This window comes from Mauremys reevesii, linkage group 24 (genome assembly GCF_016161935.1).
Source record: "Mauremys reevesii isolate NIE-2019 linkage group 24, ASM1616193v1, whole genome shotgun sequence".
NCBI lineage: Eukaryota > Metazoa > Chordata > Testudines > Geoemydidae > Mauremys > Mauremys reevesii.
In genome coordinates this window covers 11,050,535-11,121,063 of record NC_052646.1, presented here as the reverse complement: position 1 = coordinate 11,121,063, position 70,529 = coordinate 11,050,535, and the positions used below count along the sequence as shown (strand labels likewise).

The following is a 70,529-nucleotide window of genomic DNA, read 5'->3' as shown; positions in this document are numbered from 1 at the left end:
TGATTAGGAGAAAAGGCGCAGCAGCCTGCCATCCATTTATAGGCCCTCTCGGACCCTTTAAAAGAAAAGCTGTTGGAACACGCCACAGCCATAAACGTACAAGCCTCCCTCGGCAGAGGAAGCAAAGCATCGCCCATGGTAAACGGGATATATTATAAAATACAAAATGGCTTTTATTGATTGAGGGTCTGAAGAATGTGTCAAATCAGAGCTGAAGCTATTTCAAGAAGCTCCCACCCAAGCAAGCCTTGAGAATAGCTTTGATGTGTAAGTGCTGCCTTTGGGCGTTCTAATGGTGACTGCCGCTCTAGAATTTTTTTTATTTCGAGACACAGGGATCATTACTTAGATTCAACAACACATTGCTATTGTGTGCTGCAAGGTTGTGAAAGAAGATGGTGCAGACATCTCCAACGATGCCAGGGTCATCTTAACAAATTACCCCATTGCCGCCCTTTTTAACCAACTGGATATCACTTTAGATGAGCAAATTATTAGCCAGAACAACAGTTAGTACCCTTAGGCTTGATCTACACTATGAGTTTAGGTTGAATTTAGAAGCATTAAATCGAATTAACCCTGCACCCATCTACACAATGAAGCCATTTTTGTTGACATAAAGGGCTCTTAAAATCGATTTCTGTTCTCCTCCCTGACGAGGGGAGTAGCACTGAAATCGACATTGCTGGTTCGAATTAGGGTTAGTTTGGATGCAATTCAACAGTATTGGCCTCCGGGAGCTATCCCACAGTGCTCCATTGTGACCGCTTTGGACAGCAATCTGAACTTGAATGCACTGGCCAGGTAGACAGGAAAAGCCCCGCAAACTTTTGAATTTCATTTCCTGTTTGCCCAGTGTGGAGAGCTGATCAGCACAGGTTACCATGCAGAGCTCATCAGCACAGGTGACCATGCAGTTGTAGAATCACAAAAGAGCTCCAGCATGGACCGTACGGGAGGTACTGGATCTGATTGCTGTATGGGGAGACGAATCTGAACTCCGTTCCAAAAGACGGAATGCCAAAACATTTTTAAAAATCTCCAAGGTCATGCTGGACAGAGGCCACAACAGGGACTCAACATAGTGCCACGTGAAACTTAAGTAGCTGAGACAAATGTACCAGAAAGCCAAAGAATCAAACAGACGCTCTGGGACAGAGCCGCAGACATGCCGCTTCTACGCTGAGCTGCAGGCAATTCGGGGGGGGGGGGGAGGGCGCCACCACTACCCCACCCCTGTCTGTGGATTCCGAGGATGGGGTACTCTCAGCCATGCCTGAGGATTTTGCGGATGGGGAAGATGAGGACGACGAGGAGGACGAGGTTGACGAGAGCACACAGCACACCGTTCTCCCTGACAGCCAGGATCTTTTTCTCACCCTGACTGAAATACCCTCCCAACCCTCCCAAGCCGGTATCCTGGACCATGAAGCTGTAGAAGGGACCTCTGGTGAGTGTACCTTTGTAAATACAAAACATGGTTTAAAAGCAAGTGTGTTTAATTATTAATTTGCCCTGAGGACTTGGGATGCATTCGTGGCCAGTACAGCTACTGGAAAAGTCTGCTAACGTGTCTGGGGATGGAGCGGGAATCCTCTAGGGACATCTCCATGAAGCTCTCATGTAGGTACTCTAAAAGCCTTTGCAGAAGGTTTCTGGGGAGAGCAGCCTTATTCTGTCCTCCATGGTAGGACACTTTACTACGCCATGCTAGTAGCAAGCAATCTGGTATCATTGCATGACAAAGCCTGGCAGCGTATGGTCCCGGTGTTTGCTGGCATTCAAGCAACATCCATTCTTTATCTCTTCAGGACAGTGATATAGTTCGTGGTAACCTGGTTGAAATACGGGAATTTAATTAAGGGGACATTCATAAATGGCCGTTCCTACTGGACTGTTTGCCTGTGGCTGAAAAGAAATCCTCCCCGCAGTTAGCCAAGTGGTGGTGGGCAGGGGGCCATTGGCACTGAGATGTTCGCGTTTGGCTAGCAGGGGTTTTCCCTGATACCAGCCATGCAGTTGGGGAAGGGTTAAAGTGATCATCCCAGAGAAAAGTATGGGGGGGGGTTAGTTTGGTTTCTGCTGTTGCACGTTAACACGAAAACTGCAGCCTTAAATGGACAACTCAACGGGCTTTGCTTGGTATGGGAAAGGAGGGCGCTGCTGTTATGAAGGTTGCAGAAGCTGAAAGACTATGGCTTACCATGGCCGCCTGCAAGCCGAATTCTGTTGCCCAGTGTGTTTGATCTCTAACACCAAAGCCACAGTCACTCAAAATAAGATGCAAAAAATGACCTTGTACATGTGCTATGTAATGTGAATAGTGTTGTTCACCGTGAAAGAGTATACCCACTGTTCTGTAAAATGTATCTTTTTAAATACTTTCCTCCCTTTTTTTCCTCCCACAGCTGCAAATGTTTCAAGCCTCTCTCCTCCGTCCCAAAGGCTATCTCAGATAAGGCAGCAAAAAAAACGCATGTGCGATGAAATGTTCTCTGAGCTCATGCAGGCGTCCCGCACTGAAAGAGCTCAGCAGAAAGTGTGGAGGGACACAATAGCACAGGACAGGAAAGCAGCCAGTGAACATGACAAGAGGTGGCGGCAGGAAGATCAGAGGAGGCAGGATGCAACGCTGGGACTACTGCGGGAACAAACGGACATGATCTGGCATCTGGTGGAGGTTCAGGAATGTCAGCTGGAGAGACTGCCGCTGCAGCCCCTGTTTAACTGCCTTCCCTCCTCCCCAAGTTCCATAGCTGCCTCCTCACCCAGACGCCCAGTGTGGGAGGCTCCGGGCACCCAACCACTCCACCCCAGTGGACAGAAGGCTGTATTCAACAAGTATTGAAATGGCCTTTTCCTTCCCTCCTCCCCTCCTCCCACACCCCGCCCGGGCTACCTTGTGAGTTATCTCCCTATTTTTATAATCAATTAATAATGATAATAATGGATTTTAAACAACAGTGACTTTATTTGCAAGCTGTAATCAAAGGGGGAGGGCGGTTGGCTTACAGGGAATTAGAGTCAACCAAGGGGGCAGGTTTTCATCAAGGAGAAACAAATAGAACTGTCACACGGTACCCTGGCCAGTCATGAAACTGGTTTTCAAAGCTTCTCTGACGCGCAGCGCTTCCTAATGTGCTCTTCTAATTGCCCGGGTGTCTGGCTGTGCGTAATCAGCAGCCAGGTGATTTGCCTCAACCTCCCACCCTGCACACAGCAAGCAGCAATAACAATGGGGGTATTGGTTTCGCTGAGGTCTAAGCAAGTCAGTAAACTGCGCCAGTGACCCTTCAGACATCCAAATGCACACTCTACCACCATTCTGCACTTGCTCAGCCTATAGCTGAACAGCTCCTTACTACTGTCCAGAGTGCCTGTGTACAGCTTCATGAAGCAGGGCATTAAGGGGTAGGCTGGGTCCCCAAGGATAACTATAGGCATTTCAACATCCTCAACAGTTATTTTCTGGTCTGGGAAGTAAATCCCTTCCTGCAGCCTTTTAAACAGACCAGAGTTCCTGAAGACGCGAGCATCATGGACCTTTCCCAGCCATCCCACGTTGGTGTTGGTGAAACATCCCTTGTGATCCACCAGTGCTTGCAGCACCATTGAAAAGAACCCCTTGCGGTTTATGTACTGGCTGCCTTGGTGGTCCAGTCCCAAGATAGGGATATGGGTTCTGTCTATCGCCCCACCACAGTTAGGGAATCTCATTGCAGCAAAGCCATCCACTATGACCTGCACATTTCCCAGAGTCACTACCTTTGATAGCAGCAGCTCAGTGATTGTGTTGGCTACTTACATGACAGCAACCCCCACAGTAGATTTGCCCACTCCAAATTGATTCCCAACTGGTGTCTGGTGTTGCAAGCTTCCAGAGGACTATCGCCACTCACTTGTGAACTGTGAGGGCTGCTCTCATCTTGATATTCTTGTGGTTCAAGGGAAGGGAAAGCAAGTCACAAAGTTCCATGAAAGTGCCCTTACGCATGCGAAAGTTTCGCAGTCACTGGGAATCATCCCAGACCTGCAACACTATGCGGTCCCACCAGTCTGTGCTTGTTTCCCAGGCCCAGAATCGGCGTTCCAAGGCATGAACCTGCCTCATTACCACCATGCTATCCATATTGCTGGGGCCCGCGCTTTGAGAGAAGTCTGTGTCCATGGCCTCATCACTCTCGTCACCGCGCTGCCGTCGCCTCCTTGACTGGTTTTTCAGCTTCTGGTTCTGCATAAACTGCACGATAATGTGCGAGGTGTTTACAATGCTCATAACTGCTGCGGTGAGCTGAACGGGCTCCATGCTTGCCGTGCTATGGCGTCTGCGCAGAAAAAAGGCGTGAAATGATTGTCTTCAGTTGCTCTCACGGAGGGAGGGGCGACTGATGACTGTAGCTATCCCACAGTCTCCGCCAACCATTTGAATTCTGGGTTGAGCTCCCAATGCCTGATGAGTCAAAAACATTGTTGGGGGTGTGTAGTGAGGCGGCCTGTCTCCCAGCTGCCCCAGAGAGGGACAAGCCCCTATGGAGGCCAAAGTGGGTGGAGTCACTGGAGCCTGCGCCTGCCCCCCAGAGGTCAAAGCGCAGAGCAGGAAGTATCCCAGCCCCAGGGCTCAGAAGGTTCCTGGCCGGAGAGGCCAGATGCTGATGCCCTAGCTCCCGCTGGGGAGACTCCTGCCGCCTGTGACCGACCCGAGGACTGGCCATACCCGTGGAGGCTGGACACCGACCAGATGCTGAAAGAGCCAGGAAGCCGACCGGTACGAAGGGACCCAGAGGAGCTGCCTAGCTTACCGCTCGCCAAGTATCCCGAGGAGCCCATGGTGCTAGACGCCTTGGACGATGGCGCTGAGACGCAGGTACTGGTAGAGGGGAAGGTTGGAAGTAGCCCGGGGGCAGCCGACCCTAGTCTGGCTACAGCACACCCAGAGCCAATGTCAGTGCGTTGTGGCCAGGATCCCCACTGACACAGCAGCAGGCTGCCTGCCGCTGTTAGTGCCCCGGGCTGGGACGCAGAGGAGTGGGCGGGCCTGTGTCCCCCCTGCCACTCCACTCCTGGGTGGCCGTCTCCCCCTCACCCCGACGCTCAGGACCAGGAGCCTGGGCTTAATACTGAACTATTTGCTCAGCCCCTGCATGAGGGCCTGAGCCCCTGACTGTTTCCTGCCCCACCAGGCTAATTTGCCAACTCACCGGACTCGTGTAGTGAGGCGGCCTGGCTCCCAGTCGCCCCAGAGAGGGGCGACACCAACAGCAGACGTCTGCAGGGTGGTTCTGGGTACATGTCGTCAGCCCCCACCCCCCGTGAAAGCAACCGGAAAAAATCATTTCTTGCCTTTTTTCACTGTCACCATATGTCTACTGGATGCTGCTGGCAGATGCGGTACTGCAGCGCTAAACAGCAGCATCCCCGTGCCTTGCCTTGCCGATGGCAGCTGGTGCAGCATGACTGGTATCTGTCACTGTCGTCCCGTAGGTGCGCCTGGCTGGTCTCAGTGAGGTCGGTTGGGGGCACCTGAAAAAAAAAAGGGGGGAATTATTTCAGGTTGTTCTCTCTTTAAGTTTTGTGTAATGGAGATTCAGTCCTGACTGGAATATCATGCGAGCTGGAGGCTTCTGCCTCAGGCTGCTCTCCCAGCCGGCAGCACCATGTGGTCGCACCTACCCCAGCCTACCCCTTGCTCCTATGGCTCATGAAGCTTGGACAGTAGTAAGGAGCAGTCCAACTATAGGCTGAGCAAGTGCAGAATGGTGGTTCACTCTACTTCCCTGTAAGCCAACCGCCCTCCCCTCCCCCCTTTGATCTCTGCTTGCAGAGGCAATAAAGTCAGTGTTGTTTCAAATTCATGCATTCTTTATTACTTCATCACACAAATGTGGGGGATAACTGCCAAGGTAGCCCAGGAGGGGTGGGGGAGGAGGGAAGCAATGGGTGGGGTTGTTGTAGGGGCACCCCCTAGAATGGCATGCACCTCATCATTTCTGCGAGATGTCTGGGACTCTGACCCAGAGCGGCCATTTGCATCTGAGGTTCTTTAGTAGGCTTGCCTGATATTCTAGGCAGGACTGAATCTCCATTAGACAAAACTTAAAGAAGAGAATGACTTGGGGAGTCATTCCCATTTTTGTCCAGGCGCTCCCGACAGACCTCACTGAGGCTGGCCAGGAGCACCCATGACAGCAGCAGACAGTACAGTATGACTGGTAATCGTCTTTGCCAACTTGCAAAGCAGCAGATGGTACAGTATGACTGGTAACTGTCTTTGCCAACTTGCAAAGGCAAGAAGCTGCTGCTGTGTAGCACTGCAGTACCGCATCTGTCAGCAGCACCCAGGAGACATACGGTGACAGTGAGCTGAGCAGGCTCCATGCTTGCCGTAATATGTCGTCTGCACAGGTAACCTGGTAACCCAGGAAAAAAGGCGAAAAACGATTTTTTCCCGTTGCTTTCACGGAGGGCAGGGGGGCAGGCCTTACGACATATACCCAGAACCACCCACGACAATGTTTTTGCCCCATCAGGCATTGGGAGTGCAACCCAGAATTCCAATGGGAGGCTGTCATAAACAGATAGTTAAGGGTTAATGTCTCTTTTACCTGTAAAGGGTTAAGAAGCTCAGTAAACCTGGCTGACACCTGACCAGAGGACCAATAAGGGGACAAGATACTTTCAAATCTTGGTGGAGGGGAGCCTTTTGTTTGTGCTCTTTGTTTTTGGGGTTGTTCGCTCTTGGGACTAAGAGGGACCAGACATCAATCCAGGCTCTCCAAATCTTTCTGAACCAGTCTCTCATGTTTCAAACTTGTAAGTAACAGCCAGGCAAGGCGTGTTAGTCTTAATTTTGTTTTCTCAACTTGTAAATGTTCCTTTTTGCTGAGAGGATTTTACCTCTGTTTGCTGTAACTTTGAACCTAAGGCTAGAGGGGGTTCCTCTGGGCTATATGAATCTGATTACCCTGTAAAGTATTTCCCATCCTGATTTTACAGAGATAATTTTTACCTTTCTTTCTTTAATTAAAAGCTTTCTTTTTAAGAACCTGATTGATTTTTTCCTTGTGTTAAGATCCAAGGGGACTGGATCTGGACTCACCAGGAATTGGTGGGGGAAGGGAGGAGGGATGGTTAAATTCTCCTTGTGTTAAGATCCAAGGGGTTGGATCGGTGTTCACCAGGAACTTGGTGAGAAAGCCTCTCAAGGCTGCCCAGGGAGGGGAAGGTTTTGGGGGGACAGAAAGTGATCCAGACACTGAAATTTCTGGTTGGTGGCAGTGTTATCAGACCTAAGCTAGTAATTAAGCTTAGAAGTGTCCATGCAGGTCCCCACATCTGTACCCTAAAATTCAGAGTGGGGAAGGAACCTTGATGGGGCGGAGACTGCGGGAACTGTGGGATAGCTACCACAGTGCAACGCTCCGAAAGTCAACGCTAGCCGCCATACTGTGGACGCACACAGCCGACTTAATGTGCTTAGTGGGGACACACACAAATGACAGTATCAAATCGATTTCCAAAAAATCAACTTCTATTAAATTGAACTAATTTCATAGTGTAGACATACCCTTATAGATGTAACCCTTCTGCCAGGTGGAGCTGGCAGTAACCAGGGCTGGTTCAATATTTAAGGGTTCCTTTTCAACAATACAACACAGAACTGGCTCGAGCCCCCACCCAGTAACCTGGGGAAATTACACACTACCCCTGGGCTCTTCTGAGAGGCAATACTTCTGACTTGCAAGCACAGAGTCTGTGTGTAGAAAAGAAACTTTTAATGAAAGGAGGGAAGTCACCTGAATTTAATTTGGGAAAAGGCCATAAGCAGGATTCATAACCATAAAACTGTGAGCAGGACACCCACCCCAGAGTGTGTGGGGCAGAGCCTTCCACCTCATGTCCTTGAGTTCTACAACCAACAGTTCCTTTTCTGTGCCCCCCTCTGCTTCCTCCCCAGACCATACTCACAGGGGTTCTCCTTGGTCAGGGTTCAGATGCGCATTTGTCTGATCTCACTTCCCACCAGGGAAGAAGGCACCTGGTTTGCTCTGCCAAATGAGCACTTGCTCTGACTGGCTACCCTGCCAGCTGCTGTTCTTTGCCATGCCTGCTGGCCACCTGCCTCTCTACAGTGACTGCTGCAGGTCAGTCTCTTAGGCTAGGTCTACACTGGGGGGGCGGGGGGGGGTGACCAAAGATATGCAACTTCAGCTATGCAAATAACGTAGCTGAAGTCAGTGTATCTTAGGTTGACTTTCCTGGCGGCAGTGTCAACTCCGCTTCTGCCTCTCACCACAGTGGAGTTCTGGAGTTGAGGGCAGAGTGATTGTGGATCAATTTTATTGTGTCTATACTAGTGTGATAAATTGATCACTACCTGCTGATCTGGCAGGCAGCATAGATGTACCCTTAGGGATTTTTAGTTGGACAGAAACTCTGTTCTAATGCAAGTGATTTTAGCTCTTATTGATCGTGCAATATAATGAAAGGCTTCTAAAGGAGCCTATTTAGCTCTATTTTTCAATGGTGGGGAGAGATAAGCTAAACCAGCCCAGAAACACTTAAGGAGAGTCCATTTCCTGACTAGGACATCTATCCTTCCCCTTACTGTCACAGGGGTCTGGCATTTGAGCCCCTGCCTTAGTGAGTTTCTTTCAACTGAGGGTGACCCCCTCAATCAAGACAGACTCAGCACAGTTCTGCTCCCTTTTACTTATGCAATAAAGATAACAACATGGTTAGCAACATGTCACTACCCCTGCAGTCAGTACTACAGCATTTTGTAACCCAACACCAGCCAAACCTGATCACTTCGACCAACACCTCTCCTGTCTGCTGGACACCTACGCAGAGTGAGTGTGTTCATGTAAATACAGTTTACTCCTGAAGACTCTCCCCCTCCCAGCTAGCTGTCAGGGGAGAACTCATTCAGACCCTGCTTACATAGGCCTTTATTGAATTGATTCTGACCTACAGCCATGATACCCTCGCTAGGAAGCTTTCTAGAGGGCATTTCAGAAAGACACAGCAGATGCCCATGACAGCACCATTTGGGCTGGCATGGGTTACAAGGGCTTATGCACAGGGCTCACCTAACTGCCCACACCAGGAAGCTGGAGTTGCTGGGGCCTTCACATGGTGCTTTGTTTTTTTCAAGAATAACTTCTGCTGAATGGTGATGCTGTTGCAAAAAATGCAAATGCTATTTTAGGTTGCATCAACAGAGGCATGGCATGCAAGTCATGGGAGGTGATAGCACCACTTTACTCAGTACTGGTTAGGCCTCAGCTGCAGTACTGTGTCCACTTTTGGTCACCAATATAAATAAAGGACGTAGAGAAACTGGAAAGGATCCAGAGGCGAGCAACAAAGATGATCCAAGGGATAGAATGCAAACCATCTGAGCAAAGGCTGTTTAGTTTGGAAAAGAGGAGATTAAAGGGGGGACTTGATAGCGGTCTTCAAATACTTGAAAGGTTGCTATTAAAAAGATGGTGAAAATTATTCTCTTTTGCCACAGAGAGCAGGACAGGAGGCAATGGGTTCAAACTACAGCATTTCAGGAAAAAATTCCTAACGGTAAGAACTGTAGGACAAAGGAACAGATTGCCTAGGGAAGTCGGGGAATCATCTCCACTGGAGGTTTTCAAAAGGAGGCTGGAGCCATCTGTCTTGGATGGTTTAGACACAACAAATCCTGCATCTTGGCAGGGGGTTAGACTAGATGACCCTTGCGGTCCCTTCTAACCCTATGGTTCTATGATTCTATGACTTGAAAATTAAACTCGCATGTAGCAAAGATACTTTTTGCCTCCTGAGTGGGAATATCAATCCGAATTCTAAATTGTCCCTTTGTAATGAATGAAATGGGTGAAAATTACTCTGGGGGTCCATTTGTGCCAGTCAGAGACTCTAATGACCACTAACACTAAGTACCCTGTGGATCGGGTAGGCATGAAGGTGTTTATAGTATTCTGCCTAGTAGTCATATCAGTAACAAGGAAAGCCTCTCTGTGAGGCAGTTACCAAAACAGCTCATTATCAGCTTTATACATAATGATGCCTTCAGTGGTAAGTACATTAAAACCTCTTTCAGTGTTAAACATCACAACATTAATTTTGTGGCCTTGTATGGGAATAGTGAGCAGGTGCCAGCTAAATTTCTACACCCTGATTCTGAGAATGGGAACTGTGTGAGGGAGTGCATGCAGCTGCTGCAGGCGTCCGGGATATCCGTAAAAGACCGAGTGCTCTTCACCGATTGTGGGGAATTTGTCCCGGGTTACGCATGGTACACCCCGACCCTGACCCCGGGCCCGGAACGAGCCATCATTATTCTCTGATTAAAACTGGCAACCTGAGAGCAGAGATGCATTTTGCCCTGGCGCTGCCCTCTACAGTCAATCTGATAGTAGGGGGGTTTTGACAATGTGCTCAAAGTTAACCACCGAAGGAATGTCCTGTTTGACTATATGTGAGTATGAACACTGTGCAGTTCACATGTATTTTATCAATGGGCGCTTCGATTTAAAATGGGTTTCCTAGCAACCTGCTCCCAAAGGGTTCTGTATCCAGAAGATTGCATGCGCGTGCACACACACACACACACTCACTCACTCACAGGCTCTCTTTACCTACCAGACTTGGGCCAGGTAAGTTTTTTCCCAGACAGTAACTTCTTTCCTGAAGCTATCATGACTTTTTTAAATTGTAATTCTGATAACATTGTGTTTCACCAGAGACAGCTACAAGACCCCCTTACAGTAACCTGTGATTATCACTGCATGTTTTTTTTAAGAAATTTAGTAAGGGGTTATCCTTTTCTCAGATTTTAAAATTGTACACCAGTGATTTACCTAAAAATGACCACATGGGGGTGCAGTTTGTAAAAAGGGAGGGGGGTGGGGAGTCAGACCTGCCCAGTGTTTAAATTTGTAATGAAAGAGGTGCCCGGGCTCAAGCAATTTTTTTACATTCATAAATGATGTGGCAAGCCTAGAAGTGCTGGGGCTGAGCCCTGGCAAGCCCTGGCACAAATTAAGCACTGGACATGCCCCAAACATGTTTTAACATGTCCAGACCTGACTTTCTTGTTGTGAGTTTAAAGATGTACCCCAACCCCTTTAAAAACAAATAACACACCCATTGGTTTCTGTTCAAGTATTTGTTTTACACAGTTAACCACTCAGACCGTCTCACAGCCTCTGTTTTTTGGGAGGCATAGGTCTAAAAGGGGTGATGTTGCTTTCAGCCTCCGTTCTTATCCCCCCTCTGGCTGGCTCTAGGCCTGTTTTTAGACATTCTAAATTCTCTGTTGGCACCGTGCCCCACGACAGAGGTAGGCACATTCAGCTCTACCATGGTTTTAATAAAAACATCCCACCCTTTAGGCTGTCTCTTGTTGGTGAGAGAATGTGCATTAGTATCACCCCACCAAACCATGTTAAACCCCCACAATCACCACACCCCACTATACAGAGGTTCCTTTATCATTCCAAGAGGAAATGTCTTTATGCCGACTTAGTTTATTTAACAGCATTTCAGTGTTTTTCTTCTAGCGGGTAATTAAACTAAGTTGGCATAAAGACATTTCCTCTTGGGATGATAAAGGAACCTCTGTATAGTGGGGTGTGGTGATTGTGGGGGTTTAACATACTCGGTTTGGTGGGGTGATACTAATGTACATTCTCTCACCAACAAGAGCATTTCAGTGTTTTTCTTCTAGCGGGTAATTACCCCCTTCAATACCTCCTGAGAGACACAGTCCGATGAACTCCCATCAGCTTCAGGAGGTTGATTTTGCTCTTGTTCATAGAAAGAGACTTATTTTGGCCTTTTGCACTTCCCCTGGCTTAGCACTTATCAGGTATCTGCACAGGACCCTGTGGTAATGGTTAGCCTTTTCCTAGTTGGATAAACCAGATCTTTGTAGGTTGTCTTTCATCTCAGAATCCAGTCGGTAAGTGGTTGTGGTCTAATATTTTCTGTGCCGCTAGAGGCCCTTCTCAATTGTTCTAGCTGATGACTCAGAACCAGATACATTTTTTAAGCATGTTCCATTATCAGGTATTTAAAAGTCCTGACAGTAGGGGGAGAGCAAAGCTTGACAAAGGACCAATAAAGCTTTTTCCTTTTGACAGACAACTTCTTATCACTCCATTTTTTAATAAACCCCATTGTCTTTTTGGACACTTACTTCTCAGGGTTTCAGGGGGATGTTTCCTTTTAAAGCGCTGAAAGCAGGGCTGGCTCCAGGCACCAGTGCGCAAGCAGCTTGGGGCGGCCAACGGAAAGGGGCGGCACGTCTGGCTCTTCAGCAGCAATTCAGCGGTGGGTCCTTCAGTCCCTCTCGGAGAGAAGGACTTGCCGCCGAATTGCCACCAAAGGATGAAGCAGCAGCGATAGAGCTCCGGCCGAAGTACCGCCGATCACAACAGGGGTGGGGGGTTGTTTGTTTGTTTTTGTTTTTTGTTGTTATTTTTAGCCACTTGGGGCGGCAAAAACGCAGGAGCCGGCCCTGGCTGAGAGCTATTTTTGAGATGGCTACTACCAGGTCGTCAGACACACAATACAAAATAGCCTCTCTCTGCTTCAGTCTGGCTTGGAGGAGCAGTTTTTAAAGGGCCAAGTTTCTCTGCGCATGACTAGACATACTTGTCTGGGGCGCAGCCTTTCTTAAAGTGGTTGGAGTGTGGTAAAAATAACTACTTTTTAGGGGCTTTTTTCACAACGTATACACAGGGCCGCTCTGAGGGAAGAGACCTGACCTGTAGGATTCAGGCACTGAAGCATTGAACTCCACCAGCGTGAACACACAGGGTTTTGTGGTAATGTGTGTTCTCAGATGTTGGCTGTGTGTGTGTGTGTGTGCTCTCGCTGCATGCTGCACTGGCTCTGGCCAAATAGCCTGTACAGTGGGCTGCGATCGAACTGCCTAATAACCACACACCCATTTAGTAGTGAAGGCACCTGGCCAGGTTTATTGTCGACAAAGCACAGTACTAGTATCCTGCAGACTCTACCAGGCCACTAATACATGGATGCCCATAGCAATGGAGCAGCTCAGTCAGTAGCGGGATTTTCCACTGCCCCCAGGCCAGTCAAAGACACTCCCTCTAAGATACCTCTTTATACCCCAATACAAACAAGCTACGTATTACCCTCTGACATAGTTAGTTACTGTCCCTCTGACGTGGTTAGTTGCCACCCTTTACCTTGTACATGTTGGTTCAATCAAAACATCTCTATCCATCACCCTGTCATCTGACTTATCTTTAAGAGGGGGTCAGTGTGGCCTTGTATCAGCTTCAAGGAGTATTTGTAGCATCCTTCGTATCAGGGTGTTCTGGTGCCACTCTTCTGGAATGTGTTTGCATGAGTGTCCTGTGCCTAGCACTTCTCAGGAACGTGTGTTTTTATAAAACCAGCCCTGTTCTTTCCAGGTTTGGTGAGCCTACACACAGGCAGAGCCTGACTTCCGCTCACAGCCTGTCTCTTGCTAACTGAGCTTTACATTAACAAGGCCTGACCACTACTTTAGTTCAGGCCTCAGGCCTCACACCAGGCCTCTGATACAAGGCCTTGTGTCTTGGGGTCCCTTTCTACCACAGTGTCCTCTACCGCCTCCAAAAAGAATTCCGTCTTACCAGAGTAATTTGATGTGCCGGAGGGACAATTTGCCATTTATCTCAGGAGTTTTTACTTTGTATTTAAATTAATTGTGCGGCCCTTTTTTCCTGACAAAACACATTTTGCACATTGTACTTAGGTTCCTGTGGCGTACATACTTTGTAAAGGCTTTCTCGATTTCACCACTTTTGGCAGCAGACTCCATCAGATCAGCTACAATCACCATATGCACTTTATTACTAGGAAATAAATATTTATCATTTAAAGTGTCAAGTAAACATAATATATGGAAATTTATATAACAACTTTTTATACAACAGTTGCCAACAGCTGTAAAACCACACAATATTTTCAGGCATGCATGATAACAGCCTATTACTGTTTTCTAACAACTGTTTTAGGGGAAAAAAAAAGATTTTCCTGACTTTTAAGGGCCACAAATCAAACAGGAAAAGGGATGAGCAAACTCTGCATAATAATCAGTACCCGTGTGACAAGGTTTTAAAATCTGCCTGGACAGTTCTTTGGTCATAAATGACTTTCTGGAGTTTTTTAAGAGTTCTTGTCTCTATCAGCCAGTACTTTTTCACCCTCTTGATCCCAGGCTGCTGTACCATGATCTCTTTTGAGTCCTCCCCTTTGGGGTTCAAACAGTAGTCTTGGACGAGAGCTTTTAAACTCTCAAAATTAATGTTCTTACTATCCCTCTGTCGTAGAAAGAGAGCCTGAAGCATAGGCCTGGTGCAAGGCCTGAGGCCTGAACCAAAGTCAGCAAATGTTATGCTATAAACAACAGTCAGGCCCTGTCAAAAGCAGACGCTTGCCTGCAAGTCAGTGTCCAGTACACAAACTTGGCACCAGTATTGCTAGCATTGCTAAAACACCCTGAATATGTAAACACTTTCCAGCAGGCCAGCACAAGAACATCCCAACCTAGCACACAATAAAATGGTTTGACAAAAGTGATGAATAATGATATTTTGTCTGAAACATTACGAGTAAAAGTACAAAGCCAGGTGGTGAATAGAAGAACCAACAGGAGGAAAGCACAAGGGGAGGTAACAAATGTCATGAAATGCTTAAGATGATACCTAAGTTGTTTATCCCAAATTGTTTGTCTCAGTCTATCAATGTTGGGACACCTTGCTTTAACCCTTTGGGAATGGAAAGTCCTATGTAAGTGTGTGGACTCATCCCTGTGGCACCTCCTGCTGGTCTCTCAGGGAATTAGCTCGATTTCCAGCCCAGAGCGCCCTCTTCAGGCCGGTGATCCACTACCACTTGGCCCCCGTGTCCCTCCCTGGACTCCGGTGCCCTGTTAGCTGGAGTGCTGCCCCCTGGCAGTAACCCCTTTCTCTCAGGGTCTCCCCTCCCCAGGAATCCCCCACCTACTACCCACACCTCGCCTCAGTATAAGGCTCGTGCCAGTCATTGTCTAGCCCCATGTCCTGGGGCAGACTGCAGTATCAGCCACTCATCACTGGCAAGCAGGGTTTGGACCTGCTGCTTTGGCCTACCCCTGGGCTGCCCTCTGAAACCCCCAGTACCTGTTAGCCTTATGCTAGGCCGCAGCCTGGGGCTTTCCAGGCTGGAGCTCCCCAGCTCCTCAGCCTTTCCCCAGCCCTGCTCCACTCAGGTACCCTGTCTCTAGCTCCCTACAGCCAGGCCCTTCTCCCTCTACAGGCAGAGGGAGACTGACTGGGCTCCTGGCTCACTGCCTCTTATAGGGGCCAGCTGGGCATGACTGGGGCTTGGCCATAGCTGAGCCTACCTTCCCGAATCAGCCCAGGCTTCTTGCCCCAGCCAAAGCCCTCTCCTGGGCTGTTTTCCACCCTGAAGGGCAGGAGCGGGTAACCACCCCGCTACACCTACCATTCACTGAGCTGTGTCCATTGTCATGGCATACACCTTAGTATCCTCGTAGCGTCTGCCAGGTGCTATTACCATGCTTTGTTGCCTTTGAACTTTAATGGATCTTGAGATCACTGGGCAGGTAGATTGAGGTCTGCTGTGCCAACTATCAGCGCAGAGCTGGGACAGCACACAAAGAACACACACACACAGCCGAACATATGACAACACCCTTGAGTTGGGCATGATTCCTTTTACTTTCATATAGGCCTTACCTCCAGCTAGTTTGTACCTGTAGGTTTTAGGCCCTGCAGGCACAAAATCCACAATGTGTTCATCTGGCTGTATCTTGCTAGTCAGAACCCCTAAATAACCTCCAGGGGTGGGTGCCACTCCTAAATAACCCCCTGGGGTGGGCACCACTCCCCTTTACTCTCTATAATCACACTATCAGAATCATAGGCCAGACATCGCTCGTGTAAATGCGCTAACATAATCAGTAGAGTGCTAGCCTGCCCTGAGCAGTGGTAAAGCACGCTATGAACACGTTAGTGTTGCGAGAATGGGGGCAGTGTTCTTTTGTGTAATTCCAGCACACTATGGCCGTGTCATCATCGATCAACTCATACAACAACACTTCATCATGAGGGGCAAAGACATCATTGAAGAGTTCACCGGGGTCCGTCATAGTACTGGTGTTAGTCAGAGTTGTCCTCTGGCTGAATTTTCCCCACAAGGAATTCAAACACAGCTTGAGATTTGTCATTTTGTGGGATTCTCCTTACTCTTGCTTAGACACAGACGTATGCCTTCTCTTTCATGCCACTCTGTAAGATACTGGGTTTCCCCCACTCATCTGTACCCCAGTGAGGGAACCCCGAGACCTCTTTTTTCTGTCTCAGCTACATTTTAATGCAGTGGGAAAACAACATGTCAGAAAAGCGGTTCATAAACCTCAGTGACCCTGCACCCTTTCTCTAAAGCCTCCACCAGCTCTGCCGTGCACCATGTGCCTGTTAAAGCCCTCTCCTCCTGACTTTGCATGCAGGGGTCCATGTGCCTTTTGCACAACAGGAGCACAGACCAGAAGATTCCAGTAGGGGGTGCTGAAATGCCCTTAATGATCCAGGAGACCCAGCATACCCCTTTCTCCCATGGCTCACAAAGCCTTAGACGGGAAGCTTGGACAGCAGCAAGGAGCGCTTCAACAATAGGCTGAGCAGGTGCGGAATGACTGTAGAATGTGCCTTTGGCATATCAAAAGCGCACTGGTGCTGCCTCTATGGCAGGTTAGACCTAAATGAGGGAAACATTCCCATAGTCATAGCAACCTGCTGTGTGCTCCATAATATTTGTGAGGCTAAGGGTGTAAAGTTTCCCCTGGGGTGGAGCGCTGAGGCAGGTTGCCTGGCTGCTGATTTTGAACATCCCGATACCAGGGCTATTAGAGGGGCATAACGGGGGGCTATTGGTATCAGGGAGACTTTGAAGCAACACTTTGATAATGAGCATCAGTGATGTGTATTTCTATACAGCAATCTGTCATGCTTCAGTAACTTCAGTTACCTTGTTTTGCCTAAAAACTGAGGTACATCCCAGAGCAGGATTTGTACTAAGCAAATGATTAAACTGCATCTATGTATCACTACCTGCAGCAATCACTACATGTAGGACACAAATAAAGATTGGTTCTGTTTCAGAGAGTTTGTTTTTATTAAACCCCATTTAACACACACAGAAGGCTTGGTCAGAAGGGAGATAACAGTGATGGGTAGTGTAGACCCTCAGAGATGTGTATAAGTCCAACTATCATTTTGGAAATTGTCCAAAGGGGTGGAGGGAATGGGGTACCGAGACATGTCAGGAAGTTGCAAGGAATGTGTGGGAGGAGTTTGGGGAGGGATGGAAAATAGTTTGATATGGGCTGCAAGGGGGAGAGGGGACCATGCATCTGTTCTGACTGTAGCGTATTAGAGACTTCAACATCTCTGTTTGCTCCTCCATCACTTTTATCATCTGCTCCTGGTCCTTTAGAATGCACTTCTTACTCTACTTTCTGTCCTGCCTTGCCTTTTCTCTCTACTCCCTACGTTCTCTTTCTTTGGCCTCTGAGGATTGAAGCACCTCTCCGAACATGTCTTCCTTGCTATGCCTTGGTCACATCCCTATCTGGCAAAGGCAAGGGTTCCACTGAAGGCCACTGTGACAGGTTGGATCACAGAAACCCTCTTGGGAGCTGCCACCCGATGTGCCAAGACTACTTCTACCCCTGCCTTTCCCGCCAGCTCGGGGCCCCAGCACCCTGTCTTGCTTAGCCAGACACTCCCATCTGCTCCAACAAAGACCCAGGGTCTGAATTACTTGCCCCAAAGCTGCAAGTTTAGCTGAAAGCAGCTCACAGAAGTGTTCCTGTCTTTAACACTCAGATGCCCAACTCCCAGTGAGGTCTAAACCCAAAGAAATCCATTTTACCCTGTATAAAGCTTATACAGGGTGAACTCATAAATCGTTCGCCCTCTATAACACTGATAGAGAGATATGCACAGTTGTTTGCTCCCCCCAGGTATTAATACATACTCTGAGTTAATTAATAAGTAAAAAGTGATTTTATTAACTACAGAAAGTAGGATTTAAGTGATTCCAAGTAGTAACAGACAGAACAAAGTAAGTCACGAAGCAAAATAAAATGCGTAAATCTATGTCTAATCAAACTGAATACAGATAATCTCACCCTCAGAGATGCTTCAGTAAGTTTTTTCCTCAGATTGGACACCTTCCAGGCCTGAGCACAATTCTCTCCCCTGGTACAGCTCTTGTTCCAGCTCAGGTGGTCGCTAGGGGATTCTTCATGATGGCTCCTTCCATCTTTGTTCTGTTCCACCCCTTTATATATCTCTTGCATAAGGTGGGAATCCTTTGTCCCTCTGGGTTTCCACCCCCAACTCTCCCTCACTGGAAAAGCACCAGGTTAAAGATGGATTCCAGTTCATGTGACATGATCACATGTTACTGTAAGACCCCCAAGCCTTCATTCTTCCCAGCCTGACTCACAGGAAGGTCTGCCCGCAAACAGAGCCATCCAGTCAATTGTCCTGGTTAATGGGAGCCATTAAGGTTCCAAACCACCATTAATGGCCCACACTTTGCATAATTACAATAGGCCCTCAGAGTTATATTTCATATTTCTAGTTTCAGATACAAGAGTGATACCTTTATACAAATAGGATGACCACACTCGGTAGACAATAAGCTTTGTAATGATACCTTACAAGAGACCTTTTGCATAAAGCATATTCCAGTTACATTATATTCACTCATTATCAAATTTTTATAAAATCATATAGACTGCAATGTCACAAAGGAAACATCACAGCCACATCTGCAGAAGCCCAAGAAACAATACACAGAAGCATGATTGTTAGTTCACACACAGCATTCAATCATTACTGTAAAAAATACACCTCTTGTAACATACCAATCACTTTCTCACTGACCTTTGTCAAGCACAAGTCTCGGCGAACATCCTAAATTTGGTGTGTTAGGCCCGGGTGGGGAGTGAGCATTCAAGATGGGGCAAGGGTGCAGGTGTTGTTTTCAGGGGATTAGTGAAGGTGACTATGGATAATATTGTAAATTCTGCCACCATTTTCCACAAGTGGGGGTCATTGAAGCCAATATCTCACTCCTGGGGGCAAGCAAGGATGCATCTACTGCATGCATTCAGGTTATGACCCGGTCCCTATGCTGGTCATTTGTGTGCTGCTTTAGTCCCTGCACAAGTGATTGCCGACTGGTGCAGGAAAGGTTCCTACAATGTGGGAAGGAACAAAGCAGCTCTGCCAAGGAACCTTTGGCAGAGGATTTGCGAGTACCTCCAGGAAAGTTTCCTGGAGATATCTCTGGAGGATTCCTGTGAAATCTGTGTGCATCGACACCCTGTTCCACCGCACTGCTTAGCTTCACGGGGGAATGTGCAGCACACTCAAACACAGCTAGTCTTGCACATTTCTATCCCTTCACCCACTTCTAAAATACACAGAGCAAAAAACAGCTCTACTTCATATAACCAAGCAGCATCAACTCAAAAAGATCACTTACCAGGGCTCTCCTCTCCTGCATCATGCACGCCAGAGAGGGACTGCTGGGACTGGCTAGACCTCTCTGGAGTGGAAAAGAGGTCCTGACTCGCCATCCCACCAGACGATCCTTCCGTGTGCTCCACATCATCCTCCAACTCGACCTCCTCATCCACGACTTCATCCTCAGAGCTAGGTCCACTGTCCGCCGCCTCCAGTCCCACCGAAGTATCCACCTCTTGGCGGTGGAGGTGCGATTGCCACCAAGGATGGCGTCCAGCTCCTTATAGAAATAGCAGGTCTATGGTGCCTCCCTTGCCTTCTGGTGTGTCTACTTCACCTCCTTTATCTTCAGGGCTGGCCTTACCATGAGGCGAACTGAGGCGGCTGCTTCAGGTGCCAGACTGTGGGGGGCGCCACTAGGACCCAGAGTGTAGAAAATTGTGTCTGCTGCTGGTGCATATCTATGGTCTCTGCTCTAGATGCACAGAGATGGTGGCGTGCTGTGCTGGAGGAAGGAGGGCACAAGAGACATAACAGGCAGGCAGGAGAAAAGGTGAAAGAGAATATCAGAAAGCAGCAGGAGCTGCAGAGAGAGAGAGGAGGAGGAGCCTCTTATGTACCTCTCTAGCACCCCCAGGAGCCTGGACTGTTTAACACCAGCTTCTCAGGGAGCTTCCTGTTTCCTGCTGCTTCCCTGAACCCACTTGAGGAGAACAGGCTGTCAACTGAAGTAGTAGGAGCCAGTTAGGACCTTGAGATGCTGATATCTTCCCTCACAGGATAATCCCATAAGAGACCCCAAACAACAATTCAAAGTTGAATTCTTTAACCAGGTGCTAGATTGTGCAATAGTCAGCTGAAGAACGTTTCATGCAGCTCAAGGAACACAGCAGTATATTTGGGATGTCATGTGATATTCCCAAACGCCTCACTATACCTGAAGAAGACCTACACCAGCAATGCAGCACACTAGAGACAGTGTTGCCACATGATGACATGCGCGATATTGATGCGAGTGATTTAGGTGATGAACTGAAAGCCCTTTCAAGATACATTTCAGCAGGATCAACTCCAAAGACAATTCTGGAATATATGTGCACAATTAAGATGACCACCCTCTTTCCAAATGTTTTTGTTGCTCTGCGCATACCTGTAACAGTTGCCAGTAGAGAACGCAGCTTCTCCAAGCTGAAGTTAATAAAAACACATCTACTCTTCACAATGACACAAGAGAGGCTGGTCGGCCTCGCAACCATCTCAATAGAGCATGAGCTGGCCCAGACTGTGGACCTTCAGGAAGCAGTTCAAATCTTTGCAACCAAGAAGGCACGGAAAGCACCACTTTGATTATTCAAACAGATAAAAATGCCAATGTTTACTATGCAGACAAGAAAAGTTACATTTACTGTTTTCAAATTTTTGAACAAGGCATTTTAAGTTGTTAGTTCTCCTTTATTGGGGTAGGTAGCAGAGCGGTACCATGAGAGGAGTAGAACAGGAAGGTGGCAGAATTGAGACCTTTCAAAGTTTTGGCCCAAGCGAGGGGTCACAGGGGCATCATTTGAGCTCCCCACCTCAGGTGCCAAAATGTTGTGGGCCAGCCCTGTTTATCTTCGCTCGGCACGGTGCTGTATCCCATTCGTCGCCCTAATCACACAAGCCATGAGAAAATCTGCCTGTAGATATTGCAGTCCCTACGGCTGGAGTGCAGCTGGGACTGGACAGCCTTCTCTCCCCATTCAGTGAGCAGATGCAGCAGGAGAGTGTTTGCTTGGAGTCACCATGGTCAGCTGGGAAGATGCAATGTGAGCTCTCCATGCTGAGCCACCAGGAAGTGACATTTCTAAAATTCCCAAGCCTTTAAAGGGGGAGGGGTGGATGCCTGTGTACCCGAGTGCAGGGCAGCAGAGTTCGAACTGCTGACCCAGAGCAGTCAGGATGGGCCTTGTGGGACACCTCCTGGAGGCCATTTAGAGTGACAAAACCAAGTACGGTGTCTACACTGACACTTTGTTGATCTAACTTTGCTGCAAAAAGCTTTACGCCGCTCATCATGGTGGTTTTATTTTGTCAGCAAAACAGGAGAGTTTTGACAGTGGAGGAGCACTGTAGTGTGTACACCTCCACTGCTTTTGCTGACAAAGCTGTGTAGTGTAGACAAGGTATAGCGTTCACTTGTGCAGCACCTCTGTATATGTGGCACATGCAGGCTGCTGTGCATTGCGAACCCAGAGCTCCCCACCCAGATCCCTTCTGTCCCAGCATCATCTGAAATGCCATCCAACCTGTTCAACCACTGGCCAGCAGCCAAAATCCGGTGATTATCTGCACAGGGAGTACAGTCTCCTGACACTCGGTTAGGTTACAGGAAAACAGAGGAAGGACTGCTGAGGGCCTGAACAGGGGATGTTCCCTCACCAAGTTGCCAAACATGTTGGCAGATATGAGACAATAGCTGCACAGTTCCATGGAACAAGAAGATTGTTTGCACAAGGGTCATTTGAAGTGCTGTGTTCACTGGCATGAATCCTAGTGTTGTTAAGAACTAGAGACAAGGTGGGAGTGGTAATACCTTTGATTGGACCAACTTCCGTTAATGAAAGAGATGAGCTTACTCAGGGCTCTGTGTCAGGGCTGGGAAAGGTTCTCAGAGATTGTTTACCATGAGGAGTTAGCATGTTGTAGGAGACCATTCAAGGCAATGCAGGGGAGTTAAAACCCCTCTGCAGTCATAGGATACTCCCACACCAACATCAACTTCCTGGACACTATGAGCAGCTTCAACAAAGAAACCCACGGATCACCACACCTACCCTCATAGATGCAATAACCAACCCAGACACACTAAGGAATCTGTTATCTACAGCCAGGCTCTGAGATACCACAGAACATGCTCCGAGGAGAAAGTCCAGGATATACACCTTAGCACACAAAACCGCCTTCACCAAACAAAGCCACTCCACCAGGCAAGTAACTTGCATCATGGAATGGGCCGTCCCAATACCCCAAGAGAACATGCTTCAGTATGGAAAAAAAAAATCCTCCAACTGCACCCGTAGTTGTCACCTAGCACCCTGGAACCCATATAGGGTATCGTTAAACAGTTACAACCCATACTCTATGCAGGGGTGGCTCTACAAATTTGGGCGCCCCAAGCAATCATGCCCGGGAGGCGCCCCCGAGCCGCAGGAGCAGCGGAACTGCCGCGGGCATGACTGCGGAGGGTCCGCTGGTCGCGCGGCTCAGCTGGACCTCCCGCAGCTGCGGACGGTTCGCTGGTCCGGCGGCTCCGGTTGAGCTGCCGCAGTCATGCCTGCGGGAGGTCCAGACGAGCCGCGGGACCAGCGAACCGTCCGCAGTCATGCCTACGGCAGGTCCGGTCATCCCCGGGCTCCGGTGGACCTCCCGCAGGCATGACTGCGGCAGGTCCACCGGCCCAGCCTGCCGCCCCCTGGGAAAGGGCCGCCCCAGGCGGTTGCTTGCCCCGCTGGGCTCTAGAGCCGCCCCTGACTCTATGGCAGTGGTCTCCAACCCTTTTACCCACAAGATCACTTTTTGAATTTAAGATCAACCCAGGATCTATCCTGCTCCTTCCCTGAGGCCCCACCCCTTCCCTGAGGCAATGCCCCACTCATCCATCCCCCTCCCTCCATTGCTCGCTCTCCCCCACCCTCACTCACCTGCACCGGGCTGAGGCAGGGGGTTGGTTTGTGGGAGGGGTTAGGGCTCTGGGCTGGGGCCAAGTGGTTCGGAGTGTGGGAAGGGGCTCCAGGCTGGGGCAGTGTGAGGTGCAGGAGGGGTGAGGGCTCTGGCAGGGATGTTGGGTGCAGGAGGGGGTTCCAGGCTGGGGCAGTGTTGGGGTGAAGGAGGGGTGAGGGGCTTGGGCTCTGGGAGGGGGTTGGTGCAGGAGGGGGCTCCAGGCTGGGGCAGTGTTGGGGTGCAGGAGGGGTGAGGGCGTGGGCTCTGGGAGGGGTTGGTGCAGGAGGGGGCTCCTGGCTGAGCCTGGGGCAGTGTTGGGGTGCAGGAGGGGTGAGGGGTCCAGGCTGGGGCAGTGTTGGGGTGCAGGAGGGGCTCTGGGCTGGGGCAGTGTTGGGGTGCAGGAGGGGTGAGGAGTGCGGGCTCTGGGAGGGGAGTTGGTGCAGGAGCGGGGTCCAGGCTGGGGCAGTGTTGGGGTGCAGGAGGGGTGAGGGGTGTGGGCTCTGGCAAGGGGGTTGGTGCAGGAGGGGGCTCCAGGCTGAGCCTGGGGCAGTGTTGGGGTGCAGGAGGGGTGAGGGGTGTAGGCTCTGGGAGGGGGGTTGGTGCAGGAGGGGGGACCAGGCTGGGGCAGTGTTGGGGTGCAGGAGGGGTGAGGGGTGTGGGCTCTGGCAGGGGGGTTGGTGCAGGAGGGGGCTCCAGGCTGGAGCAGTGTTGGGGTGCAGAAGGGGGTGCAAGGTGCAGGCTCCAGCCAAGAAGTGCTTACCACAGGCATCTCCCAGCCAGTGGCACAGCGGGGCTCATACAGGCTGTGTGCCTGCTCTGGCCCCACGCCACTCCGAGGGGCAGCTGGCTGCTGGCATGTCTCTGAGGGCCCTAGGAGTGGGTGGGGGGCAGCGGGTCTGCATGCCCACAAGCACCGCCCCCACAGCTCCCATTGGCTGGTTCCCAGCCAATAGCAGCTGCAGGGATGGTGCTGAGGGTAGGGGCAGAGCATGGAGGTGCCTAAGGGTTTGGCTACACTTGCAGCTGTACATCGCTGGGAGTTAAAGCTGTCTTCATACAGCTGTGTAGGGAAAGCGCTGCAGTGTGGCCACATTTGCAGCATTTGCAGCGGTGTTGGGAGCGGTGCATTATGGGCAGCTATCCCAGCATTCAAGTGGCTGCAAGGTGCTTTTCAAAAGAGGGGGGTGGGGTGGAGTGTGACAGGGAGCGTGGGGGGGAGAGAGAGAGAGAGTGGATTTTTGGAGCCGACACTGTGTCAGCTCCCTGCCTTACAAATTCTGACCACTTCCCCCACCCCTCTCTCATTCACTCTTAAATGCAAATAGCCTTCAGACCAGATAAGCAGCTGCTCCAATGGACTCCCTTCCCCCCCTCCCCCGCCGTGCTGTTTCTTTCCTCAAGCAAACAGTAGCTGTGGACATTCATCCCCCTGCCTGCCTCATTCACAGCAAACAGGAGCTGTGTTTGTTTTTTAGATAAGCAGCTCCGGGAACCCCGAGTTCACAACAAAACAAAGAGAGGCATCATAACAAAACAAAGAGTTCTTTAGTTAAAAGCATTATGGGAAAATTCCGGAGGTCAGTTACAGCATAGTAAGATTAATCACTGTTTACACTGGCACTCCAGCGCTGCAGCACCAGTGCTGCAGCCGTTATTCCCCAGGCCGAAGTGGAGTACAGCCAGTGCTGTAGCCAGGGAGATACAGTGCTGTATGTGCCTTGCCAGTGTGGACGGGAAGTAAGTTGCAGCGCTGTAAAGCCACTACCAGCGCTGCAACTCTCCAGTGTAGCCAAGGCCTAATTCTCTCCCCCAAGGGGCCGCAGAGACGTGCCAACAGCCTGCTGCGACTGGGAGCAGTGTGGAGACAGGGCAGGCATGCAGCCTGCCTGAGCCCTGCTGTGCTGCAGGACTTTTAGCGGCCGGAGGTCGCAAGCAACTGGAAGAGGCTCCAGGATTGACCAGGCTATAGCGATCGACCAGTTGGTGACCACTGCTCTATGGGGACCACATCCTGAAAGAAAAATTTCCCACCCCCACTCTTCTGGCCTTCTAGCAACCTCACAACCTTGCCAAGCTCATCGTCAGGAACTAGCTCCCCACAGTCCAGGACACACCAACTCAGAGTAACACCAGCCCCTGCCAGACCGACAGATGCAAAACCTGAAGACATATCTCACTGCTGCTACACTCATCAACACCTCCCACAACACCCAGTTCAAGATCCCAGGGTCCTATACGTGCCCATCACAACATGTTGTGCACCTCATCAAGTGCACTAAATGCCCCAATATCGACTATGTGAGAGAAACTACACAATCAATACGAAAACTCAAAAACTCACACAGGAAAACTGGTAAATGACAAACACCACAGACCCCTGGGTGAACACTTTTCACAAAATGATCACTCTATATCTAACCTCTCAGACTTGGTCCACAAAGGGAACCTGCCCAGGGCCCTCAACAGACCAGTCTGGGAGCTTAAATTCATAATTTTGCTAGACACCAAAAATCACGGACTTGCTAAAGACACTGGACTTATGGCTCATTCCATCAATCTGTAACCCCACTTTGCGCTAGAACTGCAGAGGAATTAACTGCCCTCTTCACCTTGAATGGTCTTTTACAACACGTTAACTCCTTATGCTAAACAATCTGTTCCACCTTGTATTTAGCTGTGACACTCGGAGTACCTTCCCCAGAGCTCAAGAAGAGCCCTATGTAAGCTCCAAAGCTTGTCTCTCTCACCAACAGAAGTTGGTCCAGTAAAAGATATTGCCTCATGCCCTCCCCCTTGTCTCTCTTATATCCCGCTACACAGCTACAACATTCCTAAGAACTAGGCATTCTGCATTATGGGCCCTGGCCAGAGCCCTTGAGACCCAGCTCAGGGTCTCCCATGGGCCTCAATGCGCTTTGGATCAGGCCATATACTAACAACCAGATTGTTTAGCAGAGGAAGCAAAAATCCCAGTGAAATGTGTCAGTTGCCAGCAGGTGACTCGCTAGATGGGAAGGTGCTGGTTGCAGAGCGGGATGCAGTCAGGAGACACTGTGTGCATGGGGAGTGTCACCATAAAGGGGCAGCGCTCGGTGCAGAGTATAGGAAGGGTTAATAATAACTGCAGGGTGGTGACAGGTTGACATCCGGATCCAAAGGGGAATTCCAGACTCTGCCCCTGGGACGGGATTGGTTGAACAAGTTTCCACTCCCACTCCCACCTCCACCTAGGGGGGCAGGTTTCAGGGCAGAGCAGTCCAGGGCCTCCCACCTCCCTTCTCCACGTTCCTGCCCCTCTGGGTCACTCTGCAGGTGAAGAACATGGAGAAGGTGCAGCTTTGGCTCCTCATCCTCGCTGGCCTCTCGGGAGCCGTCACCCAGTCAGGTAGGGGCAGGCGGCAGTGCCAGGGGCCGAGCCCTGGCTGGGCACAGAATGACACAGCTGAGCATGGGTTCCAGCGGGAAACTGAACCGAGGGCGCTGGGTCCTGTCAGAAATGCCCGGGCAGTAGCCCTGTCCCGAGCCCTGGTGTTTCATGCTGCTGCAGGGGTGCAGTGCACAGGCTGTCCTGGGGGGAGGGGGGAGCAGTGCCCCATCCTGGGCATGGCAGAGAGCATCACCAGGGCAGAGTGCAGCAGAGACGTGGGGGAGCACTGTCCAAACGCCTCCGACTGGGGAGCGTCTGGGTCACTGAGTCTGGCTCCCATGTGCAGTGCCGCCGGCTCCCACTGCGTTCTCACTGTGACGGGATTGGTCGGGCTGGAGCCTTTGGCCCATTACGCGAGATGCTACAGCCCTCTAGCAAATCTGAGCCCTCTGACTGGCTGCCTGCCCCACTTGCCCACCTCCTGGGGCAGAAGAACCAACCACTGCTGCCAAGGGCGCCAAGTAGGTGGCAGGGGGCTGTTTCTAGCTGTTTGTAGCTCTTGTGGCTGTGGAGAAAATTTCAAAATATGACCCCAGCGCACCTTAAAAGCTCAAAAAGCAGAATGTAAATTAAAAAACCACCAGATCTATTATTTTTACATAATCTCATTGTTTTAAAGCCAGTTTCATGATTTTTGATAAGCCTGATTCTTGATTTTTGAACATTTGGGGTTGGCAATACTATGAAAGTGATTAGAAAGTGTCAGTTTCACTCCTGTTTAAAGTTATTCTCTAGTCTATTATTTGTAACACCCCTAGAGCCCCAGGCAGGTGCAGTATAAACTCTCGGCGCTTTGCCCTAATAAGATGTTTCCATAAATTAAATGATCTATTCCAAGCTTGATGAACTGCAAAAAAGTGGTAGAAAGTCATCTAGATTTTTCTACAGTTGTTTCAGTTGTTGTATTCAAGAGTTAGTAATAAAGTATGAATTTACATTAACATTTTAAACCTAATCAGTGTCCCTTAAGTGACTTGACACAAAATGTCAGAACGTGTTAGTATTAGAGCTGAGTGGGTCTAATATTTATTTATTTTTCTTTCTTTATATAGGAATTAGAAATTCTTATCTGACAGGAGCACTGTTTCTAAGTCAGTGGTCCCCAACCTTTTTCATCCGGCAGGCACCAGACGAAGGACCGTGGCGGCGGTCGAGCATCCGCCGAAATGCCGCCGAATTTCGGCGGCATTTCAGCGGATGCTCGACCGCCGGCCAGGACGCGGGCGCATTTAGATGCCCCCACTGGCGCCACGGCACCCTTGGGCACCACGTTAGGGATCCCTGATCTAAGCTTTCTGCAAAAAAAAAAAAAAGCCAAGAGTTTTCAGGTGCCCAAGTAGCCTCTGGAATCATGGTTAAAGTTGTCCCCCACCACCAAAATCTGAAATGGTGCCTGACCACTGCTTCAGGCAGAGCTCTCCCCTCTCCACACATAACAACCCAAGGTCGAGGGACGGGAGCGCAGGACCCAGCAGCTCAGGGCAGCTCTGCCCCATCCCCTCCTGGGAACTATGGGGATGGGATGGCACCACTGCCCCTGCCCACTGTGGCACCCTCCTGGGAAGGGCCAGAGGAGTGTGAAGAGCCCCTCTAGGCACCCCGCTTCCACAGTCTGCAAAGGGAGGGGACCCCTCTGCAGCACCCTACCCCCCACAGGTCTGAGAGAGGGGGCTGAAGAGACCCAGAAGGAGCACAGGTGGGGCTGGGGGGGGCTGCACCAAAAGGCGGGACTGGGGAGCAGCATTAATTGCTGGGCAGGGGATGGGCAGATGTGGGGGTGAGAGCTCTGGCAGCCAGGGCCAAAATCAACGTAGTCAATACATTTGGGAGAGGGGGCAGCACTGATTGTCACCCCCACATGGGAGAGGCAGGGGCTGACAGACCGAAAACACAATGTCACCCTTCAGATAAAAGCACATGATTTCGAGGGTGCGACTCAGGATTTCTGATGTGTGGAGGTTGGCCGGCCGGCCTATGTCTGGGGTGCTTTTGACCATGTTCCCCAGACTATATGTGTGTACCCTGGGGTGTCTGGCCTCTCTGAGCCCTTTCCACACTCCTCCCTCTGCCACTGAGGTGCAGGAAGCTCCTTTGGGTAGCTCTGAGCCAGGCTGTTTTTGTAGATTCATGGATCACCAGATAGCTAGTCTGACCCCCGCATAGCACAGGCCAGAGACCTGCCCCAAACTAATTCCTGGAGCAGAGCTTCTAGAAAAACATCCAATCCTGAGCTAAAAATTGCCAGCGATGGAGACTCCACCATGACCCCTAGGTGTCTCCCCACCCCTCCATGGGTGTGTCCCTTATCAACATGCCCCTGGGCATCTGTTCACACTGACGAGTGGGAGGAGACTGCTCCTGCAAGGCAATGGTTGCGGGAATGTGGGGGACAGGGCTCTGGGACGTTCCCGTGTGAGAAGCAATACTTGGGATGTGGCAGGCCCCGTGCTGGGAAGCACTAGGAGCTTTGGGGAGTTCTCACTTGGGTTGCCTAGTTCTTGTTCTCCACAGCCCCCCTGCCCGCCACACCAGCTTCCTGTTAGATTCTGGTGCTAGTCAAACCTTGGCTTTGACTCAGGGCATGTAAGCAGTGGTGAGCTGGAGACGGTTCCCACTGGTGCTAAATTTAGAAGCCGGTTTAGAACCGGTTGTTAGGGTTACCATACAGCCAGCAGCCGCTGCTGCTGCTGGGAGACAAGACACCTCCTCTGTGCAGCTAGAGCGTCTTTTGCCCGATCGCTACCTTCCCCCGTTTGCCCCGCAGCCCCCCTGGCCTCATCACCCCCAATTCCTCTCCCTCCTGAGCCTCATCACCCCCGGATTCCTCCCCTCCCGCGATTCTTCCCCTCCAAGTCTCCTCTTACCTTGGGGTCCCGCAGGCTGATTGAATCAAACTGCAGCTCTCCTGCCCGAGCTGATTCAATCACTCTGCGGGAGCCCAAGGTAAGACGAGACTCGGAGGGGAGGAATCCGGGGGTGACAAGCCTGGGGTCGGAGGGAGAGGAATTGGGGGTGATGAGGTTTGGGGGGCTGCGGGGCAAACCGGGGGAAGGTAGCGCTAGAGCAAAGGACTCTCAGCTCTTCAGCTGCACAGAGCTGAGGTGTCTTGTCTCCCAGCTACCTCTGCTGCGAGGGGAATCAGACTGCGGCTGGCAGCCTGCGGAGCCCAAGGTAAGAAGGGGAGGGGAAGAATCAGAGAGTGACGGGGCTGGGGAGGGGGGAGGAATCGGGGGGTGACGAGGCTCGTGGGGGGAGGAATTGTGGGGTGACGAGGCTGGGAGGGAGGGGCGGGGAGACAGGGATGGGATCCCAGGATGGCAGTGAGTTGCCTGTCTGTATGTTCTAAATAATAGCTGCTGTTACCCGAGCAAAATCCTCTCCTCTACATTTCCTTTCTATTTTTGCCTTATTTTCTCCAGTCTGCAGTTCTGTTTTTAAAGCCTATATTATCTATTCGTGTTAATCTGCCTCTCTGTTTCAGACAGGGTTAAATATGTAACTTGTTTTACATAGAAAAATATCTAGAGAGATAATGGTAAGACTATCACCCAGCATTCTAAAAAGGATCTGTCCTTTACACTTTGTGACTAGGAAAAACAAAACTTGTCTTTGAATTTTATTAACCAATGTAATTGCTTTTAACACATCAGGAAGAAAGGCAATGATTTTAAGACCTGTTTGTATAATAATGGAAATACTATAGTTTCTCACTGGCTAACTGTTAAAACATCATTTCTTTTGTTTACAGCCACTGGCAGTAGCTATATAATCCCTTACCCCACGATGGTGTTCTGTAACATTTGCCATGGCTACTGTTTAAATTCTTGCCAAGCTTTTCATCATATCCACAGAACAGAGATTAAATTAATGTAACTGCTAGCTTCAATTCATACTAGTGCTTGTAAAAACTGCATCATCAAAGCACTTAGTTCAATTTTGCAATAAATATCAGAATCCAATAAAGACTATTAAATCTGACTTATTGGCTACATATGTATTTGGAGATGCAGTCAGCTATTATTCAACAGTGAGTTTCGGGGGGCGGCTGTCAGGGGGCAGGGGTGTGGAGGGGGTCGGGGCAGTCAGGGGACAGGGAACGGGGCGAGTTGGGTAGGGGGTGGGGACCTGGGAGGGTAGTTAGAGTGGGGGGGATCTTGGGAGTCGATGGTCAGGGGACAAGGAGCAGGGGTGGGGTTGATGGATTGCAGGTTCTGAGGGGGGCAGTGGGGGCAGGACGTGGGGGTGTTGCATGGGGAGGACAGCTGTTTTGGGGGGCACAGCCTTCCCTACCTGGCCCAGATACAATTTTGCAACCCTGATGTGCGGGGCCAGCTTCAGGAAGTGTGGGACCCAATTTGAACAGTTTTGACAGGGCCCTGGCAGGGATGAACTTAAAAAAAAAACACGTAAAAAACACGTGGGGCTTACTCACCGGGCGGCGCTCCAAGTCTTCGGCGGCACTTTGGCAGCGGGTCATTCACTCGCTCTGAGTCTTCAGTGGCACTGAAGGACCCGCTGCCAAAGTGCTGCTGAAGACCCGGAGCGAATGAAGGTTTTGGCAGCTCATCACTGCATGTAAGGGTGAGGTAGGGGAGACCTGGCCATACCCCCAGACTCTCTAGCTGGTGCTGTAGGCCAGGACAGAGCTGCATTGGCAGAGTTAAGTGCGGGCCCAGAACTGACATAGCAGAAGCCGCACCCAAAGTTTTACCCTGACAGTAGGGTTGCCTGGTGTCCGTTTATCGGCCAGAACATCCAGTCAAAACAGGACCCTGGTGATTCTGATCAGTGCTACTGACTGGGCTGTTAAAAGTCTATTTGGCCACAGTGGGGCAGGCAGGTTCCCTGCCCAGCTCCACAAGGCTTCCAGAAAGTGGCTGGCCTGGCCGGCTCCTAGACAGAGGAGTAGCCAGGGGGGCTCTGTGTGCTGCCCCCACCTGCAGGCGCTGCCCCACACTGTGGCCAATAGGAGTTGCGAGGGCGGTGCATGCGGGAAGTGGCAGTGTGTGGAGCCACCTGGCCGTGCCTCTGCTTAGGAGCCAGAGAGACCTGTCACTGCTTCCCGGGAGCAGCCTGTGGTAAACACCGTGGGGAGATTGCACCTTGCACTCCAACCCCCTGCCCCAGCCCACAGCCCCCTCCCACACTCCGAACCCCTCGGCCCCAGCCCAGACCTCCCTTCTGGACCCCAAACCCCTCATTCCTGGCTCCACTCCAGAGCCCTTGTCCCCAACTGGATCCCTCACCCACTCCAGCACCCTGAACTCCTCATTTCTGAACCCACCACGGAGCCCAAGCCCACAGCCCAGAGCCTGTACCCCCTCCCACACCCCAACCCCCTGCCTCTGCCCAAAGCCCCCTCTCACACTCTGAACACTTTGGCCCACCCCACAGCCTCCTCCTGCACCCCAAACCCCTTATGCCCAGCCTCACTCCAGAGCCTGCATCCCCAACTGGAGCCCTCACTCCCTCCCGCACCCCAACCCCCTGCCCCAGCCCAGTGAAAATGAGCAAGTGAGTGAGGGTGGGGAAGAGCGAGCTACCACGGAGTGTTGGGGAGTCAGGGCCCTGCACCCCTTTTCCCGAGATTCACTGTGACTCTCAGCCAGCCAGTAAAACAGAAGGTTTATTAGATGACAGGAGCACAGTCCCAAGCAGAGCATGTAGGTACAACCAGAACCCTTCAATCAAGTCCTTCTGGGGGGGTTCAAGGAGCTTTAGACCCCAGCTTGGGGTTCCTTGCGTTGTATCACCCAGCCCAAACTGACACTCAAAATTCCTCCAGCAGCTTTCTCCCCCCTGCCCTCTGCTCCTCCTCTACTTTGTTCAGTCTCCCCGGCAGAAGGTGTCACTTCTCCCCACCCTTCTCCTGGCTCAGGTTACAGCTCAGGTAGCTTCCTTCTCACCCCCAATGTAACTCCCTGGCAACATTCCCAGGTCAAATCTGCCCTGCTCCGTGCTCCATCACACGAGCGATGTGTGTGTGGGGGGGGGTTATGGAGAGAGTGGGGATGGGGCCTTGGAGAAGGCGTGGGACTTCAGGGAAGTGGCAAGGCTGGGACAGGGCAAGGGTGTTCAGTTTTCTGCACTTACAAAGTTGGCAACCCTACCTGACAGAGCTGTGTACGGTGGGACTGGAACAGCAGGGGGAGGCCCAGGGCTGGAAAAGCTAACCGCCTTGGAAACATTCGAATGACTTGTCTTAGTAAGAAGAGTGTCAGCCTGATAGAGAACCCAGCCTTTTCCTCTCACTTCTCCACACAGATCTCTATGGGCAGGTGTTTGTTTTTCCAAAGGAGTCTGCTGATGCCCACGTTATCCTGAACATGAATAACAGTGGTCCTCTGCAGACCTTCACCGTGTGTCTGAGATACTTCACTGACCTGACCCGGTCCTACAGCCTGTTCTCCTACGCTACCAGGGCCAGAGACAATGAGATCCTCCTCTTCAAAGAGAAGCCTGGGGAGCTCATTCTGCACGTCGGAGGCGACCTGGTCACCTTCAAAGTCCCAGAAGGAAGAGACACAAGCACTGGGTGGGTGCATGTCTGTGCCAGCTGGGAGTCCGCCACCGGCATAGCCGAGCTCTGGGTGAACGGAAGTCCCTTACCCAGGAAGGGGCTGAAGAAAGGCTACTCTGTCAGCAACCAGGGTGTGATCATCCTGGGGCAGGAGCAGGACTCCTTTGGGGGTGGATTTGATGCCAAGCAGTCATTTGTAGGGGAAATTGCTGATGTGTACATGTGGGACCGTGCCACCCCAACTGCTGCAATGCAGGCTGCCAATGACAATTCGCAGCTGCCCACCTCCATTGTGGGCTGGGGTAGTTTGCAGTATCAAATAAAGGGTTATGTGGTACTGAAACCCACGCTGGCATAAGGTCCTATTAAAATGCAGTCTTGCCTTGGGAAAAGGGGCCTGGCCATCCAGCTCCAAACCCCATTGGTGCATGACAGAGAATAGTGATGCACACAGTCCAGTGGCATCTGAGCAAAACTAGTGTCAACCTCTGATCTTGTGAACCCTGTGGGCACAGTGTGAAATCCACCAATCCCTGGTGTTTGTGTCATTTGGGCATTTACCTGTGTCTAAAGCCTGGTGTGATTCTGTATCCCAATAAATGAGCTGATTTGCCCCTCTGCAGCCTGTGGTGTATTGAGAATCCCAGTACAGCTCCACTGGGTACAGTCTAAGAATGGGAATCCAGGTTGTCCAGGTTGTGACCCGCTGTGTCAGAGGGCTCTGAGAATTCTGGGTTCCTAATGTTCATGGCCACCACAGGAGTCAGTTCTTCTGTGTGAGAATCAAACAAGAGGATCCTGTTCAATATTAATACACACACAGGAACCCCACAAATAGTCCCCATTCCATAGTGTTACAGGATCCCCGGGGTACAACCTGGAACTGGGGTACCACTGTGCCCCTTTAACTCTCCAGCCTGGGCTGTCTCTCACAATGCTTTGCTAGTAACAAGCAGCAAACCCCTCTAAGCACTGTTATCATTCAGTACAACAGCACATGGAGCTCCGCACCCAACTAGACTGCATGAATGCTCCCCGAGCCACTCACAAATCACACAGAGAAAAGTACCAGCAATCTCCCAAGCCCACAGCCTTGCAGCCCAAAACTGTACTGTCTTGTCGTGGTCGGAAGCCTGACCAGTGTAAATTCCTTACCCAGTCTGCCTCTCCCTCGACGTGGAGCGAACACACAGTAGCTTTTGTAACCTGAGCTGAGATTTCCCAAAGCATTTCAACTAAAACCCATTGTTTTATATTTTACCTAAAACAGATTTATTAACTACAGAAAGATAGATTTTAAGTGATTATAAGTGGTAAGCACAAAAGGTCAGAGATAGTTACCAAAGAAAATAAAAGGTAAGCACACAGTCTAAATCTTAAACCTTATTAGACTAGGCCAGGGGTAGGCAACCTATGGCACGCGTGCCAAAGGCAGCACATGACCTGATTTTCAGTGGCACTCACACTGCCCGGGTCCTGGCCACCGGTCCGGGGCCTCTGCATTTTTATTTAATATTAAATGAAGCTTCTTGAACATTTTTAAAACCTTATTTACTTTACATACAACAATAGTTTAGTTATATATTATAGACTTATAGAAAGAGACCTTCTAAAAACGTTAAAATGTATGACTGGCACGCAAAATCTTAAATCTGAGTGAATAAATGAAGACTCGGCACACCACTTCTGAAAGGCTGCCAACCCCTGGACTAGGCAGTGTTTGGATCAAGCAGTTCTCTCACCCCACTGGATGTGGCAGGTAGGTTATAGTCCTAAATACACAGGTTTCCCCTTTAAGCCTGGGACCAGTCTCCTCAGTTCAAGTCTTTGTCTTCTCAGTGTTCTTGTTGCTTCCCACGTAGGTGGGGAAGGAGAAAGGTCAAAGTATGATGCCACTGTCCTCTATATTATATCCTCAGTCCATGTGCCTGGAAAACACTAGGCCAGACATGTCCTGCTGGGCTTTGCTGACTCACAGGGTTGAGCAATCCCCCATTGTGTGGTGCTTCTCTTACAGAATTGTAAATCCCTTGTTTACAACTCCCCTGCTGATTAATGGTCACTTAACACCCTCCTGGGAATGGATCACCACCTAGCAGTAGAGACCGTCAAACTTACAACATATTCCAGTAACAATCATAGAGCAAAATCTCATAACTTCATACACAATAACGATATACATATTTGAACAGAACAACGGGTTTCAGAAGATCATGACCTTTCATATGATATCTTACATGGCATGCTTTGTTTGAAATAGATCATCGCCTGTGCCAGAAATGATTTATATAAAATCTCTTAATCTGGTGTCAATTCAAGTCCCTTGGCCACCAAATTCCCTTTGTGGAGCCAGTTACACCTAGAATCCTGGTGCTGTCAATGGTGGTTATGCTTAATGCTGCCTTGGGAGGTACCTGACAAAGGCTCATTGGAGGGAGCGTGACAGAAGGGAAACGTGGTTGGCTCTGGATGCCATGTTGCAGTGTGGGTACAATCCAGGTCAGTCGCCTTATCTTCCATGCACTGCTTTGTAGCCTTTGCTTTTATTTAAAGTCAATTTTAGTGATATTATATTACATTATCGAGGGTTTGGCTTTGGCAGCTATAGTCTCAAGAGTTATCTCTGCTTGTTTTAGATCTAGAGCTCATGGAAACACATGAAACCATAGGCAAGTAACACAGACAATCACAAGAACAAGCTCCGCTATCTTTTATCAACTTTATTAAAGTTACCAACAAAGATATGAATGTCCCAGCATATATAATGCCTAAATATACCCATGCACCAATTATAACTGCAGACATACTCACATCCTCCTAGATACTGTTAGAGTCTGATGGCTCTCTCATGGATTGATCATCAGTCGAGGGAAGGTCCATTTTCCCAGGCACCCCCTTTTTATAAAGTGAATCTGTCTATACCTACATTCTGCATATGTCCATGAAAGTGTCAACCCTCTTTTTCCTTAGTGGTCTGTGTCCCCCAGAAATATATGGGACCCCAACTTTCATAGGTTGTGTAGGTTCTCTTTATTCTCATTAGCATTGACACACATCCTGTACTGTGTGGTTAAGACACATGTTGGAGACAGATGTGCCTCTACAGCATTTTTATGATTTCAAATTAATCTTCCATCTACTTTTTGCAATATTACCACTTGTTACCTCTTTTCCCATAGTCTTAGGGCATAGGGTTATTCTTCAGTTACTTACTTATGTCGCATTTCTTAGCTCCAAAGCCTAAAATAGCGAAGCTAAAGTTCTGCAAGCCTCAGCCTACGGGTCTTGCACTTTAGCCTTTCTTACTTAGATATCTAATAAATAGTTCCCTCTAAATACTGATCAATCTTATCATTCTATAATCCTACACTTTAACCTTATTTAACATATGATTATCTAGGGGAAAAGCTCCCCAAAGTCTAGAGGCAAATGGCTTGCATAAGCCATAGGTGAGTTTAATTCTGGTGTTTGTAACCTTTGGCAAAGGGCTCCCCAAAGAAATGTCCAAAAGAGGTGTGGCCAGCCATCTCCATCCCATCCCAAGGTCCAATCAGAGATGATTTCTGGTCCCTCTTGATACAGATCTGCTAATGCACTTCCCTGGCAATCACTAAGCTTATCCTGGCCTTGGGAATCTCCATCTATGGCTATTCCAGTCCAAACAAAATCCATTGACAAAACCTTTTGGATTCTGCTCTCTGCTTGTTCCAATTGTATGTTTACAGAGCAATGTGGTTATGAGTCCAAATGACTGTGATGGGGGCACTCTCCCCCTGAGTGCCTCCAAGAGGCTGGGAGTGGTGCTGCAATCTTTTCCCCCACTACTGGCTCCCCCTGTTGGGCTGATGACCTTGATAAGCAGATCTTCAGTGGCTCAGCCCTCCAGCCAAGTCACACAGTTGTCATGGACTTTGTCCGGGGTAGCAAAGAGTTCACCAAACTGTCTGCCTCCACCAAGATCTTCAGCCCAGTCCCTGGGCCCTTTAAATCTAGCCCTCTGCTTGGGCTTCTAAAGTAGCGTTGCCTTCTTCTCAGGGCTCAGGCCACTTTGCCAGTGGCTGGGATGTGTGTGGGGGAGGATGAGGGGAGAGATGCAGGCCACTCATGGCTCCAGGTCCAACCCAGGGACACTATAAAGAGCAGACATGGACTCTTCCTTCAATCAGTTCCTACTGCTTCCCTGGGTGTCTTCCCATCTGGCCCTTCACCACCCACCATGACCTCAGGGTTACAGCTCTCAGGGCCTCTTGCTCCCAGGACCAGGAAATACATCCCATTGATCTCCTGTGGTGGCAGCGGAGCTCCATCCTTCCCCCTATGGCCCCAGGTGGGGACAGACAGGCCTACCCACCCAGCCTAGCCTCTCCCCACACAGCCTCTTTGGTCCCACCCAGGAACTGACTGACCCACCCAGCCATGCCTTGTCCCCTATGACTCCACCCTGCTGAGCCAGGGACCAGACCTGGGTCAAAGTCAGCCCAGCCCACCAACTGAGCTGGTGAGGCCCTGCCCCTCCTTTTATCTGAGCCTGCTGAGCTCTGATTGGCTGCTTCCAGGAAGTCTGTCTAGGCAGGTCTGGAGGACCCCCATCTGCTGCTCCTTCAGGGGGAGGGGAGGGAGGGAGTAGTAGAGCCACAGGGCCTCCAGCAGGGCCCACAAGGCCGGGTGCGCTCTGTGCACCGCTCCATTTAGAACAGAGAATCAGCAGTGAGCCAGAAAGAACCTCAGACTGTACAGCCATGGACGCCAGGCCTGGCTGCATGCAACCGGCTCTGTGGAAATGTGCTCAGAGACAGAGCAGCTCAGCTGGATCTGTGGAAGGTGAAGGCAATTGTAGAATTGGAAAGACCAGGAGCCCTCCAGAGACTGTGACCATGATAATATATCTAAGCAAATTCACTTCCCGCTCTGCTCGCGGTGGGCAGCTCAGAGGCACCCTGGGCACAACACGCTGCCTCGCTGCTGTATCTCTGGTGCATTATTACAACAAAAGAGGCTAGCACTGCCTCTGCGGATCTCCTACAATTCACAGTTGAGGGGAAAGTTCCCCACCACCACCCCAAGAAGGAATATGATGGTCTGGGGCTCCGCTGGGCGGCACAGTGGGGTAGTGGTGCGTTGTGCTGTGGGAGAGGCAGCACCTTCCCTCTGCACTGCCTGGGCTCGGAAACAGGTTTGGTTTGGGATTTGCAGTGACTCTGCTCCAGGACAAATTTGGAGTCTAGCCTTGCTTTGCCAGAAATTGCCTGTGGACCCTCCGTGAACCACCTGAAATACTAGGGGCCACACACTCCTTAATTTGTATTGACCAAGCTCATTGCACAGCCCAGGGCTCCTGGCATCCCTCCATCTCCCCAAGTGCCACCTTCCCAGCCCCCTCTATTGCAGGGACTCCGTGCAGCTCCCTCATACCAGGGGCTCTGTGTGGCCCCCAGCCCCTCCTCCCATACCAGGGTCCCCCAATCTCCTTCCCCTGCCAGAAGCTGTGTCACTTCTCTCCCCCCACCCCGCATGCTCCCCCTGCCACCAGCATTAATTGCATCCCACCCCACACTTCCCTCCATGCCAGGGGCTCTGTGTGCCCCCCATTCTCCTTCCCCCCATGCCAGGGGCTCTGTGAGCCCCTCCATTCCCCTTTCCCCCATGCCAGGGGCTCTGTGTGCCCCCCATTCCCTTTTCCTCCATGCCAGGGGCTCTGTGTGCCCCCCCATTCTCACCGTCCTCCCATGCCAGGGTCTCTGTGTGCCCCTCTTCCCTCTCCCTCCCCCCATGATTCACCCCACCAGAATCTGTGTGGACCTCTCTATCCTCCCATCCCTCCATTCCAGGATTCCCCATTCCCAGTCCTCCACAGGGATCTGTAACTACAAGCCCGTGGGTCTGCAGCAGGGTTTGAACACAGGACTTTCAGATCCACACACCATGAGCTTTGGCAGTGGGTGATACATTCTTGGCTAGACACAGGGGTGAAAGTAAGATAAAATACTTACCAGTATGAGGGCCCGGCTCTGGGCCCCTGGAAGGGGTGAGGTCTTGGGTGGAAGGGGTGGGGCTGGGGTCAGCCTCCCCCAGCCAGCCCTTCCAAGTTGCCCAGCCCATGCCGCCCAGGGCTCTCATGGTGATTTAAAGGGCCTGTGGCTCTGGCCGGTGCCACGGTAGCAGTGGCGGCTGGGAGCCCCAGGCCCTTTTAAATTGCTGGGCCCCGGGGCAGCTGCATCTTTTGCCCCCCAACCCCTCCCCCCGGTCGGCAGCGGCACTGGGGGTGGGGCGTAAAAGGGTCAGTGACATTAAAGCACTGCCATGGCAGCACTTTAACGTGGGCTATGTATGGGCCGGTACCGGCAGCCACTTCTTACCAATATGCCGTATTGGCCCATACTGGCCCACTTTCACCTCTGGCTAGACAGCAGAAGCACATGGTAACCCCTGGGTTCACTTCCCTGCTCTGGAAGTGGGTAGATCAGGTGCTACAGGCAGGACAGCCAAACAGAGATCTGGCATATTCATGCCAAAAGGAAAACTCGTTGATCAGTTTTCCATCAGAAAGGGCTGCTTAGTCGAAATTGTCGAGTTTGGTGGGAACATGTCAATTTCAACAAAACATCTGAGGGAAACATTTCTAAAAAGATTAAAAATCAACATGAAATAGTTTAACTCAGTTTGACTTTTTCATTTCAAATTACTTTTACATTGTATTGTATTTGCGACAGTGTACCCCACAAGGCTTTATGGAAATATGCTTATGATTGTATATATAATATAACTGTAATATGTTTTATGCTACATATGTCATGTAACATCTCTCTGTAAAGGTTATGATCTACTGAATCTATTAATCTGATTTGTATGCATGTATCATTGTTGTATTTGAAGTTATGAATATTGGCTGGGCACTGGCTTGATTTTTAAGTAGCCTTTGTAAAGCATTTGGTCAGCTTCTTGAGAAAGGAATGTGCAAATTAAGTGCCCAGTCAAGAAGCACTTAAGAGACAATGGATCTTGGGAGGCTCCAATCCACATAAGAAGTCTACATGAGGATGTTCAAGGCAGCAAGTAAACAGTGGCTGCTGCCTGTAAAAAGTGAGTCATGCATGGACATGTGACTTGCCCATGTGACTCCAAAACTCCATCTTGGAGATGGACTTTGCATAGGGGAGAGGACGGGGTCTCCACCCAGAAAAGAAAGTCCACTTAAACCCCTGGGAGACCCCTCCATTTGGTCTTCAGCTGGCTAAAGAGATAGCCTCTCCACCCCCAAGGATACCTGAAAGAGACTGGAACAAAGGACAGTAACTACAGGGGTGATTGCTGGACCCAGACTAGAAGGAGACTAGTCTGTAAAAGGAAGCTTACTGGAACTGGTGAGGTTTTATCTGTATTCAGTTTTCTTAGACATAGACTTGCGAGTTCTATTTTATTTTACTTAGTAATTCACTTTGTTCTGTCTTTTACTTCTTGGAACCACTTAACTCCTACATTCTGTATTTAATAAAATCACTTTTTACTTATTAATTAACCCAGAGTATGTATTAATACCTGGGGCGGGGGAGCAAACAGCTGTGCATATCTCTCTATCAGTGTTATAGAGGGTGAACAATTTATCAGTTTACCCTGTATAAGCTTTATACAGGGTAAAACAGATTTCTTTGGGGTTTGGACCCCACTGGGAGTTGGGCATCTGAGTGTTAAAGACAGGAACACTTTATAAGCTGCTTTCAGCTAAGTCTGTAGCAGTGGGGCATATGGCTCAGACCCTGGGTCTTTGTTGGAGCAGATGGGTGTGTCTGGCTCAGCAAGACAGGCTGCTGGAGTCCTGAGCTGGGAGGGAAAGCAGGGGTAGAAGTAGTCTTGGCACATTGGGTGGCAGCTCCCAAGGGAGTTTCTGTGATCCGACTTGTCACAGTTTTTCCCCTCAGGTTCTTAAGTCCAGCAACCAAAAGTCCCTTTAACATGCCCACCCCTCCTCTGCACCCCATTTACAGTTGCTGTCCTTGGTCAGTGCAGACCCAGAGTTCAGAGATACATCTGCAGAGTTCACTGCCCACCCTGGCACCTTACTCACTCTGATGCCCAGGAACTTGCTCGCCACTCCTCTTTGCCGGCCGCCCTGCCTGCCGATCAGCCCTCTGCTCCTCTTTGGCAGCAGCCCTGCTGGCCAGTTGGTGCTCCACATCCCTCCACCAGCCCCTCTGCTGGCAGATCACCACACTGCTCTGTGGTGCTCCACTCCAGTCCTCTCCAGCAGCTGCCTTGCCTGCTCACTGATACACCTCTCCACTGAGCATCATGCCAGCAGATTTTCAACCTGCCAGATACCTTCAAGTCCCTCCACTTAACACAGCTCTCAGTGATTCTAATTGTTAGTATGGGAGCCTCACTTCTGGTACATACTGGACAGCCTCTTACACCAGAAACACTCTCCCTACTCAGTCCTAGGTATCACTGATTTCAACTCTCCAGCATGCAACAAAACTTTCAACTGAGTGTAAATTAGTTCTTTTATTACACAGTGGTGAAAGGAGAGGAGGAAAAAAATCAGATCAACTCTAACACCCACCCCCACCAAACAAACTTGCTCATGGTCACCACCACTACTGGTCTTTGGAACCCATGTCCCCTGCCCAGCAAGTGTCATTAGTTGAGGGTGAGACCCTCAATCACACCATGACAAGCACAGTTCTGCTGCCCTTGATGCACACAACAAGGATAACAACCCTTTAGTGCCCCTGCCCCCAGTAACAAGGAGACTGGGGATCCAACACCAGCCAAAAGTGATCATTTGAGCAAGCAATCCCATCATGCTGAGCACCTAGGCAGGGTGGGTGTGCCCATGCAAATGAGATCAGCTTCTGAAGTCCTCTTCCACAGCTCATCACTAGATTTCGGGGGAGAGCTCATTTAGACCCTGCTTACATTATAGTGGTTTGACAGTGTCACTATAAAACATTCTGATAAGGTCATTCTGATGGGTCCAAATCAAAATATTTTGTTCTGCAAAATATTCTGAGATTTTGAATTTTCCTCCTGATTTGGGACAAAATTACCTTTCAAAGTGTCACCATTCCTGTCAGGACAGGAATTCCATTTTTCAGCTAGCTGTGGCCTAAGGCAGTGTAACCACAGGGATGAGACAGGAGTCTTCAGGGTTAGAACTGGGATCTGGTCCCTGATGTGTTCTGTGCAGTCACTCAGCTAGCATCTCTGAGAAAGGGGAGCGGCTTATGCCTGCCTTCCCCTGGAGGGGATAGGAGGCCTTGAGCTTAGTGTGTGTGCGCGCGCACGTGTGCAACGTGAGGCTGACCCAAGGTTACCCGTGTGGTTTCTCCATTTTCTTTGTGTTGTTTGAAGAGCAGTAGACACAGACAGCTGTTTTGTGGAATCAGTCTCTCCTGCACACCGATGCATTGTAGCTCTCAGAAACAGGGAGGGTGGCCATCTTTTGGATTGCTGGTAACCAGACCCCCAAGGCCCTGCCCCCTACCCCACCTCTTCCCCAAGGCTCCGCCCCTGCTCCACCTCTTATCATGAGGCCCAGTTTCCTTGTCCACCTCTTCCCCCCATGGCCCCACCCCAGTCAATCGCTCCTTTCTCCCCCTATTCCCCTCACTGGATCGTCTCCACCTCCCTCCCCCCACCAGCTGGGCTCCCTCTGCTCTGGGGCTGCAGGAGCTGCTGCAGTCTGACAAGGAGCCTACCTGCAGGTAGGAGGTGGGCTGGTTGAGTAGGGGGTGCCTCTCCCCACCCTTCGGTAACTGCCCTTTTGATGTCCGCTCAGTACATCTGACCGGACATTGTCAGGTCCCCTTTCAACCGGACTTTCTGGTTGAAAAGCAGGCACCTGGCAACCAAAGAAACAGCGTGGATAACTGTTCAGACCCCCCTTTAGCCACCTGCACAAGGCCTGGTGCCACGAGCCCCCACCCACCGGTTCTCTCCCAGGCTGGGAGAAGAGGTCTGACCACAGCACCCGTGTCGCTGGGCCCTGCAGGTCACCAATAACCACGCGCACAGCTCAGCTAAAAGGGTCATTTACTGGGGCTGGCAGGGCTCCAGGCCCCTGGGACAATGGCACAGTCTCTTACAACACAGGTAAACGCAGCCCTAGGCATCCCAGTGAAGAGGCAGGAGGGTAACCGTGGGGCTCCTTGGGCCTAGTACCTGGGATGCCCCCCCGGGCCACCCAGCAGCAATGGAGACACTGACGTACACAGGCTGGGAAACAGGGGTGGCTCTGTGTTTTTTGCCGCTCCAAGCACAGCAGTCAGGCAGCCTTCGGCGGCATTTCTGCAGGAGGTCCGCCCCGCTCACGCGGATTCGGCGGCAGTTCTGCGGGAGGTCCTCCGGTCCCGCGCCTTCAGCGTACCCGCCGCCAAATTACCGCCAAAACTGCGGGACTGGCGGACCTCCCGCAGAAACGCCGCAGAAGGAAGCCTGACTGCCGCCCTCACAGCGACCAGCAGGCCGCCCCCTGTGGCTTGACGCCCCAGGCATGCGCTTGCTGCACTGGTGCCTGGAGCCGCCCCTGCTAGGAAACGTCTCCAGCGACTGAGCCAACCCAGGAACGTATCAGGTTGGACACACGGAGCTGGTCTGCTCTAGCAGGCTGTGCTTATGGTGACCATGAAGACACTCCCAGCACTGCCATGCTCCAAGCACATCACAGACTCTGGCTGGGCACAAACTCCCATTGAACTGAGTGGGGCTCGGGTTTCTGAACCCCTTGGGCACCGTTCACAAAGCAGTTTTTCCCAGGTCCTGCCTCCCAACTCCTCAGGAGGCAAGTGCTGCCATCAGCACCTCACCGGAGGGCGGGGTGAGTGCTCAAAAGCTCAACACAGGTGTGTGCCTCAGGGTGGCTGCCCCTCAAGGGGAATGGCCACAGCCTGTGATACGGCCATTTCCAGGGGAAAGGAGCCAGGTGACTAACCTGGTTAGAGGGGGTTAGAGACGAAGGGGCTGTGGGCAGTGGCAGGGAGCCAGGCAAAGCTGCAGCAGCAAACAGCCCCCTCAGGAAGGAGGGCTGATCCCAGTCGGAAATGGCACAAAGATGCTGCAGAGGGCGTGCTGCAGGGACCCTGAGAGACATGGGGAGGCTGGGGGACCAGCAAAGGGCTTTGCCTGCAGACCCCTTGGAGCCATGGGGCGCTGGACAAGGCAGGTAGAGAGGTCTGCTCATAGGCTAAGCTGGGGGGGGGGGCTCTTTGAATCCTTTGGCATTTTATGGCCCTAAACAAGACCCCAAAAAGGGCTGTTCGTAATTGGCCTCATGAAAGGCTTTTGAGGAGCTATTTAGAGTCCAAGAGGGGAAACTGAGACAGGGCACTGCAGATCCACCCCGGCCACTAGGGGGTGCTCGGAAGTGGCTGGCCCTGTTACAGGGTGAGCACCCTTGCAAATCTGGCCCATGTGATTCCCCAAGGTCCCAGTGGGAGTTGGGGTCAGCGCTGGAGATAGACATGAGGAGCTCCCTCGTCCCAGGCCCATGTGCAGATCTCCGGAGCGCACCTGCCTCTTTCCCATTGCAGGCCGAACAGGTCTATTACATTACCACAATGATACAGACAATTCCTTGCTTTGTGCCCCCACCCATTTTCCGGCCCCACTAGCCAAGCTGCACTGGGCCTTCAGTACACCGGGAGCAAGCTGGGTTTGATGACAACATAATCTTTGGTCTCGTAGCTCAGGGTTCTCCAGTCAAGGATGAGGTGAGGCAGGACCCCATTGTTCATGGCAAGGTTAACTTCATCCGGGGAGAGCAGAGTGTCCCACATGTACACATCTGTGATTTCCCCGACAAACGACTGATTTATGTCGAAGTTACCCCCCGGGGTGTCCTGCTCCTGCCCCAGGACAAGCACACCCTGGTTGCTGACAGAGTAGCCTTTCTTCAGCCCCTTCCTGGGTAAAGGGTTCCCGTTCACCCAGAGCTCGGCTATGCCGGTGGCGGACTCCCAGCTGGCACAGACATGCACCCACCCAGTGCTTGTGTCTCTTCCTTCTGGGACTTTGAAGGTAACCAGTTCGCCTCCGACGTACAGACTGAGCTCCCCGGGCTTGGGTTTGAAGAGGAGGAAGTCGTTGTCCTTGGCCTTGGTGGCGTAGGAGAAGAGGCTGTAGGCCCGGGTCAGGTCGCACCCGAATCTCAGACACACACTGAGGTTCTGCAGCGGCTTGTCCAGCCTCGGTTTCAGGATGACGTGGGCAGTTGCAGTCGCCTTAGGGAATACGAACACTTTGCCGTGTAGATCTGCCAGGGAGACACAGGTGGCCAGTGAGGCTGGGTTATGTGCCGGCGTCACAGCCTGGCTCTTGCCCTGACCTGCCCCATCGCTGCCCCAGGACTGGGCAAGCAGGAGGCCTGGCTGCCCTGCCAGCCCCGCAGGAAGTGGGCTAGTGACTCAGGAGCAGAGCACTCCCCACCAAGCCCAGCACAGAGCTGGGGGGGATTGGGGCATGGGGTGGACCCCAGGAGGTGATTCGGGCAGGGGGATGGAGGGTACTGCCGGGGAGATTTGGGGGGGCTCAGGGGATGATTCAGGTGCAGGGTGCGGTTTGGTTGGGGGTGCTGGGGATGATTTTGGCAGGGGGTACAGGGTACTGGGGGGGTTGGGCAGGGGGTGCAGAATGCTGGGGGGGCAGTTCGGGCAGGGGGGGCAGGTTGCTGGGGGGGCGGTTCAGCCAGGGGGTGCACGAATAGTCACTGGGACCCACCCCCCCAGTGGCTGCCTGCTCGGGGACGGGGCAATCTGTGAGTGCATCCCTGCTCATCTGCATGATGCCTGCGGATCCCCTGGTGAAAAGTGCCCTGTGAGGGGTGCTGCTGTTCGCTTCCTGTAGGGGAGCGGTTCCTTGTGCCCCTGGGTGCTCAGGCGCAGGAAATTTCAGCCTCTCATACATGTGGGGCCAGAGCTGCAGCTGGTGTTAATGGAGGCACAATGAGTCAAGTCACCAGAGCTCTGCTGATTTGCACCAATTGAGGAGTTGGTCCTGTGCCTGCTGAGGCTGGATGGAACCTGGACCAGGTTCTCAGACAGGAGGCTCAGTCCTGGCCGGCGAGGGACAGGCTGGACTGACAGGGTGAACTTCCCTCTCACGCTGTGCCGAGATGGGACCCTGATCTCGGTACCTGCTTCCCTTCCAGTCTGGGCTGCCCCCCAGCCCTGGCCTGCAGAAAAACTGATATTCCCACCCCTGGACATTCACACCCCTTCCCAGCCACGCACGCGCTAGCCTCTGCCCATGGCCACCAGCCACAATCCACAGGCCTCTGCTCTTGCTGTGCAAAGGGCCCTATACACCCTTCAGTCCTGACCCGCAGCCCTCTGCTATCCCAGCCCTGGTCTCCCCCCACCCACAGCTCTGCCCAGGCACCTCTGTCTCAGGCTGTGCAGTAGATCTGGCAATGAGACTTAGCGCTGGGAGGTGGGTGCTTTGGCCGATGCCCCATGGAGCCCTGTCCTCCCCCAACCTCCTTTCTCCCTAGGGTGACCAGACAGCAAGTGTGAAAAATCAGGATGGGGAGGGGGATAATAGGAGCCCATATAAAAAAAAGCCCCAAATATCGGGACTGTCCCTATAAAATCGGGACATCTGGTCACCCTATTTCTCCCTCCCTTGTTTTCCTCTCGCCCCTGTTTCTCTGCAGCTGCTGTGTGGGGGCAACTCTCAGTGCCAAGAGCTGCTGAGCCAAGAACCTGGGAATTTTGTCACTGCAGAGACAGCTCACAGCTTCCCCCAGCACTCAGGCCCACTGCAGCAGAGGGGCTTGAGTGAGTGAGGGTCCCAGCACCCAGCCCAGCTCGTCCCCTCCCCATGCACTCAACAAGCAAGCCAGGAAGAGGGTTTGGAAGGATCCTCCACAGAATCATAGACCCTGGGGGTTAGAAGGGACCGCCAGGGTCATCTAGTCTAACCCCTGCCAAGGTGCAGGATTTGTTGTGTCTAAGCCATCCAAGACCAATGGTTCCAGCCTCCTTTTGAAAACCTCCAGTGAAGGAGCTTCCACAACCTCCCTTCGGGTCTGTTCCATTGGCCTACTGTTCTTACCGTTAGGAAGTTTTTCATCTAAATCTGCTGTCCTGTAGTTTGAACCTTTGCCTCTTGCCCTGCCCTCTGTGGCAAAAGAGAACAACTTTTCTCCATCTTTTTTATGGCAGCCTTTCACGTAGTTGAAGACCGCTATCATACTCCCCTTTAATCTCCTCTTTTCCAAACTACACATACCCAGTTCCTTCAGCCTGTGCACATATGGCCTGCATTCCCTCCCCTTGATCGTCTTTGTTGCTCGCCTCTGGATCCTTGCTAGTTTATCTACATCCTTTCTATACATTGGGGACCAAAACTGGACACAGTTCTGCAGCTGAGGCCTCACCAGCACTGAGTAGAGCGGTGCTATCACCACCCATGACTTGCATGCCATGCCTCTGGTAATGCAACCTAAAATAACATTTGCTTTTTTTTTTTTTTTTTTTTTTTTTTGCAGCAGCATCGCAGTAACAAGGGCCATCTTAAACCCTGCTGAAGTCAATTGCCAGCCCCATCCTTCTGCAGATTCAGCCAGGGCTTGATTCCCTGGCACAGCCAGCTCTACCCCTACCTGTCTGGGCGACGGCTCCTGAGAAGCCAGCGATGACAAGGAGCCAAAACTGCAGCTTCTCCATGTTCTTCACCTGCAGAGCAACCCAGAGGGGAGCGTCAGAGGGGCAGGAATGTGGAGAAGAGAGGTGGGAGGTCTTGGACTGCTCTGCCCTGAAACCTGCTCCCAGGCAATGCCAGTCCCCAAATGCATGAACCCGGGGGACCAGCCCTGATTTATATCCCCAGTGGTGACGGCAGCAGAATCGATGTGTAAACAATGTTCCAGTATTTGCAGGTCGGGTGCAGAGTTGCAGCTGCAGGGGGTAGGTCTGGGAGGTTGCAGGGCTGGTGACCAATGGCAGTTACTCATTAGAGCTGCACACAGGAAACCAGCCGCACTTTCAACAGCTTCTCTCGAGAAGGGACAGGCTGTTCCCAGTGGAGGGGGCGGGGAGAGGAAAGGGCTCGGACAGCCACATGCAGCCATGCAGGGCGTCTGGCACAGCCGTGGCTGCAGTTCTGGCCCCGGGGCCAGAGCTCTCACAGCTGCTGGTGAAGCCTCCAGCCACAGCACCCTCCAGCTTACCTTGGCTATGGGACGGGCTCCAGGACAGCAGCTTTTGAGGGGGATCGAGGGGGGGCTCAGCCCACAGGGAACCCCACCTGCCATAATAGAGCCAGGCCAGGTAAAGGGGCGATGGGCTGCCCACACGCTCTCTGTCCATCACCCCCAGGCACCGTGGCCCTGCCCAGCACGGCTCCTTGTTACACTATGTGCTGGGTGCAGGCGCAGCAGGACCCTCGTCCAGGGTCAGAAACACCCTCTCCCCACAGCCCCACTAGACTTGCCTGCTGGGTGCCAGGAGACCGCAGTGGCGTCTAACCCATCAGCCGATTCCCTGGCTGAAGCATTCTGGGAAGCAGCAGTTCCGGGTCCCAGGGCTGGCGTGTCATGTCATGCCCCTGGCAGGCGACATCAGTGCTGGAGGGAGGGTCTGTGCTGGTGCTGACAGGGTGTTCACAGCAGCACGGAGGGGCAGCCAGGCCAGGTGCTGGGGGGCTTGGCTGGAGCTCCCTGGATGGCTCTGTCAGGAGACGGGTGGAAGCGGATCTCACCCAGTTCAACCCTGCTATTCTGAAGGGCTGCAGCCCAAAGTGAGCACTAGTCCTCATGGCAGGAGGCAGAGGCCCTGGGAGGGGCTTTGCCTGCCCGTTGGGGCACCGGGGCATCAGTGTCTCGGGGTCCCAGCACTGGGCTCTGGTTCTGCTCAGTGTCCGGGCAGCTCTCAGCGCAGAGATGAATGTGCCCCTGGCTCAGGCTGCCGCCCTGCTCTGGCAGCAGGAATGGGAAAGGCCGGGGTGGGGCAGGATTGCAGGGTTTCACCATGAGCTACTATGGCCAGCAGCCGGTTGGGCCCAGCTCTCTGTGTGGTGAGGGGTAGCGGCATGGAGTCGGTGCAGCAGAGGGATCGGTGCATTAGCTGTGCTGAGGGCCAATCCCCAGCCATCTCCCCATCCTCCTGGGGAGCTCGCGGCCTCAGCACGGGAGGCTTCTGCCCTTTCCCAGCAGACCGTTCCCGCCATCCCCTTGCTGGTTTCGGAGTCCTTCTGGCAGAAGCCTGGGCAGGTTTCCTCACTTCATTGGACTCGATAGTGACACAGAAATTTGGGGCCTCCAGAGAAGCCCATCAGGCACAAACGGGCCCAGACAAGGGCCAAAGTTTTCAGAAGCGACAAGTGATTTGGGGCCCCTGGCAGGGCCAGCTCTTGGCAGCAGGTTGCTCAGCCCCCTCTGGAGCTGGGCCCTTCCAGGTGTCCCACAAACCGAGACACCCAAAATCCCAAGTCACTTGTGAAAAGCATCTCCCCTGCTCCCAGCGTCCAGGGCTTAGCAGCTGGGTGGCTCCCTCCATCTCCCAGGGCCCTCGTACTGGTCCCCATGCCAGGTTCCTGGGTGTGGGCTGCCCAGGGCTCTGTCAGCCCCTAGGCTGGAGCTGATAACTCAGGGCTGTCCTGTCCAGCCTGGGGCTGGGGAGCTTCTCCTTGTGCAGATGCCCCATCTGCTCAGGCAACAACACATAGTGCCACACGTTCACCTCCGTTTTCTCCCCCACAAACTCCTGATCGGCATCCAATGAGCCCCGGTAGGAGTCCCGGTCCTTTCCCTGGACGATCACCAGCTCAGCCCTCGGCAACACTTCCTGCCTAAGTTTGGCCTGTTCACTGCCACTGCACCAGCCCTGTGCCAAGTCCCAGGCCAGGCAGCTGGATTCCCACTGGGTGCTGCAGCTGCTCAGTGGGACACTGAAAGTCAGGGGCTCCCCACCCATGTACATCTGATACTCAGTGAGGCTCTCCCGGCAGAGCAGGATCTCGTCATTGTGTCCCTGGTGGCATAGGAGAAGAGGCCGTAGGGCTGGGCCAGGTAGCTGAAGGATCTCAGGCACACGGTGAAGCTCTGCTGCGGCCTCTCCAGCCTTGGCGACAGGATGGCACGTGGGTCGTTGGACCCCTTGGGGAGCACACAGACCTTCCTTTCCAGGTGCGGAGGGAAGCCCAATCAGGCACTGGCTGAGCTCAGACAGTCTTGGGAGTTTCCTCCCCAACCCCAGCAGAGACGGCAATGCCCCCGTCCCTGCACTGCATGGCAGCAGGGTCCACCTGTGACATACCAGGGCACAGTTCAGACCAATGGGGGACTGTGTGACCCCTGCCTGCAAGGCTATGCTTTGCTGAAGCAGCTCCCACCTGGGCCACTCACAAAAAGCCGTCCAGCATGCAAGCCACAGCCTGAGTGTCTGTGTGTAACTGCAGCCTGCCAGCCACACTTGGGTTATATGCTGGCTCTCAGCAGCCTGGGTTATACTGCAAGGTGACTCCAACACACCCCCAGTCTCAGATTTCCCCCAGAAATGTACATCCTGTGTTGCTCTCCTGGACAGTTCAAATATATTAAGTCCATTATTCCTGAAAGGGCAGAATATGCCAGTTTATCATCTCAAATAGTTGTTCAGACACTTCAATTTAAACACAACAAGCTTATTAACTATGAGAGAGATTTTAAGTGAATACAAGTCATGAGGCATAAAAGTCAGAAATGGTTACAAGAAAAATAAAGACAAGACATTCACTAATGTCTAACTTAACCAACTCCATCAAATTCAGGCAAAGTTTCTCTCCACATGCTTTCAGCAGTAGTACTGACCAAACCCTGTAGTCAGGACCCCTGCCCCAGAGTCCAACGAATGCTTTCTTTGTCATTTCAGGTGCAGTGATTGCAATGGGCAGGGAGAGACAGGAGGGTCGCCTGGCGTGTGTGTCTCTCCTTTTTATAGTTTCAGTCCCTCTCTTGAAAAACATTCCCAGCTGGGCACTAGGAGACAAAAAGTTGATATGACAGGATGTTCCCGGCTGGCTTCTCCTCACCTGTTCGTTTCCCTCCCTGCTTGAGAAATCTGTTTAGTGCTTAAATGCTCAGGCACTCATTCTTTAGTGTAGGACAGGCCTGTTTGCCCACTTCTGCCTGAGCAGGGCCGTGGAGTTTGGAACATATGTTAATAACACCAGACAGGGGAATCTTATCACTAAGGCTGAGAGTCTGTCACGGAGGTCGTAGAAGTCATGGATTATGTGACTTTCCATGACCTCTGTGACTTCAGCAGCTGCAGTGGCCAGTATGGCTGACCCCAGGGCCACCCAAGCAGCTGGCCCTGGGGACCATCCAAGTAGCAGCCAATGCAGCTGACCTCAGGGACCACCCGAGCAGCAGTCTCGGGGACCGTCCAGGGGACTGACGGAGCAGCAGCGGTTCCAGGGGCCGCCCTTGGGGCGTCCTGAGCAGCAGCTGGTGGGCAGCCCCGGAGGCCGTTGGACAGCAGTCCCCAGGGGCCTCAGATCAGCATGTAGCCAGGGACCGTCCATTCCTGTCGCCAGAGCAGGGGCCAACCATCAGCTCTTAGGGGCCCCCAGAGCAGCAGTTCCCAGGGGCCTCCCAGAGCAGCAGCACCTTAGGAGCAACAAAGATTTATCCAGGGGTATTTAGAGTAAAAGTCATGGACATGTCACAGGCTGTGAATTTTTGTTTATTTCCCATGACCTGTTCATGACTTTTACTAAAAATACCCCTGACTAAATCTTAGTCTTACTTATAACTTTACATACAATGTTGCCACGTGTATTTTACACAACAATTCTGACCAGCAAATTCTGAGTTTTCAAATGATACCTCACAAGATATTCTTTGTACAAAGGTTATTACAACAGTGTGTAGGGTGTGAACACAGGGGTGAATTCCGTCACACCTCCCCCTTTCAAAGCTGCAGTCGGTTAGCCACTGGTGGCAGGTCAGGCTTTGTCTTTTGTGACTGCAGATGTAGTGTCACTGAACCCACGCACTAACCTTCTGGAATGGTTTACCAGACCTATGGAAAATTGGGTCTGTTTTTTGGTGTGAAGTACAGGTCAATTTACAGTGACTTCAGCTTTTAAGGGATCAGGGGATATTTGTCCTCCCCCTACCCAGGGTCCCACATACAGAACTCAGGCTGCTCCAGTTTCACAGGCTTTTATGACTGGTCCTGCTGCTCTGAACCTTTGACAGCCCAAGTGTTGCTAAACACTGCAGTGTCATCCACAGTTGGCCTTGCAAAGCTCTGCAAACCATTTAATACTTGGTTGAGCAGCCTCTGCAAAGTGGCTTCTGCATTAATTAACCCCAATGGTACCACTGGCATAGACTCATAGACTCATAGATTTTGCTGCTGTTCTCTGCCATGCAGGAACCAGCCTCAGCCCCTCCCACACCTAGAAACACACTGCTTCCTTCTTCTGCAGAGGAGTTTGAGAGACCTTCCCTCCCCCCAGCCTCCTCTCCAGAAGTCTCTGGAACTTTACCACTCGCCTCTGGGATCCCAGTTCAATGTTCCCTTTTGCTGTGGGTTACCACATGACTAGCCTTAGCCATGTGCAAAATATCATTCCCAACAAGCATTTCAATGGGGATACTAACCCAGCCCCTCTCCTGTCAAGACACCTTCTAAACCTTCCCGTTCCACATGCACTTTGGCTAAAGGTACAGGACTCTTCTGGCCTCCCGCTGCCAGAAGCTCCACTTCTTGGTCAGGTAACAGGTTTGGACCATGGTTCCCTTGACCAAAGAGACCTGGGCTCCAGTGTCTCTCCACCCTATGTACTCCTTGTTATTTGCTCTGGCAACCTTAATCAATTCCACATCTACCCCCTCCGGGTCAGTCCTAACCAAACTCATCAGATGAACTGTAGGTGCCTCTGGGGCTTCTGTGTTAAGAACAGCTGCATTATTATGGTTGGATGGGGCTTAATTTCTTTTAGCTCAGGGCACTGATTCCTCAGGTGCTCAGTAAAGTTACCCTGGAAGCACTTCCTTGGACCTCCCTCCTTCACGGGAGGTTTGTGATGGGGAATTCCAAGAGGGGACAATTCTTGGAGGGAGCCGGGGTTGGGAGGGCCTGGGCTCCCAACCACCATCCTTCTTCTCAGGGGTAAAACAGGATCCCCCTTTACAGTGGGTTTGTACCCCTCCTTCTGTGACTTGTGCTCATTGGACATCTGGGCTTGCACAAAGGCATCAGCCTGCGTGGCGATTTCTTACATAGATTTTAGAGATTTATTCCATAAACTATTCTTAATCTCATCAGTGCATATACTTAGGAAATGTTCTTGAGCAAAGAGAGCAAATAACTAGTTATAACCCTCTGCCCCTTTACCCATTTACTCATTAGGTCACACATCTTGTAGGGATATTTGCTATGACTCATGCCAGCACCTTTCTTGAGATTTCTAAATTTTAACATGTACATCTCAGAAATCATTTGAAACCTTTGAAAAACGGCTTTTTAAAATCCAGAATATCTCAACTCTTCCCCAACCAGCATTTCATTAACTACATACTCTCTTTACCAGAAAGCTGTACAGACTTTCCTGCCCTCAGGAATATTTCGTACCTCACAAGTGGTAAAGTATTCTTCAGTGCAGTCTGTTCCCTTGCATGCAGGACACAACTTGTCCAAGCTGAGGGTTCCTTGACTGGACGGACAGACTGGTGATGCTGGGATCGGTCCATGTTTTTCCATCATGTCCAGATTATACCTCCTCTCGTTTTCCTCTTCTAGGGCCTCTTTCTCTTTGCACTCCATGGTTCATTTATGGGCAGCAGCTTCTCTCTCTTCTTTTTGCTTCTCAGCTTCTAGGGCTCATTGGAGGGCAATTGTTTCTTATTCCTTCAGCTTCATGGCTCATCAGTGGGCAGCTTTCTGCTCTTTGCTTCTTGTCTCCGCCTGCCACGTTTGGAGTTCGCATTCTTTATCACTGTCTTCTCTCTCTAATCTGGCTGATTGGAGCTTTGTGGTCGTTTTGCTGGTGCTCATATTTATGCTTTACTGCTTCTACTTCCCTCACCCGAAATAAGCAACCAGAAAACAACAAACTGTAAACTCTCTTTGACTGTTTCCAAACACCACACTCGAGACTCACTTCAAACGGCTGTATCAGTGCTTAAAGGGTAAACCCCCTCTAAAATAACAAGCTGTGCATAAACCCTGCTCACTGCACCGTGGTGATGTACCAGGGTGCAGTCCAGGCTAAAGAGCTGACTGTGTCACCTCTGCCCTGCAATCTTGGGTGCCTTGCAATGCCTTGCTGAAGTAGCTCCCACCTGAGCAGCTCACAACCAGCCCTCCAGCATGCAAGCCACGCCGAGTGTCTGTACGAAACTGCAGCCTGCCAGCCACACTCAGGTTACACACTGGCTCTCAGCAGCCTTGGTTAAAATGCAGGGTGACCCCACACACCCCCAGTCCCTGTTTTTCCCCCAGAAATGTATGTCCTGTATTGCCCAGTCTTCTCCTGGACAATACAAATATATTAAGTTCATTATTCCTTTAAGTAAATAATACACCAGCTTATTATCTTAAATGGAGTTACCCCGACACTTCAATATAAACACACTGGATTAGATAAAACAGTAAAATAAATTGATTAACTACAAAGAGAGCGATTTTAAGTGAGTACAAGTCATGCGTCACAAAAGTCAGGTAGTTACAAGAAAATTAAGGACAAGACAGCAGTCTTCAAATACATGCAAGGCTGCCAGAATAGGGATGGAGGAAAGTTGTTTTCTCTTGCCACAGAGGGCAGGACAAGAGGCAATGAGTTCAAACTACAGCACAGAGATTTCGATTAAATCTCAGGAAAAAACTTCCTAACTGCAAGAACAGTAGGACAATGGAACAATCTGGTGCGGGAGGTCAAGGAAGCTACTTCCCTGGAGGTTTACAAAAGGAGGCTGGAGCCATCTGTCTTGGATGGTTTAGACCAGGGATGGGCAAAATTTTTGGCCCGAGGGCCACATCAGCATTGCAAATCTGTATGGAGGGCGGGGTAGGGAAGGCTGTGCCTCCCAAAACAGCCTGGCCCCTGCCCCCTATCACCTCCCACCCTGTGACTGCCCCCCTCAGAACCCCTGACCCATCCAACTTCCCCTGTTCCTTGTCCCCTGACTGCCCCCTACCGGGACCCCCCTCCCCTAACTGGTCCCCCAGGACCACACCCCCTATCCAAGCCCCCCAGTCCCTGTCCCCTGACTGCCCCCCCCGAACCTCCACCCCATCCAGCCGCCCCCTGCTCCCTGTCCCCTGACTGTCCCCCGGGACACACACACCCTTACCATGCTGCTTAGAGCAGCAGGAGCTCGCAGACCTGCCACCTGGCCAGAGCCAGCCACACCGCCTGAGCACACTGGGATCCTGCCTGGAGGGGCCGATTAGTCTCCATGGCCCCTCTGCCTACAAATGCTTGATAGGAGAGTGGGGCCTGTTATAGGAGCTAATCTGCAGACCCCAGCCCACTTCAACCAGGGGCTGCCAGGTCCTAATGGTACAGCTGGCTCTGTGTGCTGCATGCAGCCCCCTGCCTGGGGAATGCAGCCAACTGTGGGCAGGCTGCCCACCTCCTCCGCCCCCAATCCATGGAAGCATCATCCAGGCTGCACTGTGGCCACTGCCAGCACCTCCTGCTGATGTGTCCGTCCCTCCCAGAGGACACAGCCTCCTGCTGCCCACAAGGGGCAGGAGACCAGGCCACAGGCACCATGGAGCTCCAGGAGCTGTGCCTGGCATGCAGTCACCACCCCCACCCTCTCTCCAGGCAAGTCACTGGCCTCCCTGCTGGCCGTGGGCCAGGAATGTCACCAGACACTGTGGCTGCTGCTGCTGGACCAACCCCTCCCCCAACCTGAGCTGCCTCCCCTCCTCCGTGCTGCTTGTGTTCTCGTTTGGGGGGGGGAGGCAGGGTCCTTCCTCCAAACTCGCCTCACCAATATTTTTGAAGGCCCCATGAGCTCCCCTCCTCCCCCCCACGAATACTCCCGTCCCACCCCCCAATCCCAAACACATCCTCCCAGGGCGAATTCACATGTGAGGCCAAAGCATGTTCCAGAAGCCCTGAGTGTGATGGCTCCATGACCCCAACCCAAGGACTACATCCTGCAGTGCCATGACTGGGCCCAGGTGCCGAGGCCACAGTCATGTGGCACAGCTCAATCAGGCTCCAGCTGCAGGGACTCTGAGGGCCAACGTGGGCCAGATGCACTAAGCACATTACTCTACCCAGGAAGAGGAGCCGCCGCTGGTGCAGAGTGGCTGAGCTCACATTGCGCTGAGGCAGGGACTGCAGCGGGTAGCTCGTTCTGGGATATGGGCCTGGCCCCGGGTTTGTGATTATAGCTTCCTGGAATGTTTGCAGCTGTTTGGAAGGCAGACAGACAGGGCTCAGCCCACCTGTCACATCACCTACTTGTTTGTGCAACAGCTCCCAAGAGGGCGAGGTACCAAAGCAGCTACTTCTCCATGTTCAGCCCCTGCAGAGCGAACCAGAGGGGAGAGCCAGGAGGGCAGGAATTCACAAAGGAAGCAAATGGCTGAGCAGCTGCAGGTCTATATCCCCTGCTCTGCAGGCTGCTCTAATACTGTGCCAGGGCAAAGAACACCTCATGGCCATACAGGTTAATGAGTAAGAGCTACTGAAAGCAAATATTTGCAGCTGTGGTAGAGAGGGGCCATGTAGCTGCAGAGCCTAGCAGGCTGCACCGATAGCCAGGTGGGATTGCTCAGGGCGCTGTACAACACTAAACAGTGAAACACAATGCAGGGTTCTGAGTGCAGAGACCTCGGCCTGCTTAGTCCCATGGCAAACACACTAGGAAATTCATGCCAAAGATGGGAAATGTGTTGACCAGGATACACAAGAGAAAAAGTGTCAAAACAAGGCATGAAGCCTGTTGGCATTGCTAGCGAGCAGTTCTGTAAACCAAGCTCAGTCAGAACCTCTGAGAGCCCCTGGGCAAGAGAGAGACCGGTTAGAGTCTCCCACTTCATCAGACAGTCCTTGGTGGGTGGGAAAGGGTTTGGCTGAGGTGGGAGTGGTGGGTTACTTTCTCTGCTTTTGACAGACAGACACAAAAAGGAGAAGAAACAGCATAGTAAAGGGGGTGGAAATATGGCTTTTGTTAATGTTCTCCGGATACGAGGTGGCTGGGCTGTCATGGATGGATGCTCTGGGCTGGCAGGTTGGCCATCACAGCTGTTGCTCTGGACCCTGGCTCTCTTCCCCCTCCTGGAACTCCATCCGGCTGTGCTGGTCAGGTCTCTCTCCTTCACTGGACTTCTCAGGCTGGGCAGGACTGTCTCATCCTGTTATAAGAACAGGAGTCCTTGCGGCACCTTAGAGACTATCACATTTATTTGAGCATAAGCTTTCGTGTGCTACAGCCCACTTCATCGGATGCATGTTATGTGCAGAGGCGACGCGTGGGGAGAACATGCAGGGTCATGTGTCCCGTCCTCCCCCACACACACCCCGATTTCTGCCAGGGTTTATATTTTTATTTATATTTTTGTGGGGAGTGTGTTGAAAATACGTGCCCTCCAACTATCAACAGTTACACGTCATCTCTGGGAGTGCAGGTGCCGTGCAGTGCAGCTGGCCTCAGGATCAGGTGACAAGCCGAGAGAGAGAAAAGAGAGAGGCCAGGAGGAAGAAAGTGAGGGATGGAAAGGGACACACAAGGGAGGGAAGACAGAGCAGGATCTCACAGATATCTGACTGGGGATCTCGCTGGTGCAGTGGTGATGGTCGGGCCTTTTACATTCATTTAGTTCAGTGCTTCGCAAACGTATTTGATCGCATCCTCCTTCTTTGTGTCTGTAGCAGTTTACACCCCCTCCTCCCACCACACAAGTTCATATATCGATAAAAAAAATCAACATGCAACTCTCACTAAATATTAAAACCAGCAAAGCATTGATTCAAACAGAGCTGTTATAGTCAGCATACTGTGCCACACTTACTTCTGCCCTGCTGCTAGCAGCAGTGCTGCCTTCAGAGCTGGGTGGCCGGCGAGCAGCAGCTGCTGGCCAGGCACCCAGATCTGAAGGCAGTGCTGCCACCAGCAGCAGTGCAGAAGCAAGGGTGCCAGGGTCTAAAATGAATGTCCTGTCCCCTCAAACCTCAGGAGTTATTCATCGCTGTGGGGAAAATGTGTGCAGTAAGTTTTTTTCCAAAGCTTCTCACGCCCCCTCCCCGCCCCAACACATTCTCTGCCCCCCAGGAGTACCTGACCCCGAGTTTGAAACCCTCTGATTTAGATGGAATAAATGAGCCAAATGTGTTAATATACCCCCATCACTGAAACAACATTAAATAGTGTTAAACAAGGTCTGAGGGAGTGGGGGTGTATACAGAGACCACAGCCTGCTTAGTACCATGGCAATCTCACCATTAAAAATCCTTGAAAGCTTTTATTAAAGATACAAAAAAGAAGGAAACACTGTTACAGCCTTTGCAGTATAAAGTATGAAGTCAGGCTGCCACTGTACAGCATCCCTTTTTGCCTTTCCCTTCAGCCAGAGAGAGTTTTAAAGGGAAATCCCTGTTGCTTGGCAGTCTCTGAGGCGGTGTTGAAGATGGGGAGGTGTCCTTTTCTGAAAAGAGAGAGAGAGCTGGTTGAGATGGACAGGAACTGTTGCTACATCGGTTTTAGAAGGAAAAGCCCCCAGGTTTGACAGACTTTCAGATAGTATCAAAGATGGTGGTAACGGTCATCCCAGGTGGTGGTTGGGATTCAGCTGGAGCTGGTAGGGTGGCCATGTCATCTGGGCCCCTCGCGCTGGCCTGCTCTGGTCTCAGGACTTCTCTCAGGAGCGGGATGATAAAGGCCCTGGGCAGTGGGGTGGCAGCCACCCTGCCAGCTCCAGCTGAATCCCAACCACCACCTGGGACAACCGTTACCACCATCTTTGATACTATCTGAAAGACTGTCAAACCTGGGGGCTTTTCCTTCTGTTCTTTCCCTCCCAAAGTCCCTTTCTCTAAGGACCCACACAGGGAATGGGGGTGGAATAGCCCATTTCCCTCATTAGTTTGTCCTCCCTCTGGGCCTAAAAGCCATCACACTAATTTCATTTCAACTTCTGGCTCCACGTCATCCGTTTTTAACAAGCATCATTTCAACAGTCCATGGCTTCTGTCAGCATGGCCTGTTGGATTTAGACTAATCCAATTTCTCTGCCTGGTTCTCTTGCACCTGATTAAAACATTCAACATCATAAATAACTTGACATATTTTTCATGATTAATGGCCAAGTAGGCAAAAATGATAGGTTATTGTGGCATCTTATGACCTTTCACTCACCTTTCCTATTTGAACTCACAATCGGGATATGTTTTGTAGGCCCAACAATCACAGCAGGCATTCCCACTGCATGCCAAGGCCTGAGTGTCAGGATGATCCTCGAGGCTCCCAAATGGACAAAATCTCTGGAGCGAATCAGGGGCCCTCCAGCCCTTCCCTCAGGAATCTGCCAGCCATCTACTCCGCATCTGAGCCCCTTTCAAAGTCTCTTTTCAAGGCCTCCATCCTCACATTATTGTGTCCACCCATTAGGCCTAGTTTCTGACACCCCAGTTTTGGTCCATTGATTTCTGGGCCCAGTCTCCTCTTGTTTACCAGACGTGCTCTCAACACAGGCTCATGTAACACTCTGCAGTGCAGTGCGTAACGTTTAGGTGTCTAGCTGCCCTGAATTAGGCCCCTGGGCTCCCTACACAATGCACGGGGCGCATTAGACACCTGAGAATGGCACCCCCCCAAAGCCACCTAAACTACGAGAGGGATGTCCTAAGCCGCACCCCTCTCTGGCATCTCAGTCTTGGCTGGAGAAGGGATCTGAACAGTGGTTTTGTCAAGGAGGGGCTCCAGTTTACCTACCTGGACACCCCAAATTTGGGTGGCATCGCAACCCTGTAAGCTAAGTCACAACACCATTCAAATTTGTCCCAGCCATGATGGAAGGGTGTCTGGGTTACATCACCCAGCTGCAGTCAGGAGCCAGGGTGCAGGGCTGGGCCCTCTCCCTCATTGCACCTCTGCCAGTGGGCTACGTGGCAATCTGATGTGCTGCTGCCCCGAACTCACCTGTTGAAGCTGTTCCACTGTGTGTAAATAATTGAATTGGCCTTGGGCCAGAGAACAGGTCAGACTGAGTCTATAGCCAGGTGGGAAGGGCCCCCCCCTGTAAGGAGGAAACCCCAGTTCGTATCCTTCCTCTCCATCAGGCAGCGCAGAAGGGGGAATCGAACCAGGGCTCCCACATCCTGGGCGAGCGTGGTTAGGAGACAGGCAGCTGCTGCTGCCTCCTTGCCCTGTCTCTAGGCATTAGGTGGCTTTCAGAATGTCTCCCGTAGCAGGCCACACGGGCAGGGTAGGCAGGGAACCCCTTGTTGAGAATCCTGCTGCGGCTTAGCTATGAGCACACCTGCCCAGCAGCAGAAACGAGGCACCTTGGGACTTTTATACAGAAAAATGTAGGAGCTGGCGCCAAGGGACTTCAGACCAGTTACCCAGCCCTGCAGAGATGCCGGCTGCTGCCCTGAGTGCGGAGCCCTCGCACATGCTGCACTGTGCCATCTCCCAGCGGCTGCCGAGTGTCCAGGCTACTCAGCCATATGTAGCTACTTCGCAATCAGGGGTGCAGCAAACGGGGCAGACTCTGTGGAGGTCTCTGCCCTGCCAGCCTCGGGTCTGCCTGGCAGCACCCTGGGCGTTGTGGCGCTGACAGCCAGCCGTTTGGATGCAGACTACACAGCAGGGCAGTTATTGCAGGGGTGATGGCTGTGCCGAGTCACTTCCCAGCACTGCTGGTTCTCAGGCACTCTGGCTGCTCAGCAGACCCTGCCCCTTCCACGCAGCAGAACCCCAAGGTTCTGAACCCGAAACCTGCAGAAGTTAATCCTGTTAGGGGTCATTGCGTGGCTGGTCCTGGGAAGGTTCTGAGTGTCTCCTGGCCCCGTGGCCTGCCTGGCACTGGGGTTTAACTGTAGCCACTCAGTCTCCTGAGTGAGCAGGTGTGTTCCCTGAGGTGCCCTGTAGAAAAGCTGCTCCGCGGAGCCACTGAGAGCTCCCCAGTAGCAGGGCAGCCATAATTCCCTGGCATCACATTTAATTCACTCTCTCTCCTCACCTGAGTCATCCCAATCAGAATCAGCCGGCGAGGCTGAGCGCTGCTGGCGTTAGTCACTCACCTGCTGGAGCAAATACAGACCAAGAACTTGTTATACAACCAGGAACATTCGCTGCCGCTCTCATCCCATATTGCCTGGGCAGATCTTGCCTTTAAAGAAGGGCTTCCTTTGCCCCGGGCTTCTCCTCTGCCTGAACCTGCTATAAGCTCAATCCTGTCTTGATGACATCGGCTTGTTGCCATAGGAATGATTGTGATGTCACAAGCTCAGTATTCTGTCCTCAGCAAGAAGCAGAGCTGTAATAATTAATGACCCTGTTTATGAGTGGAAATGCTTCATATGAGCTAATTCCCCACTGTGAGAGCCCAGGTACTATGGAGATGGGCAGCAGTATAAAACCCTGAGCTAGAGAGTCCTTGGCAAGGCCGCTGGTGTATGGACCATGCTGGGGATGTCATTTAAAGCTCCCTTTTAGTTCCAGCATTTTGTGCTTACAAATACTTCCCCAGGTGGCCTATGGACAAGCCGGCACCTGCTTGCTGTTGGGCTTAGTTAATGAAGCTCCTCCTGGCCCAAACCACAGTCATTAGAGGCTTGATCCAAAGCCCATGAAAGTCATTGGGAGTCTTTCCATTGATTCCAATGGACTCTGGATCAGACCCTAAAATGCCTGTGAAGTTGGAGCTGGTTCCGCTTCCCTGCGACAGGATCCAGGACGTCCCTCCTGGAAGGGGAAAGGACATGCAGTGAAATCGGACAGAGGGAGAGTGAAGCCATGGCCCTGCTGCGACCCCATCAGACAGCCCAGCTGCTGCTCCCCCGTGGGCCAGGGCAGTATCAGCCCCACTTGTACACTAGCTCAGGTGTGGTGGAGTCCAGTGTGAAATGCCCCGATTGCTAGAGCTCCCAGCCTCCCCTGGACAGGGAGCTCCATATCTTCCACCCCACCGGCAGCCAGGCTGGTCCTGACAATCAGCCTAACCCTTTTCTGTCCTAATATTTGCTCTTAGTTACTAACCCTGGGGCCTCCCCGAGTCGCTCATCAGTGCTAGGCCCTTATCAGGCCTCCCCGGGCCAACCTAGGCCAATTCAGCCCTTCCAAATAACACAGCCCCTCCGGGCCCCTGAGAGTTTGGTGGCTCCTCTTGGTTAACCTGTTCCTGGTACTGTGGGGCCCAGAGCTGAGCGTGAGGGGCCTCAGCCAGGAACCAGCCACGGCAGCTCCCATATCATGCTCAGGAGCCAGCCACAAATGGAGCTCAGCCCTGTGTCTCCACATCAGTGCAGCAGCACTCAGCTGTCTGCCCCTTCAAACCAAGGAGAGTGGTGGCCAGCAGCTCCACCAAGATAGTGTCAGCGTGTTACTGACACAACTTGACAGACCCTCACACCCGGGGATGGGGCTGTGACCCAGAGGCAGAGCAACTTGCTGCTTTCCCAGAGCCCCAGTCACTGGCAGAGGGACCGTGTGACGAGATCAGGGACAAATTGTCTGGCTTCCCCCATTTGTTTGCTTATGTCTCAACTAACAGATTCCCATAACCCTGTTGTGTTTGTGCCCCAGCCATGAGGTTCTCATAACCCCACTGTTTTCAGATCCGCTCTCTGAATGGAGAGGGGGGGCAGGTTCGATGGCGCGTTGGGTGCCCAGGCTGCAGAGAGGCATTTCCGCCCAGTGAAACAAGCCTGTTTCCAGCTCAGATCTCGGAGAGAAAGGATTCACTGCTTAGCACGGGGTGAATAACTCAGCAGAGCCGATGAATGCTCCATGGAATACACTGGCACTGCTTTGCTTCCTGTGCACAACCGAGTGACAGCACTGCCAGCCTGAATGGGGGCGGAAAGAGAATATTAAGCAACTAGTGGAATATATTTGGGGACACAAATTCTAAACTCACAGACCTGAGCTTTTCTCTGGTTACACTGATCTAATCAGGGAACAGGATCAAACCCGGAGTTCTGTGGGTCCAATCAACTTACCCACGGCTGCCTGAACTTCCAGACTATGGGCTGAGAACTAGTTGGTGAATAAGTTGAAATAGAAAATAAATCAGAGAAAATCACACCCTGCTCGAGGGCTATTAGCAAACAGAAAGAGGGGAAAAGGTCTGATTCCCTTCCTCCCTCCGAGCAGCATAGGTGCCAACTTTCCCCGCACGCCCCCACCCCCAGCCCCGTCCCGCCCCGACTCCACCCTTTCCCCGCTCCCATTCCAATCCCTTCCCCAAAGTCTCCACCCCAATTCTGCCCCCTCCTTGCCCCTATTCGACCCCTTCCCCAAATCCCCACCCTGGCCCTGCCTCTTCCCCAAGCGCACCACGTTCCACCTCCTCACTCCTCCCTCCCAGCCGCACGAAACAACTGTTTCGTGGCGCAAGCGCTGGGAGCTAGGGGGAAAAGCGGGCATGCAGCGCGCTCAGGGGAGGAGGCGGGGCAGAGGTGAGCTGGGCAGGGGGGCGGGGAGCTGCTGGTGGGTGCTGAGCACCCACCAATTTTTCCCCCTGGGTGCTGCAGCCCCAGAGGACCCACGGAGTCGGCTCCTAGGCCAAGCAGCCATTCCCTTTAGCATGGTTTCTGCTAGGAAACTTCAGGGAAATGACCTAGGACCATAGTCCCCAACAGGCTGCTGCTTGTGACGGCTGGATTAGACCCCCGATGAGCTGAGTGGAAGAGACTCCAGAGAGCAGCTCCTGGGTTCTGAGACACAGAGTATCTGCCTGCATTGCCAGGGCCTTGCAGCTGGGATCTGATCTACCTGCCTTGCCCGTTCCTTCCTAACTGGGGTCTCACCTTCTCCTTTGCTCTTGAAACCCTTGTTTCTGGGATCATACATCATTTTACTGAAGTCGCAAAACTCTCTGCAGTCATGAAAGTAAGAAAACCCTCTGGGCAAACTCCTTTTCAAAGCCAACATGGTTGGCTGTTTCCAGTCAACAAACCCTGTTTTTCTAAGGTTAGTGAGTAGATTGCTGCCCCTTTTGACCCAAGTGATTAACCAGTGTTTGGGGCCTTGCCAGGCTGTTTCCATTAGGAGGAGAAACTGATTCCATGAGTCCTGGAATCCTGTTTATTTACAAAGAACAGTTTCCTCACTCTCAATTTCCAAGTCTGCCTCTAGAGCCAGCCCTGTGCCCCCAGACCAGGAGTTCTGTCTGTGATCTCTCCCAGGGCCATGCTCACAACTGCTTCTCTCACGCTGTCTGCTCCTTGCCTTTCTGCCTCACATACAGACACACACCACTGCAACCAATCAGTGCCACAGCCCCTGTGTTTGCAATCAGGCCCCAGGGAAATTCCTCAGCCTATGTGGCTTAGCTTTGGCTCAGGCTCTGCCAGGCTCCCCAGGCCATGGGAGGCGGCCTCCATTGTTTTAGCTATTACTACATTCAGAGATTCAGCGATCACACGGCCAGAAGGGACCACGGTGATCATCTAGTCTGACCCCCTGAATAACACAGGCCAGAGACCTGCAAGCAGAGCTGTTAGGGAAACATCCCAATTTTTATTTAAAAATGACCAGTGATGGAGAATCCACCACAGTCCTTGGTAAATTGATCCACTGGTTAATTACCTGCACTGATAAAAATTTACACCTTATTTCCAGTCTGAATTTGTCTGGCTTCAACTTCCACACATTGGATGGTGTTTCTCCGCTACATTGAAGAGTCCATTATTAAATATTTGTTCCCTGTGTAGATATTTGTAGATCGTAATCTTAACCTTCTCTTTGTTAAACTAAGTAAATTGAGCTCTTTGAGTCTATCACTATCAGGCCTGTTTTCTAATCCTTTAATCATTCTTATGGCTCTTCTCTGACCCCCTCCAATTTATCAACATCCTTCTGGAATTGTGGACACCAGAACTGGACACAGGATTCCAGCAGCAGTCGCATTAGTGCCAAGTACAGAGGTAAAATAATCTCTATTCCTACTTGCGATTCCCCTCTTTATGCATCGGAGGATTTAATTTGCACTTTTGGCCACAGCATCACACTGGGGGCGATCCCCAGTGGACCCCCAAATCTTTTTCAGAGTCACAGCTTCCCAGGATAGAGTCCCATGTTGTGGAAATATGGCCTACATTCTATGAGATGTACACATTTACTTTTTGCCATATTAAAATGCATATTGTTTGCTTGCACCCCACTTACCAAGAGATCCACAATGCTCTGTATCGGTGACCTGTCCTCTTCATTATTTACCACTCCCCAATTTTTGTGTTATCTGCAAACTTTATCAGTGATGATTTTACCCAGGTCATTCATAAAAATGTTAGGGCTAGTCTGCACTAGAAGCACTACAGCATCACACTGCGCCACTGCAGCATGTCTGGAGAAGACATGTCCATGAATAATAAATCCATGTCTGTGAGCAGGGCCGGCTCCAGGCACCAGCTTAGCAAGCAGGTGCTTGGGGCGGCCACTCCGGAGAGGGGCAGCAGGTCCAGGTGTTCGGCGGCAATTCAGCGGAGGGTCCCTCAATCCCGGTCGGAGCAAAGGACCTCCCGCTGAATTGCCGCAGATCGTGATCTCGGAGGTTTTGTTGTTGTTTTTTGCGCTGCTTGGGGCGACAAAACCCCTGGAGCTGGCCCTGTCTGTGAGAGACAGTAGCTCTCCTACTGTCCACACTGGCGCTAAAGTCAGTGTAACTTACGTGGTTTATTCACATCCCTGAGCAACGTAAGTTATACTGAACTAAGTGGTAGTGCAGACCTGGCCAAAACCAGATTGCTGCAGAACCCCATTAGAAACACACCCGCTCAGTGATGATTCCCTGTTTACAAGTACATATTAAGACCTATCAGCCAGCTTTTATCCATTTAATGTGCGCCAAGTTAATTTTATATCTTTCTCCACAAAGGACCATTTCATTGCTCCCTCCATTCAAGCCAAATGAAGGGTGCCTAGCACACCCATCAACTCCCTCCAGGTCTGTAAATGATCGATAGATAAAAGCCCTACTTGAACTGCAGGATGATTGTCAAATAATTGCAGCTGAGTTGCAGTCAAGACATGGAAAATCACAGAAAAGTAATAATGGACCTTTATTAATTGCGGTAATTTGGAAAAGCCAGAGAAGAGCTATTTGTTTAAGAAAAATTTGCTGGAACAATATAAACACTCATGTATTATGTTAGGCCTGTGAATTTTTTTGATAACCAGACTTTTTGCTGCAACTCTATTACAGTCATTAATGTGCGGGACTGGCAGCCTAAGCCCCAGCCACTATCAGCTTGGAAAAATGGCGTTCTACTGTACTAATGGGAAAAAAGGGTATGTTGCAAACTTCTAAATGTATGGAAAATTGTGGACTGTGCAAAGTAAGCTAATTAAAATCAAAATTCCACTGGAAACCTAATATTGCAGGATCTACAATATTGCAAATTAAGTAGGGCCTTTTCTGTAGATTAAAGACACACTTGGTGGCAGCCATTAACGCCTTCCAGCATAACAATATGATGGGAAACACCAGTGTGGGCAGTGCTCAATGCAACACAAGCCTGCTACCATCACTTCAGTTGGAGGCCAGGGCCACAGAGCAGGTATGGGCCACAGGGGACCCTGTAAGGGAGTGGCAACAATTCAGATTTGGGAGGGGGGTTCCAGTCCCCACTCTCCCCACCCCATAGATGGACCCCATTCCAGTCCCCACTCCAGGCCCTGCTCATCCCCCCACTCCTGCCACAGGGACCCCAGGTCTCAGCTGGGGAATCTGCTCTCTGTCTTACTCACAGTCCATGAGACAGTGCCACCAGAAGTCGAGTTTTCAGCAGACTTTACTGTGCTCCACCATTCAGGAACAGACAGCCCATGTACCAGGGCCCAACGCCAGTTGGCCTGGCTGCCCCCTCCTGCCCAACCCCCATCTGTACAGAGGGGTGGCCAAGTCAAATTTCAGTGGCACTGAGTCCACGCAGCTGGAGCAATGCTCTGGACTCTCCAGCAGTAGCCATAATGATTGAGTATGGCCCCATTGCTTCACAGTGGTGGAGCCATCCCCTACCCCCGCCCCAGCTCTGCAACCTATGGAACTTTGAGCAAGTGCAAATTGGCACCGCTGCTGTCAGGATGAGCCTAGCACCCCAGACAGGGTTGCCAGTTTTGGTTGGACGTATTCCTGGAGGTTTCATCACACAACATAATCTTTAATTAAAGATTAATCTTTAATTTCTGAAGACTCCAGGACAATCCCGAAGGGTTGGTGACCTTAGCCCTAGAATACACTAATACTGCCCTGTGTCATGGCCAGGTTGTGGGCAGACAGACCTAGTGTTCAGAGACAGAGTCCACAGTCCAAGAAGGCCTGTCTGTGTGGAGGTGTTCTGTAGAAAGCCGTACCTTTTGTCCTAAGGAGTGGGCAGGCCCTTGTTGACTATGCTTGTCCACATGCTTTCTGTAATCCTCCTTTGCCTTCTCAAGGTGTCCTTTCACCACTTTTTGGGAGGTCTGGATGTCCAAGGCCGATGGGTTGGGGGACGATGTAGGTAGTTGCAGGTGAAATTGGGGGTGGTACCCATAGTTGAAAAAGAAGGGGCTGTGGATGTATTATTACATGAGAACTCAGCATATGGTAATAGTGTGCACCAGTTGTCCTCATGATGGTTGGTGTAGCATTGTTGGTATTGCTCTAGGATCTGGTTGATTCTTTCAGTTTGGCCATTTGACTGAGGATAGTAGGCGCAGGACAGATGCACATAGACCCCTAAAATGTAGGACCTCATGCCAGAAGTGGACAGTAAACTGGGGGCCCCAGTCAGAAATGACATGATCCAGGACCCATGAAGATGGAATATGTTGTTTGTCCAGAGCCAGGTGGTTTCCCCTGCAGAAGGTAAACCTGAGAAGGGAATGAAGTGGTCCATTTTTGAAAAGTGATTCACAATGGTAGTGAAACCACTGGATTCTGGTATTTCCACCACAAAGTCCAAGGAAATGGCCTCTCAGGGCCGTGACAGGTTTCCAACGGTGATTGCAGGGTCTCTGGCTTGGGATCTTGGTGCAAGCACAAACCTGGCAGGAAGCAGCAAAGGTCTCTATTGTGGGGAGCATACGGGGCCACCAGAAGTACTGGGACATTAGTCGTTGGGTTATATATCACCCCAAGTGTCCTGCCATAGTGGAGTCGTGGCACAGTTGAAGAACCACTGTTCCTGAAGTCTGGGGGAAATACTGATCCAGTCCCTTATGAATGTGATCCACTCCCGGGTGTCATGTGGTTCTCAGTTGGCAATGGCTATCTCGTTGGGTGGAATTCCAGAGGCAGAGTGGATGGGTGTGAGCAGGTCTTGGTGGTGGATTGGGTTGAGGAAATTATGTGACTTGAGAATGTGAGCTGGTTCCAGACTGGGGACTCCTGGGTGTGACAGGGTGTATCAACCCCGCACGGGGAAAGCAAGGGTTAAGGAACTATTCTCGATGCAGGAAGCCATGCCCCCTTGCCTCTGCTGGGCATGCTCCCAGTGGCGGAAGCATTCAAAAGGGAGCAGCTCAGCTCATTCTGAGCTGAGTTAGGGGAGCAGTTGGGTGCAGTAGCCTCCTGCTGGGAAACTGCCAGGGCTCTATTCTACGTCACCAGGACCGAGCCTCGTAGCCGAGCCACAGGAGACCCTTCAACAATGGGAGCCGAGGGTGACAACTCACTGTCATCAGCAGAAGAGACTTCAGAGACAGACCGGAGAGGAACACAGGAAGGACCCCCAGTACAACCCACTATGATGATGGAGGGACCAGAACAAGGGTAGGAAGCAACCCAGGGAATGCACTTAATGGTACCAGATCCTAGGCTCAACACAGGGCCTACTGCTTTGAAGGGCCCTGGGCCAGTACCTGGTGGAGTAGGGTGGGCCGGGTTCACCAATCCCCTCCCCGACACATCCTGAACTGTAACTGCTAGGTTAAGTGGCCTGGGGACTCTTGTCACTGGGAGACACTCCATGAACTGCAACCACTTGGTGAAGTAGCCCTGGAACTCTTGTCATTGTGTGTTACACCCTGGAGTATCACCATTAGTTGGTCCTGCCAGCCCAGAGCACACAGCCAACCCCTGACAATGGGACAGGGCCACACCTTTGGGACTAGGCATCAGCCTCACCATTTCTAGTTCCAGGGTGGTAAGTCAAGGTAAAGTTGAACTGGAGAAGAATAGAGCCCATCAGAACTGTTGTTGATTTAGGGCCTTGGCCCTGTGCAGGTGCTCCAGATTCTTGTGACTGGTAAATACTTGGACCAGATGATAAGCCCCTTTCAAATAGTGTTGCCCTCTTCAAAGGCAATGTTAATTGCCAGGAGCTCTTTGTCCAAGATCTCATAGTTTCACTCAGTGGGGGTGAGCTTCCTTGAGTAGTAGGTGATGAGTTGCAGTATTTGCAGTATTTGCTTGAGTCCATGCCTCTGCCCCTGTTGCTGTACGAGAGGCATTGGCTTCCACAATGAGCACTTGTGTTATGTCTGGGTGGGCCAATACTGGAGCAGTGGTGAAGGCAAGCCTTAGCTATTTAAATGCATCCTGGACCTCAGGCAACCAGTGGAATTGGACATTCTTCTGGAGCAGAGCAGTAAGGGCCTTGGCTTGTTTTGAAAAATTGGAGATGAAGCTCCAAAAAAAGTTTGCAAAACCCAGAAAATGTTGTAGGTTGAACATATTCCAGGGGGCTGCCTAGTCACAGAGAGCCTAGACCTTCTGTGGATCCATCTTGATTACTTCTGGGGACAGGATGAAATCAAGAAACTCAGATGAGGTCTGATCAAATGCACTCTTTTTGAGTTACATATGTTGTTGTAGTTTCTCCAGCACTGTGCAGATGTGAGCGGTGTGTTGGTCCCTATCATGTGAGAAGATTAATATATCATCTAAGTATACCACTACAGACTGGTCCAGTGGGTCTCATAGCACATCGTTAATGAATTGCTGGAATGTTGCTGGGGCATTAGTCAATCCTAATGATATGACTAAATATTCAAAGTGGCCATTGCAGGTCCGAAAGGTGGTCTTCCATTCATCCCCTTCTTGGATAGAGATGAGAGTGTAAGCTTCCCACAGATCCAGTTTAGTGAATATGCAGGAAGCCCCCACACAGTCTAACAACTCAGGATTAGGGGTGTTGGGTAATGGTTCCAGATTGTTACTTGATTTATGACTCTGTAATTGACACAGAGATGGAGGCTGCCATCCTTTTTTTTTTTTTTTTTACAAAAAGG

At 51.4% G+C, this 70,529-nt stretch overlaps 2 protein-coding genes and 1 long non-coding RNA gene across 4 annotated transcripts; 1 reads left to right on the top strand and 2 right to left on the bottom strand.

The window, feature by feature from the left end:
• The first annotated feature begins 26,555 nt into the window (after positions 1–26,555).
• APCS (amyloid P component, serum) lies at positions 26,556–34,363 on the top strand. Its single transcript, XM_039512925.1, has 2 exons — positions 26,556–26,640; positions 32,947–34,363. The coding sequence occupies exons 1-2, from the start codon at positions 26,577–26,579 to the stop codon at positions 33,558–33,560; spliced, it is 678 nt and encodes a 225-aa protein (XP_039368859.1). The 5' UTR covers positions 26,556–26,576; the 3' UTR covers positions 33,561–34,363.
• A 9,699-nt stretch (positions 34,364–44,062) lies between these two features.
• LOC120390771 (serum amyloid P-component-like) lies at positions 44,063–48,060 on the bottom strand. 2 transcript variants are annotated; one of them, XM_039513638.1, is made up of 2 exons: positions 47,799–48,060; positions 44,063–45,449 (listed from the first exon to the last, which is right to left on the bottom strand). In XM_039513638.1, exons 1-2 carry the CDS (start codon positions 47,860–47,862, stop codon positions 44,827–44,829), a joined length of 687 nt encoding a protein of 228 aa, XP_039369572.1. In that variant the 5' UTR covers positions 47,863–48,060; the 3' UTR covers positions 44,063–44,826. The 2 variants fall into 2 exon arrangements, with proteins under 2 accessions (XP_039369572.1, XP_039369571.1); XM_039513637.1 differs by lacking the exon at positions 47,799–48,060 and adding an exon at positions 47,249–47,646.
• A 9,429-nt stretch (positions 48,061–57,489) lies between these two features.
• Positions 57,490–61,629, bottom strand: LOC120390002. Its single transcript, XR_005591008.1, has 3 exons — positions 61,394–61,629; positions 58,590–58,794; positions 57,490–57,504 (listed from the first exon to the last, which is right to left on the bottom strand). It is a non-coding gene; the product is annotated as an uncharacterized LOC120390002 (long non-coding RNA).
• Positions 61,630–70,529: the final 8,900 nt, after the last annotated feature.

Coding starts and splice junctions, on each gene's coding strand:
- APCS (XM_039512925.1), top strand. CDS start 26,577: ATGGAGAAGGTGCAGCTTTGGCTCCTCATCCTCGCTGGCCTCTCGGGA. Junction 26,641..32,946: donor GGGAGCCGTCACCCAGTCAG/GTAGGGGCAGGC, acceptor TTCTCCACACAG/ATCTCTATGGGCAGGTGTTT.
- LOC120390771 (XM_039513637.1), bottom strand. CDS start 47,621: ATGGCATGCAAGTCATGGGTGGTGATAGCACCGCTCTACTCAGTGCTG. Junction 45,450..47,248: donor AGATGAAAAACTTCCTAACG/GTAAGAACAGTA, acceptor TCTCCCTGGCAG/ATCTACACGGCAAAGTGTTC.